This window comes from Macaca thibetana, chromosome 6 (genome assembly GCF_024542745.1).
Source record: "Macaca thibetana thibetana isolate TM-01 chromosome 6, ASM2454274v1, whole genome shotgun sequence".
Lineage (NCBI taxonomy): Eukaryota > Metazoa > Chordata > Mammalia > Primates > Cercopithecidae > Macaca > Macaca thibetana.
This window is the reverse complement of record NC_065583.1, coordinates 152,816,383-152,888,471: the sequence shown is the minus strand read 5'-3', so window position 1 is coordinate 152,888,471 and position 72,089 is coordinate 152,816,383.

Genomic DNA, 72,089 nt, shown 5'->3' with positions numbered 1-72,089 from the left:
CTAGGGTCATGGAGCTAACACATTGTGGGGCGCCCTGTTCTAGGAGACATGGGAACAGAGCCCAACTATTCCAGACAGTTTCTCCTTATCTCAGAATAATGCATTCCCAGCACATTCTGCAGTTTTTCTGAGAAATGTAGGCAAGAAAGTGGGGGAAGAGCTGGCTTAGCCAAACCGGCCAGGGACCTGTCTTGCACATGCTGCAAATGAACTTGTTCCCTAAATAATCTTGTATTATTTATCAGTTGCCTATGGTACCATATTATTTTTAAAACAGTTATTATAAACCATGAAACACAAAAATCAAACACTCTGAATGTGAATTCAATTATCTCATCGCTTCTTTATGATTGATTAACTAACAGGACAATAATTGTCTAATCACTAGAATTTCTTCTCTGTTTCTGCCTAACAATTTATTCACAAATTTAATATGTATGAGTTGCTGATTTTGTATGAAACAAACAAGGATAGATACAAGATCACAATTAACTTGTATCATAACAGTATGCAAACAATCAGCTACAAATTTGTCTTAATTTTTTCTCTCTTTCAAGAATGAATGCTTGTCATTCATAATTATAGAATGTACTAATTCAGTTGGCATAAAGTTTTACTGGAAATTATACTATTTATATTTGCCTTTATGTATCCTTGCAAATTTCTCCTCTTTGTAAAAAACTCCAATCCCAAGAAATGCTTTTTAATTTTTAAAATTGTAATTAATATGTTAAAACAAAAAGAAATCTGTAACTTTGACAGTAAACTGAAATAGGGAAGGGTAAGAATACAAGAACTAGGTCTAGCTATGTTTATGAAAAATGATTTAGTTCTTTATGATATACTTGGACTTGCCATCAGTCTTGGCAAAATATAAGAAATATGTGGGCTTGATGGAACTCAGAACTGGTATTAAATGTAATGAATATACATAATAAACGGTCTCCATTAACATGTAAAAGCTGTTAGATATTTAGCCTGAAAAAATGGTAGCTGTTTTACTGAAATAAAAGCTAAGCAGCTGGAAGAATAAGCATTATATAATTAAATCCATAACCAATAAGTATTATATAATTTCAAAAGTAGCGTATGATAGGACCATGTGAAGTTACCATGCTTACTGGTTAGCAGGAGTTAAATATTTGCAATTTCATACAATTCAAACTAAACATTCAGGTAATATTCAGTGAAGGGATACATTGATGAAGAGAGGAATAATTGTATACAGGAAATGTCCAGATTGAAAAATCCCGTGCCACAATAGAGTGCTTATTAGGGAATTGCAAGGTGATATGTTGTGCCCTATGATATAAATGAACTTTTCCCTGATACAAATTTAGACATCTAATTTACAGAACTTGAATTAATTAATGATTTTCTTTTGTAAGGCAATGAGTGAAAATTTAAGACATCTCAGTCAGGATAAAGGTTTTTAGCAAAGTTTTTGTGTCAGATAAGATAATAATAATAGCTTTAATGAAAAACTTTCAACGTTTTAAAGACCTATTATGAAGATCTCTTTTTTCACTTGTGTTCAAGTAGACAAGGAACTTGTGTTCAAGTAGACAGAGAGACTGGTTTTGGTTTTGGTAATCTTTACCATATTACCTTGCTTCCTAGATTGTATTTGGTGACAATTATATGTTGATTGCACAAGGTTCTCAGCCACCATCACGATCATGATACATAATCTCAATCACTCCAAGAATACCTCCTTGTGTGCTTTGTAGTCAGGCTCTTCTCCCACCCCCAACTCCTGGCAACCATTGATCAGTTCTTCGTATAGTTTTCTTTCACAAGAAAGTCTTAGAACTATAATCATACAATATTTAGGATTTTTTTTTTTTTTTTGTCTGGCTCTTTTTACTTAGTCTAATGCATTTGAGATTTATCCTTGTTTTGTGCCCCAGGAGTTTTTTTTTTTTTTTATTACTGAGTGGTATTATGTTGCATTGATGAATCACCGTCTGTTTACCCATATATGAGTTGAAGGAGTTGGCAATTAGGAATAAAACTATTATAAACATTCACGCACACATTTTTGCAGGAATTTGAGTAAAGAAAAAGGGTCGAGGTTACTGGTTAATATGTTAAGTACCTGCTTAGCTTCATACGAAACTGCCAAATGGTTTTACATAATGACTTATAGTTTTTACAGGTGATTATTTTAATGTAAAACACTAAAACACTGGGGAATATATTATTTCAGTGTAAAGTTTGCTATTTCTTAAGTCAACTTGGTTAAATAGGCAAATCATATTATTTTCCCCCATATTCCCATTTAGTTTCTATGCTGATGTCTAATATTGGGATAGAGCTTCATTTTAAAAACAATTGAATTCATTTGTCTTTTTTATTTTTTTGAATTTTTAAGAGTTTTTTTAGTTTCACTTTTTCTCTTTTAAAAAATATTGTGTCAATAGAGTTGGAGTTCTGTAGCTGCGAGTTTCACGTCCCTGGGTTTTATATTTGCAGAATCAAACAACCATAGTTCTAAAATATTCAGAAAAAAGTCATAAAAATAAAAATACAACAGTAACAAGTAATACAAATAAAACAGAACACAATATAACAATTATTTACATAGCATTTGTATTGCATTAGGTATTTTAAATAACCTAGAGATATTTTAAAATATGAGATGACGTATGTAGGTTACATGCAAATTCAACACCATTATGAAGATTTTGGTATCCACTAGGGGTGGAAAGGTGTCCTGGAACCAATACCCTATGGATACCGGGGGATGATGAAGGTATACATTACCTATACAAGAAGAAAAACAATTGATTTCCTAGGCAGTTTGAAACATATTTTTATAGATCAGTCACAATTAACCACATAAAAAAGGAATATCACAGAAATAAATAAACCAGCATTCATTACAATTAGTCATAGTACAAATATTACTATCATGTCAACTTAGATGCTTACCAAACATCTTAGAAACTAAAATGTCACTCACAGTACACATTATCTTAGCAGGCAAATTCACTAAGGTTGTTCATGGTGTCTCTAATCAAGGAATGAAGAGCTTCTGTCATATTTATAGCTTATTTCCTGAGTAATAATAAGAGAAAAAAGTCAAACATGGTTGTGAAAATGATGTAGCACAGAGATGAGTCAATTACACAGTTTCAGGTCACTTTCTTTAATTTTTTCTTTAAGATAAATTTATGAAAACTGGCAAAGTTGTATACAGAATTACTCATTACTGCTTTAGCCATACCAGCCCCCTTGCTCTTCCTTAAATCATCCAAACACATTCCTGCCTGAGAACCTTTGTAATGGAAATTCCCTTGGTCTGGACTCTTACTCTGATAGGGACTTGGCCCACATCCTCACTTAAGACATGGCCTTGCTCAAATGCTACCCTGCCAGAAAAGTCTTCCATTTATACCAGTACATATAACAACACTTTCTTTAACACATTATCCATCAATTTATATCCTTTTATTTTACTTCTCAGCATTTCTTATGCCCTAGGAAATCTGACTTTTTGAGTTTAGTTTGTTGAGCTACAATGCAAGCTCATGAATTACACACTGCTTTGTAGTTCATTTTCTAGAAGACACACTCGAATAAATGCGCAAATACACAAGGTAAATATATAATCTGTTGATAGAAATAATTCCTAGCTCTATACAAAAATAGATTCACACAAAACAATTATGGGTACTCCATAGTTAAAATGTAATTACATTTTCTCGTACAACATATTCTTGTCCCAAGGCAGCCATTGAATGAAGGACTTTTATTAATATTTTAATTAAATATATATTTATTGTTATTGAGTATCTGTATTATGTGCCAGATACTGGTAGTTCCAGTGAAAGATAGTTTTAAACAAGGAGTCCTAGTTTAGTCAAAAGACAATTACATTGATAATTAGATTATTATAAATTTTAAGAAGTTGTTATAAAGAGAAACATTAAAATTGCTATAGATTTTGAGGATGAAGCAGAGCAAGATGGGTAAATAGAATAATGGACCAATCATCCCTCTGCAGGAACACCAAATTGAGCAACTGTCTATGCAAGAAAGCACCTTTATAAGAACAGAAAAATCAGGTGAGTTATCTATCATAGTACCTGATTTTTCATAACAACAAGAATATATGCATTGAAGAGGGTAGGAAGGACAATTTTGCATTACCTACACCTCCCCTTACTTGATCCCAGCAAGGAGAAGGTATCTGCATGCTTGAAGGCGAGAGAGGAAAGTGAGTGTGAAATTTTGTGTTAGTACTCTGGGCTTCCCTGTCATAGTGGAACACACACCAGGAATAATTCTGCTGGTGCCCATAAAGAAAGCATTTAGATGACATCTGGGCTGGAGGGGAATCCTCTGCCCAATGAGAGGAACTCAAGTCCTGGCCTGCTTCACCACTGACTGACTAAAGCGCCTCGGGGCCCTGAATAAATGTGAGTGGCAGTCAGAGCATAGCAACTCCAGTCCTTGGGTAAGCCCTGATACTGAGCTGGTCCGGAAGGCTGTGAGTTTGCGGTGTGACACTAGCTGAAGCTGCCACGGGAGCGGTTGCAATACCGCTACCCAAATTTCAGGCAGAGCAGTACAGATAGAAACTCCTTCTGCTTGGGGGAAGGAGAGGAAAGATCATAGAGGATTTTGTCTTACAATTGGGTACGAGCACAGCAACAGTAAAATAAAGTACTGGGTGGAATCCTGAAGCCTCTGACTGTGAACGTTTGATCCCACAGTGTTTTAGACCCACTTTGGGGCTGAGGGCACTCTGCTGCCCTGGTAGGATGGACTGAATTCTACTAGGATTCACTATATGTGGACTAAAATGTCTTTGGGACTTCAATACACATCCTCAGTAGCCAGGCAGTAGTGGCCAAGGCTTTGGGTGAGCCCTGTTGTCACGCTGGTCTGGGAGGCCATGGATTTGGGGTATTTCCAGGCACTGTGCCAGCTGTGAGGACCACAGGAATGACCATGTCACCTCTTCCCCAAATTCGTGCAGTGCATCACAAAGGGAGACTTCCTCATGAGAGGAAGGAAAGAGAAGAGTATAGAGGACTTTGCCTTGAGGGTACCAGTTCAGCCACAGTAAAATGAAGCACCAGACAGAATCTTGAATCCCCTGATTTCCAGGTGCTTACTTCTGGATGGCATTTTTAAATCCACCTTGGGTCAGAAAAGAATCTTCTGCTATGGTAAGATGGACCAGGTCCTAGCAATATTTACCATCTGTTGATCAAAGTGGCCTGGGGCCTTGAATAAACATCAATGGTAGTCTGACAGTAGCAGTGCTACTCCTCCTTCAATTCCAGGCAGTGCTGAGTGAAGAAAGTCTTCTTCTGCTTGACGACAAGAGAAGGAAGGAATGAGAGACTTTGCCTGGGAACCCAGGGAATGCTTCCTTATCATCCCCAAGTTCACCAACACTGTATACCAAGGACACTGCAAGAGCTATAGCATATCTGGGCTTATGGTGCTCCCTAGCAATGAAATGGCTGCAGTGACCACAGGCTTAGGTAACAACATTCAATCCTCTTTGAATTTGTCGAAAGCCCTTTCAGGAAGGATGGATACAAATACGATCAGACTACAAAGACTGTATAAATAATTATTCAATACTCAGAAATTGGTGGACATCCACAAACAGCAAGAACATCCAGAAAACATGACCTCATCAAACAGACTAAATAAGGCAACACTGACAAATCCTGGAGTAATGGAGATGTTTGACCTATCAGACAGAAAATTTAAAAATAGCTGTCTTAAGGAAGCTTGCCAAATGTCAGGACAACATAGAGAAGAAATGTAGAAGTCTAACAGAGAAATTTAAAAGAGAAATTAAAATAATTTTAAAAATATTACACGGAAATTCTGAAACTGAGAAATTCGTTGGACAAACTGAAAAATACATCAGAGTGTCACAACTAATTAATCAAGCACAATTAATCAAGAAGAACAAATAATTAGTCAACTCAAATACAGATCATATGAAAATAAATATTCAGAAGATAAAAATAAATGAAAATGAAAGAAGCATGAAGTATGTCTACAAGATCTAGAGAATGGCCTACAAAGGCAAATGTAAGACTTATTGGCTTTAAAGAAGGTGTAGATAAAAGGATCAGGGTAAAATGCTTATTCAAATAAATAACAACAGATAACTTTCCAAACCTAGGGGGAGATGTGAATATCTTGATACCAGAAGATTCCAACTTAAATAAGACTGCCTCAAAGCATATAATAATCAAACTTTTAATGGTCAAGGACAGAAAAATAAAAAGATCCTAAAAGTAGCAAGAGAAGAGAAGCAAAGACTGTATAAAGAAGCTCCTACATGTCTGGCAGCAAACTTCTCTGTAGAAATCTTGCAAACCAGGAAGAAGTGAGATGACATTCAAAGCGCTAAAGGAAGAAAACCCAAAAACATTAAACATAGAATAGTGTGTCTAACAAAGTTATGTTTCTAATATAAAGAATAAATGAAAATTTTCTCAAACAAAAGTTGAGGAAATTCATCAACACCTGACCAGTCTTACAAGAAAACTAAAGAGATCTCCTCAGTCTAAAAGAACAGGATGCTGAAGTGCAACAGGAAACTATCTGAAGGTATAATACTCATTGGTAAAAGTAAGTAGACAAATAAAACAATACTCCAATACTGCAATTATGGTGTGTAAACCACTCATGTCTTTCGTATGATGACTAAAAGATAAACCTATAGAAAATAACAATACAACAATTTTTAGGAGATGTTCAGTGTAAAAATATTTAAATAAAGACAAAAACAACTCTCAAAAAGTAAAGGGAAGGGACTTAAAGTGTAGAGGGTTTTTGTTGTTGTTGTTTTCTTTTTGTTTTATCTTTTGTTTTTAAAAAGAAATAATAATGTTTTTAACCAGTTATTTTAAACTAATGTCAACTTAACTCTGATTACAGGGCTGCTATTAGTTTAAAATAATTGGTTCAAAACATATTTTTGCAAGCCTCATGGTAACCACAATAAAACTAGAAACCAATAAAAAGAGGAACTTTGGGAACTATAAAAATACATGGAAATTAAACACTATGCTTCTGAATAACCATTGGGCTAATGACAAAATTAAGATGTTTTAAAAATTTCTAAAGCAAATACAAATGAAAACAAAATATACCAAAACTTATGAAATACAGTAAAGACAGTACCGAGAGGGAAATTTACACTAATAAATACCTAGATCAAACAGTAGAAAGACTATAAGTAAACAACTTAATGATGAATCTTAAAAAATCAGAAAAGCAATAGCAAAATTAGTAGGATAAAAGAAATAATAAAGACCAGAGCAGGAATAAATGAAGTTGAGACTAAAAAGTACAAAATATCACCAAAATGAAAAGATAAGTTTTTGAAAGGATAAACACAATTCAGAAAATTTTAATGGGACTAAGAAAATAGAGGCCCCCCCAAAAAACTACTGATAAAAAAGGAGACATTACAACTGATACCACAGAAATTTAAAGGATAATTATAGACTTTTATAAGCAACTATACACCAATAAATTGGAAAACCTAGAAGGAACAGATAAATTTCTAAACACATACAACGTACTAAGATGTAATAATGAAGAAATTAAAAAAAAAAAAACAATAGCAAGTTATGGGATAGAAGCAGTTGTAAAAAGTCTTCTATCAAAGTAAATTCCAAGACCTAATGTTTTCACTGCTGAATTCTACCAGATATTTAAAGAACAAGTATAAATTTTACTCAAATTATTCTGAAAAATAGAGGAGGAAGTAATACATCCAAATTCATTGTATGAGGCCAATATTGCCCTGATGCAAAACTATGGAATTGTAGAAAATACTTGCAAACTACAAATATCTGACAAGAGATTAGTAACTACAATATATAAGGAACTCAATATCAATGCATATATTCATCTTATTCATTTAATTCATATAAAAAGAATTAAAAATATGCAAATGATCTCATTAGACATTTCTCAAAATAAGACTTACAAATGGCCAACAGGTGTATAAAATAATTTTCAATATCATTAATCATCAGAAAAATGCAAAAAAAAAAAAAAAATCTTGTGAAATATCTAACCGCAATTGAAATAGTTTTTATCTAAAAGACAAAAAATAACAAATGCTGGTAAGGATTTGGAGGAAGAGGAACATTGGTACATTGTTCACTGGAATTTAAATTAATATAACTGCTATGAAAATCAGTATGGAGTTTCCTCAAAAAACTAAACATAGAATACCAAAAAATTCAGCCATTGCACTTTTGGGTATATATCCACAAGAAAGCAAATCAGTATATCAAATATATATGTGCACTCTCATGTTTATTGTAACACTATTCACAATAGCCAAGATACGGAATCAACCTAAATGTTCCATCTAAAGATGAATAAATGAAATATGGTACACATATACAATAAAATCTTATTCAACCTAAAAAAGTATTAAATTATTTCATTTGCAGCAATATAGATGAGGCTGGAGAATATTACTTTAAATGAAGTAAGTCAGGCACAGAAAGACAAATATTGTATGTTCTCTCTGATACTTAGGAGCTAAAGAAAAAATTGATCTGGTGAAAGTAGAGTAGAATAATGGTACCAGAGGCTCAAAAGGGGAGTGGGGAGGTGGGGAAAGAAGGAATTAATTAATTGATACAGAAATATAGGTAGATAGTGGGAATAATATCTAGTGTTTTCTTCCACTAGGGAAGTCATAGAATGCAGTATCTTTTTTCCCCAAAGCCAGCATAAAAACAAAAGTTATTATTCTAACTGTCCTCCACCTTTCTGTGTAAACATTGACCACGAGTCAATTCTCTGACCACTACATGAAAATATAAAATATTACATATATATATATATACACACATATATATATATATATATTTTTTTTTTTTTTGAGACGGAGTCTCGCTCTGTCACCCAGGCTGGAGTGCAGTGGCCGGATCTCAGCTCACTGCAAGCTCCGCCTCCCGGGTTCACGCCATTCTCCGGCCTCAGCCTCCCGAGTAGCTGGGACTACAGGCGCCCGCCACCTCGCCCGGCTAGTTTTTTTGTATTTCTTAATAGAGACGGGGTTTCACCGGGTTAGCCAGGATGGTCTCGATCTCCTGACCTCGTGATCCGCCCGTCTCGGCTTCCCAAAGTGCTGGGATATATTTTGAATAAAAAACATTCAAACATAAAAATTACAATATATTTTTAAAAACACACGTACCCACCACCTAGGTTCCACAAGTTTTAGCACGTAGTAAATCTCGTTTCATTTATACTTACATACATAACACCCATCCCACAAAAGGATTGATGTGAAACAAATCTCGGAAAACATATTCCATCTTGTATCTTTTAGTACATAAATCAAATTTTGTTTCAGAAATTTGACACATTGTGATTCAAAGTAAAACATATATAGGGATCTTCCTAGTTTCCTAGTTAAATATTTGCATGGCTCCTTCATTCTTTTGAAAAAGAAACATAGTACCTTAGGTTGTAACAAAAATATGTTTATTATTTCCAAAGGGATCATAGAACACTATTTTTTCCCTTCTCAATACATTTATTTAAGAATAAATATTTAAAAGCCACTTACATTTAAGATAAAGCTTATTGAATATGGTATATACTAATAAAATGTGAGTCTTTTAGAATATGTGAAAAGTACTTTTCTTTCAAGGGACTCTGGGTTTATCTTTAAACATTTTCCAAAAACTGGTCTGACAATTATGGACTACATTCTATTTTTTCAATATAGAGAAGTGCATTAATGAGTACATTATTAAGTGAAAATTATAGAATTACTGATTTTAATAACATGGAGGACAAGATAGTATCATTGAAGATGCCAGAAAAATAACTTCTATATAAGTATTGAGAGACAAAATGTAAAATTTTGAACCAATAGAAGAATATATAAAATGTAAATGGTTCTAACCATCAAATTCTAAATATTCATGGAAACTAGGAATCATTTTGAAATCCAAAGGATGCAATTTTTTCTGATTATTAACACTGGTTGAGAAATATGGATATTGTCATCAGCAGTCAGACATTTCATTTTTCTGGAACTGAAATAAGTCTCCTTAAAGAAGTATGTGATGTATTATAACTAAATTATTATAGAGGCATACAAATTTAGTATTATAAAACAATTCTCTCTTACATTTTTTATTTGTTATTTTTTTCTTTTAAAATTTCATGACTCTAAAACAATCCTATCATCTAGTTTATCCTTCATGCACTTGTTCCTGTAAGTATATCTTTACTCAACATAATATATGGTCAAATATGTTCGATAATTTTCTGTCCTCCCTTGTCAATAAGCTCTGGTTACATATACACTGGCTGAAAAAGATCAGTTAGATTAATTTTGAACCCAAGCCAGATTTGTCATTTTAATATTTTAACTTTAATATGAACTGTATTATCATTATAAAAATGTATCTAATTTTTTTTCAGAAAAAGCCCTTTGTTTGCCTAATAACCTCAATATCATGTACAAAATTGTTATAAATTATGTTTTCAGGGTACCAAAACGGTGAATTTAGGATTTCTTTTGCTCTACAAATATCATTAAGATGTGAATTATTAAATTTGGGGAATCCACTTTTACTGATTGACTTTTTAATTGGAATCAAGTTGAATTGGTTTCTCATGTCCCTTCAGAGTCCTGTCTGTAATGTAGGGTACTATGCATCAACTAGAGCTTGCTGGGAAGACTAACTCCTTTAGTATAAAATTCTGAAAAAATAAATTACTATGAATATACCTTTTACTTTAATCATAGAACTCTAAAATACTAAAATCGATATGACAAAGAATCTCTCTTTAACCCACTTTGGTCAGGATCCGCTAAGCTCTTTTCTTGATGAGGCCTTGACCTTGGTCCGATCCTTTCTGGGCCTGCATAGCCCAGTTTTAGTGAAAACTCTGCTAAGAAGGTTTATAGGGAATCCTGCCATGATAGCTGAAGAACCTGTACATCTTATTAATCTCTGTATCTGATAACTCTGCCTGCCTTCAACAAAATTTCTCTTAGGTCAGTTCAGCAAGAATTTCTCTTTCCTTGGTATGTCCTCTTAGTAATTTTCATCCCACCAACTTCCCCAAGCTGCTCCCCAGCCACAATTTCCCACTTGTTCTTGTATTCACAGTTGATCCCAATGTTTCTTTTCTATTGCGATAGACAGCTATCACAATAGTTCTGAATAAAGTCTTCTTTACTGCTTTAACAAGTGTCAGAAATTTTTAACATGAAGGATCTTAATCAACAACCAATGCCTACATAGAATAAAGATATAGGTTGCATTATTATTTTATTATTATTATTAATATTAGTAGTAGTATTTAGTATTCCTGTATTACACATGCATTGCTCAAAGGTTACTGAAGAACACGTTAATGAACAAAACCAAACAAAATGCCCTCTATGAAGAAAAATTGTTACAAATGAAGCAATCACAAATATTTTAATGCCTGGCAAGTCCTAGTCCCTGTGCTAAGAACTGAGGAAATATGAACTAGTAAAATAGATCTGCAGGTGTTCAAGAGTCCTTCACATTCCACCAAATGGGACCATATTTTCATTTCCATTTTGTTTCATTATTACTGTTCATTTTCTTAATTTTAAGTTTTCCTGACTCCATTCTAAGGTCGTAAAACATCATGAGTTTTACATATAATGGCTCAGTATGCCCTCTGTGTTAACAAATCTTGCAATTGTCTGTAGCTGCTGAGAGGTTAATTACTTTGGTACTTTATCTTAAAGACAGGAAATTACCTATTTAGGGAAAAATCTTCCTACTTGTCTCTCTTCTAACTTTTGCTCTCACTCTCAAATTCACTTTCTACCTCTTAGCTCTTAATGATTACAAAAATACAATTTAGTCAAATCAGAGTTAAACTGAAAGAAGTTTTACTTATAAATTATTTCTTCAGAAAATAATATATTTTGGCCTCAGTATTCTTACTTGAGAAAGGAAGAAAAATAATGACTGTTACATGGAATCATTTTAAAACCTAAATTAAGTAATATCCATGAAACGACCTAGATACATAAATAGGAAATAATAGGATCCCAAATAATAAAGTTTTCTTTTCTTGTTATGAAGTTAAAATCCTTTAAATGAACCTGATGTCCTTATGATCAGCTTTTTTTTTTTTTTTTTGACAATTTTATTATAGTGGGAAGGTGCTAGATTGAAGGTAAAAAAAATTAAAAAGAGACAAAAACATATATTCTAAATGCCTAAATGCATACTGTGTCCTAGCATACTATGTATGCTTTTCCATTTGTAACTTTATGACCTTGATCAAATAAACTATTATATCTGAATCTAAGTTTACTTTTATTCAAAATGAGCAAGTTAAAAGCAAATTTTATGTTCTGAATAGCATTCCATGGGACGCTACAAGATGTTAACATGGAATATTGAGATGGAGAGAAACAAAGTTTTCCATAATCAAGTAATTTGGGGGATGACAGATTTGACCAAATTAAGTGTTTTTTTTTTTTTTCTTTTATTTTTTGATTTGAGGACAGACAGTTCAGATTACTGGCTCCCCACTTACTTGCTACATAAATTTGGGCAATTTGCTTGTTGTAAGTCTCACTTTGGCATTAAAAAAGAAAACAAGGACTTACAGTAAACTATTGGACAGAAAGGAAAGAATGTAACAAAATCTCTAAAGTGCAGAGAATGGTTAGAACACAGTTAACCCATAATAAATGGTAGTTGTACTTGTTATTACTATTAATATTATTATGATTAATCTTTACCTCTTCAAAGGCACATAATAATTAAGACAAAGATTCCTTTCTTTCTCTTTTTTTTTCTGAAACAGATTTGCAGCTTTTCTAAGAGCAGGAGGACAGCTTTTTAAGAATATACGAGATTTCCTCTTCTTACAATTTAAGTGTATATGTAGCATCTCAGCAGGAGAAGCTGTGCAAACACCATAGAAAGCCTGGAAACATTTCTTCCCAAACATCAGTCAAGTAGGAACCCATTGCCCTAACAGCACAGAGGGGGACAGACAGCTAGTACCTTAATAGGTCTACTTGAGGAATTAAAACCAATTAGTTTCACATATCTAATTGCAATATATTTTTCCCTGTACAGTTTAGTACGTAAATAGGTGAATAAAAATTCATAACTCTTTAGTAAAATATTTTTACTGGAATATATAAATTTCTAATCCAATAGGATGAATATAAATATATAAATAATTTTCATAGAACATAAAGCATCCAATTCAACAATTCCAAAAGATGATTAACAAAATTACTTGAACAAAAGATCATCAGTGGAATACACATATACTTCTCAGAGTGACATCATGGAAAGGAAATTAGAATATAAATGTACATAAACACATAAACATGTTCAAACATTGGAAGGATTTATTGTATCTCTAATTTTTATGTTTGTTTGTTTATTTATTTATGTATTTATTTTAGAGACAAAGTCTTGCTTTGTCATCCAGGCTGGAGTGCAGTGGCATGATTGACCACAGCTTTCTGGAGCTTCCAATTCCCGACCTCAAGCAATCCTGCCGCCTCAGCCCCCTGAATAGCTGGGACTGTGGGTATGTGCCACCATGTCCAGCTTAGTTTTGCATTATTTTAAATGAAATGTTCTTAATTATATTTGATCAATGACCTTGATTTTATTTAACTTCTAAATACCTTTAGCTCTTCTCTATAGCAGAATAGTTCTTAAAGAATATATTTGCTAGCATTTAGATTCATCATAAACAATGCTAAGCGTACCTGAATGCAATGAAGAACTGAAATTATTTTGAGCAATGAGATCATCACCAGCATAAGTGTCCAGACACACAGATGCGTCACTTGAAGGAAAGATGACTTTGAAAGCATTAATCACATTATGTTTCTCTTAAAATAAGTTACATTTCATTTTTACATAGTAGCATGGAAAGGGCTCAGTGTGTTGGAATCAAGTCTAAGTGATGTGAAAGCTTTCTAAAGTCTTCTGAGCAGCAAACTCCTAGTATTTCAGATGAGCATGATGATATCTAATTTACAAGGTTGTTTGCTTTAAAGAATGGTAAGATATGCAAAACACCTGGCACATGACTAGCAAGCCAAATATTTCTACTTGAGCAGCTGTTTAGATGGTGATGGCATTTGTTGAAATGGAAAAAACGGGATGAGAAACAGGTTTTGTTATTAAAAACAAGAAGTACACTTCTGTATATGTTAACTTTAATGTATTCACAGAACAACAAATCAAGATACGTAACTGATTTGCTATGAAAAGAGATGAGGTTGGGCTTGGAACCATCTATTACATTAATGAATCACTATCACCAGGTAGATGATATGTAAAATATGGAATAGGATAAGATAGATTAAAGAAAATAGGTAGATAAAAGAGATATAGCCCATGTTTGAGGCCTGGGAATAACCATAATTGGAGGTGAGGAGCATAAGGCACCTTCCAAAGTGACTAAGAAGAAGCATACAGAAATAGACAACTAGAACCAGGAAAACAGATTCCCAGAGAAACCCAGAGAATGGCATGGTTCATATGAAATAAAGTGGCCAGTAATATTAAATACTTCTGAGAATTGAGAAAACGGTTGAGAAATGAATGCAATGCAAGTGAGAAAAAAAGTTTAATAATTTGGATTTGAATATTAAAGCAATGGAGTGAGAACTGGAGAATTATGATTTTTTTTTCTCCCTTTTCTGGACATTTAAAAATTCTGCATATTGCTTATTTATTTACTTATTATTTTAAAGGAGATACATTGTAGAATATTTTCATGCTATTGAAACAACAAAGATACAGAGATTGATGACATGGAACATAGAGGAAATATCAAGGAAAAAAACTCTAGATTTTTTAAATAATGTGATTCTCAAAATTATGGGATCCACACAGGTGAATTCTTACTGCTTGATAGAATGAAGTACTCATGTCCCTTTGGAGATATTTGTAGATTTGATAGTGGGAAAATAAATTATGTTGAGGGAGGAAGAAATTGAAAGAGTAAGAATATTCGGAGAAGCCATAGATATCTTGAAGAGTTTAAAAGCAAGCTTTAACCAAAAAATATGGTAGGCTTTCCAGACAATATTGAAAGTGTATTGGGAGACTGAGCTCATACATTTGAAGATAAATCAGCTATATAATTTTCTCCAACTACTTTTACATAAGGAAATATGAACACCCGAAAGTTCAGCACATAAAAATTATTCATTCACACAAACATAAAGTAACATCTGTGAGAATGTAATTCCAGAAAGAATATTGAGCAACAGGAATGCTCATTCATTGTTGAAACTTACATGCAAATTACTAAGTGAAAGCAGCCAATCTGAAAGGGCTACTTATTGTATGAGTCCAATCATATGACATTCTGTAGGTACGTTGGTATTCCAATAAATATAGTAAAATAATGGTTGGTATGGGTCAGGGGAAGAAAGGGATGAAGTGACAGAGTACAGAGGATCTTTAGGACAGTAAAATTATTATGTATTACTGTAGTCATTATACATTTATAAAAACCCATAAAATGTACAACATCAAGAGTATATCCTAATGTCAACTATGGACTTTGGGTGGTAGTAATGCATCAGTGTAGGTTCACTGGTTGTAACAAACATCCCATTCTGATATGTAATATTGATAATGAGGAAGGATGTGCAGGCAGGGTGGAAGGGAGGAAATATATGGAAAATCTCTGTACTTTCTGCTCAGTTTTGGTGTGAACCTACAATATGCCTCTTATAATACTAAAAAATAATGTCTTTTTTTTTGGTTTTAAAAAAAGACAATTTAGATCTACATACATCCCTGTGTCACAAAGAATGATGATGGAAGTTAGTATATTACTTATGGTTATACTAGGTTTTATAAGAGATAGAACATTTTCAAAATTTTCAGTTCTAGATTTTTCATTTGGCACCTACTTACACTTTCTCTTTAGCTGTGTTATCAGCTGTATGATGGTCTCCATAGATGTCTATGTCCTAATTCCTAGATCCTGGGAATATTGCCTCATGTAGCAGAAGAGAATTTGAAGATATGATTTAGTTAAGGATTTGAGATGGAGAGTTATCCTGGATTACCTGTGTAGGCCCTAAACATAATCACCCATGTCCTTATAAGAGGGAAATAAAGAGGTATTTGGGATATTACAGGAGAAGGTGATATAACCTTAGACAACGAGATTGGAGTGATGCAGCCAAGAATCAAGGGAGGCTGGCAGCCTCTAGAAGTGGAAGGTGCAAGAAACACAATTTTTCTATTGCATGCAGAAGGGGCCATCCCTATTGACACCTTTACTTAAGTCTGAAGATAATGATTTCAGATAAATGATCCTTCAGAACTATAACACAATAAATACATGTTGTTTTGAGGCACTGAATCTTTGTCAATTTGTTCCATCAGCACTAAAAACAAATACGAGTTTTCTTAGCTATTCTCTTCTTATGCCCTGTTGCTCTTAAATTCTTTCCACTTTATAAGTATTTATATGTGAAATTCATAACCTGAGGGCATATATAGAGTCACTGTCTATTAACCACTTTTTTTCTGATTTATTATTTACTTTTTTTTGAAATAGGATCTTGCTGTGTTGCCCAGGCGAGAGTGCAGTGGTGTGATCCCAGCTGATTAAAGCCTCAAACTGGCCGGGTGCAGTGACTTACACCTGTAATCCTAGCACTTTGGTAGACCAAGGTGGGAGGATCACGAGGTCAGGAGATCGAGACCATCCTGGCTAACATGGTGAAATCCCGTCTTTACTGAAAATGCAAAAAATTAGCTGGGCATGGTGGCATGTGCCTATAGTCCCAACTACTCGGGATGCTAGGCAAGAGAATCACTTGAAGCTGGGAGATGGAAGTTATAGTGAGCTGAGATCACGCCACTGCACTCCAGCCTGGGCAACAGAGTGAGACTCCATCAAAAAAAAAAAAAAAAAAAAAAAAAGAAAGAAAAAAAAGGCCTCAACCTCTTGGGCTCAAGTGATTCTACAATCTTAGCTTCCCAATTAGCTGGGACTACAGGTGCATGCCACTGCATCCAGTGAATATTTTGTATTTTTTTAGAGATGGGGGTTTCACCATGTTGCCCAGGTTTGTCTTGAACTCCTGGAATTTAGCGATCAGCCTGTCTCAGCCTCCAAAAGTGCAGAGATTACAGGTGTGAGCCACCACACCTGGCCTTCTTCTGATTATAAGTGATAATTTCTGTATCTTTTCATGTCTAAGATTTTCTGGTGGAAAACAACATTGTAGACAGCAAGAATGTTGATGACTCTGGATTATATTCCTCTATGAAAGGTTGTATTTTGTTACACTAGACAGTGAACAGAATCTTTTTATCCTGTCATGTGCAAGAACTGCTGCCTCTATGTGGCTGATTTGACTTCATTTTAGACCTCACTTTGTGGGGATTGCCCTTGCAACGTCTCAGTCTACTAGTAAGTTAAGGATTTGGGTAGACTTTCAGACTTTCCAATACAGACCTTCTTAGTTCCTTACAAGAACTAAGAACAAACTGATTGACGTCTCAATCAGGAACACATCTGCTTGTTTCCACCTGTTCTGTGCATGGGTTTATGTCTACTTTACAAGCAGGCTTCTGGTGTCTCATGCAAAATGCAAAATACAACAGTCAGACAGAAATTGGAATAGAGTTTATACTCTAATTTTGAATCTCAAACTGTCTGTGACTGTCTGACTTCCAGAATGTTCCAGCCATATCCTATGGCTCAGCTGTTCTGAATTCCATCATCTACTACTGGAACTTGTAAGGTTACAGTTTGCCACCTGAGGGAAGTCTTGTACATAACACACACCTGATAGACCAGCAATCTTTCAACACCAAATTCTTTTCATATTTTGGCCTCTCTTTGGCCATTTTCAGAGTCTTTCAAATATTTAAGTACTTTTTTTCCCCAATTTTAATGATCTTCTACAGGAATAATCACCTAGTGTCTTCGTGTCCCATTAACAGATAATTTCTACCAACTTTTACAAAAGTATTTAATGGTACTGCTGACATAAATTCTAAAATAAGGTCATATATTTTAAGATTAACAAAATTATTATTACCTTAATGCCACTATTACCAAAAAGAGTTAGTCATCTTAAATATGTAAGGATATTAACAACTAGTGTAAACTGTTTACCAGCATAAAATTTATGAACACTATTTGTAGTATCTTACATAACCTATTTTGCAGGAAAATTGTATTTTTGTAAAGGCAAAAAAATGGGTAAGGTTTGAACAACACCTAAAATTCTACTATTAATTTTACACCACTGACAGCTAGATTTTGCAACTAATATTTCAGACGGATAGACTTTCTTCATAAAAAGCAATCACCAATGAGAAGGTTACATAGTTCACTCGTGTCCAGGAACTTAATCTGTTTAGTATCCTTAGACTCACTTATTCAATTATTCTCAGTCATGAGTCGCAATGGGATGACTTCCCACCAGTCTCCAGATGCCATGATTATATTTATCTTCTTTACATCTAATTACATAGCATACTATTTTACTTTCCTACTGTTAATTCAAAAAATTTCAAGCTGTGGCATACTGAATGCCTTGGAGAATAAAGAGATGTTAATAGTCCTAAAGATGTATTTCTGGACTTCCAGCATTTACCCAAATTAACATGCTTTCGTGATGATATGATATTTGACATAGCCCACTATTGCTAAGAAATAAATAGTATTAGTCAATTTTACTTCAATCATATGAGTAAATTAATGGTATTTTTGGTATTTGTAGTCATGCCTCTTACAAAGGCGTAGAGTAAGTGCTACTAAAACATAAACAAATAGTTGATACATTTTTGTCACAACCCTAAATAGATACAAACTTTTTTCAATTATTGTGGTTGAGACTCAAAATGAGATAGAATAAAGGAATTACCTAATATGTTTGAGGCCACAATTTCTTTATTTCAAATGAAAATCAGTGTACTACTGCTGCTTTCCTTTCAAGCATTTTAATTTTGATGATCTTAAGTCATATAACAGTATATTGTTTATAAAACAAATCCACAATTTGGAAAATATGAAATATCATGTTTTAATAAGTCATTTGATCTCAATACTTTATATATTTGAATTCTTTTTTTTTTAAATTAAATCCATTTTGAGTTACATATCTTAAGTCTAGGTTTATAACATCTACAATAATTTTTTTTTTTTTAGAAGTCTCGCTCTGTCGCCCAGGCTGGAGTGCAGTGGTGCAATCTCTGCTCACTGCAAACTCCCCCTCGCAGGATCACACCATTCTCCTGCCTCAGCCTCCCGAGTAGCTGGGACTACAGGTGCCCGCCACCACTTCTGGCTAATTTTTTTGTATTTTTTTTTCAGTAGAGAAGAGGTTTCACCATGTTAACCAGGATGGTCTCGATCTCCTGACCTCGTGATCCGCCTGCCTCGGCCTCCCAAAATGCTGGGATTACAGGCGTGAGTCACAGTGCTCAGCCTACAATAATAGTTTCTACTGAATTAATTAAAATGCATATGTACTGTTATATTACATAACCAAAGAGCAATAGATTAAACAGTAATCAAACACTTTATGCCTATGTGCACACTGTAAGTGGAATTACATATAGTGACATAACTATTTAGAATATGTTGATAACTTATAATGATATAACAGTAGCTCAGTTAGCTAATCTTCACAAATTGAGTGTATAATACTATATATACATTTAAAGAGAATAAGGTTTGCTAATGCATTCAAGTCTACTCATTTCAGCACTGCTCTGGTATTTTCTTTCTAATTTTTATTTAACCTATTAGGTAAATAACCTAGCAATTCTAATACTGTTGAAAGCTTCATATAGACCTCTCGAGAAACCCCTTATTTCCTATCGCTCCTAGACTCAATCACTTTCAAACCATTCAGCTATTTTAAGTAGCTTTTCCCCCCCATATTCATATATTTTGTTCTCTTGACTCAGTTTTATATTTAACATTTTATTATTATGGCAGTAAATATTTTAGTTCAAATAGGATAAGCCCACTGATTTTCATTTTTATTAATTTGTAGAGTGGAAGAGAACTGATTAAAATCTCTATCCCAGTGTGGTGTTGTCGGGGCCGCAGGTGGAGGTGTGAGAGCATTCATTTTTTTTCCAATATAAGACCAATAGTTACTCTATCAGGTTCAGTGCCGATAATGGAAATCCATTCATACATACAAAGAGATTTACAGAAATTAGGTACTTAATATCGTGTTTGAAGGTCTGGAGAAAAAGAGGGCAGCTTCACATTTTAGATGGTTTAGTACAAAGAGCATGATAATAACTGCAATATATATCAAGAACTCCTTGCTCTTGTCACAACAAATATGCACATCTATGGTGATGGTGATTAGACACTCTGCCCCCAGATCAGAAGGCTACAACATATTCTCAATAATTATATTTTATCACTAATATTGGCCATATAGCATCAACACCAGAAAGATAATTTCCACTTTCCAAATTTTAGTAAATCTTGAAGTCATATTTTATTTCAGAACCTTATCGACGAGGAAACCGGAAGAATGTGATTTTTGATTGTATAAGAGAACAGATACACACTATTTTACACAGGTAAAATTATATAGATAAATTTTGCTATAAGAAAACGCAAGGTATTATTTATTGATCTTTTCTCTTGAGCAATTTAGAACATTCAGAAACATCCTCAAAGTTTTTGACTACAAAGCTTTAGTCTTGTGTAGGGTAAGATAGTTGTTTTTTTTGTTTGTTTGTTTGTTTGTTTGTTTTTTTACCAATCTTTCAAGGTCACTTCATTCTTATTTTCATAATGACCCATTAACAGTGTTTTCTCAGAGCCTTCTGTTTTTCCAGAACACCAAAGTCTACTCGCTTGCTCAGTAGAGAAGCTTTTCCTCACTCAATTGTACAAGATTTCAGTGTGACTATAAAGGTCAACTTTCAGGCTCTTTCAAAAATCTCTCCTTTTCCACTACTACACTCTCCTTATCCCCATTTTCTATGGTGCATTATTCTTCCAATTGCTGAAACATTACCCAGTTCCACGGTATAAACCAGTTTACACACACACCAGTTTTACCTTTATCATCTTAGTGATACTGTTTTCTCCCCCATCCACGTTTTTGATCTTTATGTACTATAATTTGGAAAAGCAGGCCGGGCGCGGTGACTCGCGCCTGTAATCCCAGCACTTTGGGAGATCGAGGCGGGCGGATCACGAGGGCAGGAGATGGAGACATCCTGGCTAACATGGGGAAACCGTGTCTCTAATAAAAATACAAAAAAAAAAAAAAAAAAAAAAAAAAAAAAATTAGCCAGGCGTGGTGGCGGGAGCCTGTAGTCCCAGCTACTCAAGAGGCTGAGGCAGGAGAATGGCATGAACCCGGGAGGTGGAGCTTGAAGTGAGCTGAGATTGAGCCAACTGCACTCCAGTCTGGGGGACAGAGCAAGACTCCCTCTCCAAAAAAAAAAAAAAAAAAAAAAAAAAAAAGAAAAGCAAACATCTCTAATTATTATAAAATATGAAACAAGTGTTCCATTTTCTTTTATATTTTATTTGTTGTAGGATGTTGAAGGAAAAGCAATATAAAATTTCTGTTTTGCCATATTAAACTCAGAAATCTGCTAAATTATTTTCTGATGAAACTGGCATTCTATAAAACTAGTAAGTGAATTAGTCTAGAGGAATCTACATGTACTTTCAAATTCAATTCAGTTATCTCTTGTACTCATGGACAGTGACAGCTCTGATAAAGAGACAGATATAATAGTAGAATTGTTTGTAAGATATCATTTAATCATCTTTTGATATAGACCTGAAATATCAAGTGGTATTTATTTCTGACATGCATATTTAAATTTGTTCAATTTTTGAATATGAGATTTAATTCTTTTTAAAATACGTATATACAAAGTATATGGTAAACATTCATTTACCAAAAGCATTAAATTTCCATTATAATTTTCAATAAAGTCAGTAGAAATTTGAAACTGTTACAAATTAATATAAAGTACAAAATACTCATTTTAAATAGACATTTAAAATTTGATAATACCATTATATTACATGTGAATAATACATTTTCATAATTAGCATAGTAGTTTAAATTTCATTTTGAGTTGCCTTCATGAGGTATTAATTTTTATTAAATAAAAATTTGATGATTTTTGTTGCTAGGTTACTATGAGATAAAATTGTAGCCAATTTTCTTTGAAACTCTTTGTAATTGCTTTATCTCTAAACTTTCAAAATTAATAAATCAGTAATTGCATTTTTTCATATTTTCTCTCACCACTTGTTAATTACATTTTATATTGGTAGAACAAATATCATCCCAAAGAGTCAAAATGGCATTTGAGTTGATTGATGGAGTCCACATATTATTTTTCTTTTGATTGAGCTTCCTCTGAATTACATAACTTTCTTCTTTCTGGGATTTTAGCACTCTAGGTATTGTTTAGAGTTGTATATTCATTTTGTAAAGAATGTATAATATGAGTTTTCAAATTCTGAAAGATAATTCCAGAAGAAAATAGTTTGTTATGGTTTTCCCATGATCTTTCTGACATAATTTATTCATCACTTTTTAACTGGCTTATTTAATTAATTCCAAATTTTATCATATATACTCCGATTTTCCCTTTAAGAATTATTAGTTTGTTTAAGCATTCCCTTTTCTCTGCAGCCTTGCCAGCATCTGTTGTTTTTTGACTTTTTAGTAATAGCCATTCTGACTAGTGTGAGATTTCTCTTTGTGATGGCCATGGCAGGCCATCTGGAATAGCTGCTGGGGGGACTTTACCTGCAGTGGAGGGAGGTGTGACCAGTGCTGCTTACTCCACGGAGCTAGTGGGGATCAGGAACAGGCAGGAACCGTGCCTCCTACTGAGTTTGTGGGCAGGAACTCCTGGACACAGCTGCAGCCACCCAGTCATGGCTCTGGACCTGGGCATTCCTGCACTTTTTGGTGCCCAGGAAGGCCTCTACCCCTGCAGGCTCAGAAGCGTCTGCTACCACTCCCTGGCTTCTCCCCACCCCCAGCACCTGTTCCAGGGTGGATCAAAGTTGTGGCTGGCCCCGGGTGCTGTCGTGACCTGGCTGGGTGTGTGCACCCTTGGGTGGCACTAAAACACCAACCCCCTGCTGTCTTGGCCCCCTCTGGACTTTGGGTGCAAACAAGCATAGGAGAGAGGTCAGGAGGGTGTTGAGGGAAGCTTTGTGTGGGCCTGCAGGTGCCTCTCAGCACAAACAGCCTGGGCTGTGGATGGCATGTTGATGTCAGGAGGCAGACAGGTTCCTGGGCAGAAAGGGGCAGGTCGTTGGTGGAACTTCACCTTCAAGCCAGGGACAGCCTGAAGCCTGCGGGCCTCGCTGCCAATTCTCGATGGAGTCTGTGGCCTGAAGTGAAGACTTACGGTACTTTTTCTGGTACCACCCATACCAGCCCGTGAACCAACCAGCATACACTTCCTCCCTTCTGAGCCCATAAAAACCCCAGACTCAGCCAAACACAGATGTTAGGACTACCAGTTGTGGGAAGGAGCTTCCCACTGCGAGTCTCATCTCCAGTGAGAGCTGGACACTCCTCAGGACAACCTGCCTGTGGAAAGGAGCTACCCACTCTGGGGCTCCTAAGAGCTGTTCTGCTGCTCAATGAAGCTCCTCTTTGCCTTGGTCATTCTCCAGTTATTCACATACCTCATTCTTCCGGGGCATGTGACAAGAATATGGGAACTGCTGAATGGCAGGACTAAAATTGCTGTAACAAACAGGGCAAAAACACAGTCCACCAAACACACGCCATGTTGCAGGCAATGGGAAGGAGAGAAGAGCTGTGACCCTTCGCAGAACCCAGACCTAGGGGCTCCCAGAGCCAGGGCTTTGACACCCTCTTTTGGGCTCTGTGGTTCCCTGTGTCTCCAAGCTTACAGGTGCCACTGCATTCCCCTTGTCCAGACATGGAAGTCCACAGCAGAAGCCATGTGCAGTACATCTGGTCCAGCCACAGCCTCACATGAAGATAGCACCTGTGTTAGTGCCTGGGCCCGTCTGTCTGACCGCAGCAGCCATCATGCCTGGCTGTGCACAGTGGCAGGACCCCATGCTTACTCACTCACATACCCCTTTCCACTCCACACTTGGCTCGTTCTTGGCAGGTGTGGGAACTAGGTCAGTAGTATGAGCAGAGTGCAACCTGCCAGGATGAGTGGGAGGGATGAGCCCAGCTGGTGCGAGCAATACTCAGGCAGAAGGCACTGCTGGCCACAGAGGTTTCTTGCTGGTGAATTGACAACCCCAAGAATCCTGTGACAATTGTGGTTTTGATTTGCATTTCTCTGATGATTAGTGATGATGAGCATTGTTTCATATGTTTCTTGGCCACTCGTATGTCTCCTTTTAAGAAGTATCTGTTCATGTCTTTTGTTCATTTTTAATGTTTTTTTTTTTTTTTTTGGTTATTTGTTTAATTTCATTTTAGATTCTGAATATTAGACCTTTGTTGAATACACAGTTTGTGAATATTTTCTCCCATTCTGTAGATTGCCTGTTTGCTCTGTTGATGTTTGATTGTGCTGTGCATAATCTATTCAGTTTAATTAGATCCCACTTGACAATTTTGTTTTTGTTGCAATTGCTTTTGGGGACCTGAACATAAATTCGTTCCCAAGAGTGATGTCAAAAGGGGTATTTCCCAGGTTTTCTTTTAGGATTTTTATAATTTGAGGTCTTACATTTAAATATTTAATCCACCTTGAATTAATTTTTGTACATGGCGAAGGTGTGTAATTTTTTTCTTCTGCATATGGCTAGCCACTTATGACAGCACTATTTATTAAATAGGGAGTCCTTTCTACATTGCTAATTTTTCTCAGCCCTGTTGAAGATCAGTTGGTTGTAGATATGTGGTTTTATTTTTATTTTTCTATTATGCTCTAGTTTTCAGTTCTGTTCTATTGATGTATGTGTCTGTTTTTGTATCAGTACCCTGCTGCTTTGGTTACTGTAGCCTTATAATATAGTTAGAAGTTGGATAGTGTGATGCCTTTAGCCATGTTCCTTTGCTTAGGATTGCTTTGACTATTCAGGCTCTTTTCTGGTTCCATATGGATCTTAAGAGTAGTTTTTTCCTTATTCTGTTAAGAATGATGTTGGTATACTTGCTAGGAACAGCATTAAATCCATAAATTGTTCTGGGCAGAATGGTCATTTTCATGATATATATTCATTATGTAAATTATTTCAGGCACCATGGAAAGCAGTTTAGAGACTTCTCAAAGAACCTAAAACAGAGCTACTATTCGACCCAGCAATCCCATTACCTGGTGTATACCCAAAGGAAAATATATAATTATAACAAAAAGACACACGTACTTGTACGCTCATCACCATACTATTCACAATAGCAAAGACATGAAATCAACGTAAGCACCCATTAATGGTGTATTGATTATAGAAAATGTGATATATATACATCATGGAATACTATACAGCCGTTAAAAATGAAATAATGTTCTCTGCGAGAAAATGATGGAGTTGGAGGCCATATTCCTAAGATAATTAATGCAGAAATTGAAAACTAAATATCACATGCTCTCTTGTATAAGTGGGAGCTAGACATTGAGCACACATGGACATAAACCTGGGAACAATAGACACTGAGGAGTACTAGAGTGGGGAAGGAGACAGGTGGGGCGTGAGCAGAAAAACTACCTATTGCATACTTTGCTTACTACCTCGGCTCAATACCCTCATGCAAACATCCTACACATGTTCCCTCTCTATCTAAAGCAAAATCTATATATATGTGTGTGTGTGTATATATATTTTTGTGTGTGTGTGTATATATATGTGTGTATATATGTATACATATATACATATATGCACACATACACACGTACATATATATACATATATATACACATATACACACACACACAGAGACATACATATGTTAAATTGTTTGATTTACCTATTCCATAATATATATCAAAACATCATATTGGCTGGGCGCAGTGGCTCATGCCTGTAATCCCAGCACTTTGGGAGGCTGAGGCGGGTGGATCACCTGAGGTCAGGAGTTCGAGACTAGCCTGGCTAACCTGGTGAAACTCTGTCTCCATTAAAAATACAAAAAAATTAGCTAGGCATGGTGGCAGGCGCCTGTAATCCCAGCTACTAGGGAGACTGAGGCAGGATAATCACTTGAACCTGGGAGGCGAAGGTTGCAGTGAACCGAGATTGCGCCATTGCACTCCAGCCTGGGTGATGGAGTGAGACTCTGTCTCAAAATGAAACAAAACAAAACCAAAAAAAACCCATCATATTGAACACTATAAATATGTAAAATTTCTTAAACTGCTAGAGTAGAATGAAAAAATTTAAATATGTTTATTTTATTCACTAATGTTAGAAAGAGGCCAGGCCGGTCGTATAAGTATCCTTGAAGTAGTGAAACCAATTACAGTGTTTAAATCAGTATTTTTTTCAAATTTGTCTTTAACAATTTCATCTAGTAGAAATGTGGAATTTTGTATTTCATTTAAAATTCAGTTTGCCATTTACACTTTCCTACAACTTTAATCATAGGGTGTAACTCTTAAAGAATTTTGGATTAAGAGTCTCAAAGTCATCCTCAAATCATTTTATTGCCTATTGTTTTCCTTTTACTTAATTGGATTCTCTTGAGTTTAATTAGGTTTAAAGCATAGTGATTATAAAAAGACTATGCTTGTTTAATGCACACATTCTCCCAAGTGGTCTTTTCAAATTTCCCAACTTTTTTTAGGGGATATTCAATCACTTACTAATTACTGAAAGGAAATAGCTCACAGCACATTCCCTGCTGATGTCTGGTTAACACTATCATCCTATTGTAGAAAAAAACCCAGCATACTTAAGCTAAGAAGTTAGTAAAGCTTACAAGATAATTATTATACAATATTTTTAAAGAAATGTGGTAATATCCCACTCATCTTGCACTTATGTTCTTGTCCAAGAGTAAAGTCAGCTCAACTGCTAGCATACTTCCAGAAAATCAACTACAAACAAATAAATCAAAATAATCCAAATGACCTACAAAATTATAGTTTTTTGTTTTTTTTGTTTTTTTTTTATAGAGAGTCTACATCCCGTTGAGACTTTTTTTTACATATTTAAAATGTGTATAAACAAATACATGAAATAACCGTTGGCAGACAATGCATATCAGGCAGCACAGAACAGTGATCCCTGAGACAGTGGCAACAACCCAGGTGAGGTCTATGATTGCTCAAACCCACTTTCTTTCTTTCTTTTTTTCTTTTTTTTTTTTTTTTTTTTTTTTTTTTTTTTTTTGCGACGGGGTCTCGCTCTGTCACCCCGGCTGGAGTGCAGTGGCGCGATCTCGGCTCACTGCAAGCTCCGCGTCCCGGGTTCACACCATTCTCCTGCCTCAGCCTCCCCAGTAGCTGGGACTACAGGCGCCCGCCACCGCACCCGGCTAATTTTTTGTATTTTTAGTAGAGACAGGGTTTCACCGTGGTCTCGATCTCCTGACCTTGTGATCCACCCGCCTCGACCTCCCAAAGTGCTGGGATCACAGGCCCACCGCACCCGGCCGCTCAAACCCACTTTCGAAAGAAGTTTTCAGCCTAAGTCCAAGAAAGAGGGCACTGAAGCCAACCCTAATCATCTCCCTGAATTGAGAAGAGGAAGCTTGGAGTCAGGGCAGAGAAGAAGTGGCTGCTGTCTTACCTAACAAAGCTTAAAAGCAAGCCTTGAAAAGATCAAAGTGTTTCCATGTGATTTATTACATCTCACAACAAAGCTCAATAACATTTATCAGAATTCAAAATATGAAAATAATCAGCATCCAAAAGTTGAGATTCACAATCCCTGGCATCCCACCAAAATTGCTAGGCATGGAAAACGTTTGGAAAATATGACATATATTAACGAGAAAAATCATTCTTCAGTAACAGGACCTAGAAATAACAAGTAATAGCATTATTAGATAAGGACATTCAACATATTCCAAGTGTTCAAAAGACTTAAACCGAACACCTGTGGATAAATAATACAACATGTGAGATAAAATTTACATTGTATGGGATTACCGTCATACACTGAACTGGAAAAATTAGCAGGATAAACTATACAAAATTAAACACAGAGAAAAAAATAAAAAAATTTAATAAAGCATCATTAAACTGTGAGACAAATTTAAGTAGGCTAATATCTATGCAATAGAAACTCTGAAAGATGCAGATGGGAGGAAAAATATGTAAAACTTAATAGTCAAATTTAAAAAAAAATGATGAAAACTATAAACCCACATGTGCAAAATGCTCAGTCAATTCCAATAAAAATATGAGATGGCCGGGCGCCGTGGCTCAAGCCTGTAATCCCAGCACTTTGGGAGGCCGAGAGGGGCAGATCACGAGGTCAGGAGATCGAGACTATCCTGGCTAACACAATGAAACCCCGTCTCTACTAAAAAAATACAAAAAAACTAGCGGGGCGAGGTGGCGGGCACCTGTAGTCCCAGCTACTCGGAAGGCTGAGGCAGGAGAATGGCGTGAACCCGGGAGGCGGAGCTTGCAGTGAGCTGAGATCCGGCCACTGCACTCCAGCCTGAGCGACAGAGCAAGACTCCGTCTCAAAAAAACAAACAAACAAACAAACAAAAAAAAAAACAAAAAAAGAGACGATTTCAACAGGTACATTTTAATGAAATGACTTAAATCTAGTGTTAACAAGAAAATATTATAAACAGGCAGAATAAAAAAAGATATATTAGATACAGAAGAAAGGCATAAGGATTAAAGCTGATTTCTATTGTAGAAAATATCAGAAGACAACAGAAGTTCATCTTAAAATACTGAAGGACAAAGAGTTGTCAACTTAGAATCCTAGTTAGAATATAATTCAAAAACAAAAGCAAAGTAGAGAATTAATCATCAGCAGACCTTCCCTAAAACAAATATTAAGGGAAGTCCTGAAGGCAGAAGGAAAATATTATATGGAAATCTTAACCTGGACACACAAGAATAAGAGCACTGGAAATGGTAAATATATACATAAGTATAAAATATATTTGATCCTATTATTTGCATCTTTTAAAATGATAAATGCCCAACAGAAATAACTGTTACCTTGGAATTCTGCCAGGTACATAATCATTCCAATACTAATATCAAATAAACAAATCTTTAGGGAAAGAAAAAGACAATTTATCAACATAATGTCTCATTGATAGAGTACTGAAAAATTTACTACAATAAAGAATAAAATTAATCTCAGAACACCAAAATTATGTTTAACATATACATCTGAACAGAAAAGATGAGAATTTGATATACTGAAGTAATAATTTATTATAAGATGATGAGTAATACTAATTTGAAGACAAATTATACACTGAATCAGATATAGTACTCAATGCTATTCAGTACAATCATGGGCATTTTGTTCATTAATTTGTTTCAAAAGTATTAATAATGATTATATAGTAGTGAATAAAACAAAACTAAATGTTTCTCCTTCATGCTTCTTTTAGCCAGAGAAGATAAAATAAATTCCAATAAACCCATATAAAGATAAGAAATAATTTGGTAATAAGTGCTAAGGAGAAAAATGGAGCTGGGTAATGACTGTGCGAAATGACAGGCATAGGATGGTCTAGGGTGACATCTATGGGGAGGCAGCATTTGGATGGAGAAGTGAAGGAAGAGAGAGGAGAAGCTTTGCAGAAATAGGATGAACATTTCAAACAAAAGGAATATTAGGTACATAATCTGATGCATCCTAAAACATGACTGGTTTGACAAATTTGAGAAATAGCAAAAAAAAAAAAAAAAAAAAAAAAAAAAAAAAAAAAAAAAAAAGAAAGAAAAGAAAAGTGGGATGTGGAGAGAGAGGAGTGAGTGAAGGGGTATAGTCAGGAATGTAGATGTGTGTGTTTTAGGGGATGGAGGAGGGAAGAGGGGAATATCACATGGCCTATTGACCATTATAATGACTTTAGGTTTTACTTTGAATAAAATAGGTAGCATTTCAGCACTTTTTTCAGAATTATGACAATCTTGTTTATGTGCAGAGTCACTTTGTATTTGGCCAGGAAGGATATCTGATTTCCTACATATAATACTCCGGGGACGGCCACTGGCTCTAGGAATGCAGTTCAGTTCAGGTTGTATCCGAAGCTATGGTGAGCAGTCTCTGCCAAAACTTCCACCCGGTACAGAGAGATCAGAGTTGGGGATGTAAATGGTAAGTCCCCTGATCCTCCTTTCCATCTACACCAAGGTTTTCTCCCAGGACTTCTCATTAACTAACTCTAATTCCAAGACAGAGGATAAGGATGCCTGAATGATGAATCCTGTAGAAATAATCTTTACAAGGCACTGAATGGAGCAGAGAACAGATGGTGGATCTGGAAGAGCAAGTGGAAATTATCTGGCACAACTACAGTTGACTATATGCTCCATGACAGCAGACATATCTACCATATTCATTATATTCCCAGTTCCAAAGACAATGCACAATCAATAGCTCATGCCAAACATCTCTGTGTTCTGTGCCTTAACCATCCTCTTCTCATCCACCTGTCCAAATTCCTTTTTTATACCTGGAGATGCAGTATAAATACCACCTCTGTTTGAGGTTTTTCTGTATTTTCTTCTCCTTTTCCATTCTTCCTCACATCACCCATGACCTCTCTATGTGGACATGGGGTGAATTTTTGTTCTGTTCTTACATGCAGCCTCATCATTACTTTCACTGTATATGCACCCCTTGATACACTATGGGACAGTTCTTAGAGGGAATTTAATTTACAGCCCATTTTGAACTCCTTTAGCAAAACAAGAAAACTGTTTTTTTAATCTTTGTATTACGAGGACCTGGCATAGTTTCTTAGGTAGAGTAGAAGCTAGATTGATATCTAGTGAATTGTGTGTATTAATGAATGAATAAATGAGTTACTGGATCTAGAAAAAAATTGATATAATTAAAAATATCTAAGGACCTCCCGACTCCGTATCCTTCTTCTGATTCTACGTATAATATGCTTGCTATTTGCTTCTGGGGATTTTGTAATCTAGCATATTCTCTAGAGAATCCAGTTTGATACTCTACCTGCAGAACCATACCAAATTAAAGTCGACCTCCTTATTTGACATTCCTGCCCCTTTGCCCTGGTCCATCTAAAGTGATCATGAAGTTGCTATGAGTGGGTGTGGTATGATTGATTGGGTTCGTTCTACTTAGCAAGTATCCACCCGCATACACATGCCACCACCTGAGGAAAAGCCAAGTGACTAAAGTAGGCACAAACATTTTATTCTACCAAAAATCATCATCTATAATGGACAAAAGTGGAACTGAAATTATGTATGAAGACAAAACAATGTAAATATATTGACAAGCACTAATTCCCACAAAATAATATAAATGATAGGTTTACATTATTAAAAAATGGTTATATTTTAGAATAATGTTACTACTAAGGTCATTGCATGTTATAAAGGTTATTAGCATTATTTACTCCCAGGTATCCAACTGATCTACTTCGAAAACAAAATCTCTATAGTGAAAGAAATCAAATGTTCAGTAGGTCACCAGGATTTTCATTACCTTAATGCATGGATATGTCAATATCTGTAGTTCTTTAGAGCTAAGACTGCTTAGAATCTAAGATAAAGGAGGTGCTACCCTTGAAAGTCACTTTAAAAACTATGTAAACTCTAACAGAAGAATCATGTAATAACAAAAGCCTTTTTTATCCTTTGCTGAAAATTGTTATTTTTACTGTAATAAAAATTAAATATTCTATGAAAATTGAAAATAATTATTCCATTGGAAAATTTTCAGTATCATGTCTATAGTACAAATTAAGTATTTTTATTTTGTTATTGAGTCTTAAGGTAGATTTGGCTCTGACCAGACAGCCACACATCAACTCTGAATCTTGTTATTCTGCCTATATTGAATGTTTTTTTAATGTGTAAATATGGGAGAGAATAAAAGTTAACACCTACTGCACAGAGTCAGCATTTACATTCAATTTAATAATGTTTTGATTTTAACTAATACAATAATTGACCAATAGTAGGTACCTAATAAGTGTGTATTTCCTTTCAAAGTAACACATTTATTGAAATGTACTTGAATTATATTTCCCTAGATTAGTATTTTACCTCTGAAATTTTTATAAATCTTTCTAAGTCTGATATTTACATTGTAATATCATAGCTTTGCTCTTCTCCATTTTCAAATAGAGGTCAAATAGTAATGACTTTTTTATTTAAGTAAATAATCTAAGTTTATAATCAAAACATAGCATATTGATTAAAAAATTGCTTCTGAAATTATTTTTATTGAGTAACAGTGACTGGTCACAGAATATTTTAAGGTAACCCTCCTTCTTTTTTTGGTTATTATTCTGTGATTAATTTTTTAAAAATCACCCATGCATAACAAATATTTAAACACTACAGAAGCAGATCTCCAAAGTAAGTTATTTTAAATATTACTATCATTACGTAAATAATATATTTTTATGATTGCTATAAACCTCCTAATAATACTAATTTCATCTGGAAAACCTAGGTATATAGTTCCCTTTCCCACATTACATCATTGCCCTTGGATGTTGAATTACTTCAACTCTAAAAGTTATGCAAATTGGGGGCTATCATTCTCATTATAAACCTAGAGAAAAAATTAAAGTCATAAAAAAATAAATAAATAAATTAGAAATGTAAATAAAATTATTATTATTAGAAATAAATTCTAAATGGGCCGACCATTCTCCTGTGTGTTTAGTCCTAACCGCCCTTTGAGGTGGTTAAGCTTATTATCCCCACTTTACGCATGAACTGTGACAGAGACAAGCTATACGCTTTTCTTAAAGTCATATCAGATTTTCCTATTAGAGTAAGACTGCAGATTCAGAGTATGTAGCTCCAGATTTTATTATTTTAACTTATATCCTTTTAACATAAGTTAGCGTTTGCCATGCTTCACCCCACAGACACTTATACTATATTTTCTTTTACTTTCACTACTAATTTTTACTAGGTAAATTCAGGTTGTTCATTTGTTTGACTCAAGGACTTATAGATTTAATGCATGTGATGTAGTTGCATTGGTAATGTGAAATCAGATGCCTTCCTGATGATGGTAATAGAACAGCCAAATCCCCAGTGAAGTGAATAGTGGACAATGAGTTTGAGAGCAGTATGCGTACTGTCCAGAACACTTAGCAGAAGACCGCGGAGGAAATGTCTACACACATTGGAGTAGTGTCAACATGCAGTGCTGGAGACATTCATGCCAAAACACTAGCCAGATTATCTTTAGACTTCAGGAGTGCACTTCTGTGCTGCTATGCAAGATGTGCCAACTGGGCAAAATGCCCTCCTCCAAACTAAAGCAGCGATAATTAGAGCACTCTAAATTACTTCCTCTGACAAGGGAAGGAAAGGGCAGGATAGGGAGATAGGGGTCTGCTAAATTCCGGTCAGTTCCTGTTGGGCAACAGGGAACAGGGGTTTATCCTTATGCTCTGCTTACCCTCAAAAACAAACTTCGTAGTTGAGACATCACTTCACCAAACAAACTTCAGTTGGATTTACTACACGTTCTTATGCTCTGAGTCTCTGGAAGAAGAGGTCTCGGGGGCTTGATCATGAAGTCAACCAAAATATATGGGTCCTCAGACACAAGTCTTTTCTTACCTCACCTGTGAAATTTCATGTCAGGCTCTGGAATCTGCATTCTTACATGCCAGACAGGTGGAAGCCCAAGTGAACAGGTATTGATTCTAAAAAGATTGGGATACAGTTATCTTAGAAAGCAAAATATGAGTGACTACGGTATTGAAGTTTTTTTTTTTTTCCTTTAACTTTTAAGTTCAAGGGTACATGTGCAGGATGTGCGGGGAACAGAGGTTACATAGGTAAATGTGCACCATGGCAGTTTGCTGCACAGATCACCTCATCACCTAGGTATTAAGTCTAGCATCCATTAGCTATTTTTTCTGATGCTCTCCCCCCCCACACACCACCCCCAACAGGCCCCAGTATGTATTGTTCCCCCATCAATGTGTTCATATTCAGATCCCACTTACAAGGGAGATTATGCGGTGTTTGTTTCTCTGTTCCTGTGTTAGTATTCCTCAGAGATCTAGAGACAGAAATACAATTTGACCCAGCAATCCCATTACTGGGTATATACCCAAAATAATATAAATCATTTTATTATAAAGATTTATGTGTGCGTGTGTTCATTGCAGCACTATTCACAATAGCAAAGACATGGAACCAACCCAAATGCCCATCAACAGTGGACCAGATAAAGAAAATGTGGTATATGTGGTATAAATACCTCATGGAATACTATGCAGCCATAAAAAGGAGCGAGATCATGTCCTTTGCAGCAACATGGATGGGGCTAAAGTTGTTTTATGCAAAACATCTGAATCACCTTCCATTGCAAAGATTAGGTGTGCTGAAACAATGTCTAGTCTTTAGGTTTGGAAATATATCCTTATTTTTCTGATTTTATTATTTGCCTGGACTGGTAATGGTATTGGTATTGAACGACATTGTTGCTGTTACTTACTAATTTCTTAGATATGATGGTTAGAAGGCATAGGTTTGCCCTTTACTGTTTGCTTCTGGTAGACATTGGGTACCTGGGTGACTTATTTATTTATGTTCTATATGCCTGAGGCTATGGGAAGATGGCTTCTCAGGGGAGGCACAAGACGTCACCTCTCGTTTTTCTGCCTGCTGTTGTACAAATGAAATAATCTTTTAGAAAATTTGCAATAATGACAAAGTAAAATGAGAAATTCCAAACTATTTGTCATATTGTGGGTCATGACACTGGCAGAACAATTTATGATAGATTTAGGTGGTATTCTACCTTTTCATGGCATAGCTATAAAGAGAGCATGGAAAAAAAACATAAATACCCTTTGATGCAGTAACAAAAAATATATTTTTTGGCATTGTATCCAAATTCAGAAAGCAGTAAGCATTTCAGATTATGGTGATGCAAAAGACTGGCAAAATACAGATGTGTGGCGTCTATTATACCTCAGTAGGTATTTGATAAGTATGCTATGCCAGGGTTTTAAAAATGGTTTATTTCTAGGATGACTTTGGTTTTCATTTGTAGGCTTTAATTTTATTATCAAATGCACAGGGTTGAAGCTCCCATCTTATGTCACCTGGGTTACATCAATTTGAAAGGGTCCGAGAATGGGGTAGAGCTTTGCTTCCAAGTTTTGAGGTAGTGAGTTAACACAAAGAGCCCAACTAAGGGTAACAATTAAGCCTGTATTCCCCTCTTGCAATGATCCATGCAATAGATCAAAAGAGCAGCCGTCTCTACTAAAAAATGCAAAAAAAAAAAAAAAAAAAAAAAAAAAAAAGCCAGGCGTGGTGGCGGGTGCCTGTATTCCCAGCTGCTCTGGAGGCTGAGGCAGGAGAATAGCGTGAACCCGGGAGGTGGAGCTTGCAGTGAGCCAAGATCGCGCCACTGCACTCCTGCTTTTGGCTTCCTCAAGGTTCCATTTTTCTCCGCGCAGATCAGAGAGTATCAGGGAAGATGAAGGAAAGAGACTCTGACTGTCTGACTTGGTTGGATTTTGTCTGAGACAACAGAGGTCACCCAGCACATGTCTCTGTTGTTTTACAACCTTCAGGTTGATTCCATGGTCATGGCAGAGCATCCTAAGACCAGCAAGAGGCGATGTTCCCATATGTAAGTGAATATCAATCTTTTTCTGGTGTCATGTATCCTAATTTCCCATTGACCCAAAATCATTGCACGGCAATTCGAATTTAACAGGTGGAAAAGATTATATCTGCTAAAGGGAGAGAAAAAACATGGAAGTTTTTAATTTACCATGATGGTAAATGACCATCAATTAGGAAGACGTGAGTGGGCAGATCCAAAATTGTTTGACCAGTATTAAAGGGGAATATATCAGAAAAGAAGTTAATAAACCACCTTGACTGTAACCAGTAGGGAAGTGAGTTGATGTAGAACTAATGCCCAAAGCACCTTCCTCATAACTCCAAGTGTTAGGAAAAAGCTGAGTGTTGGGAGGGAAACTGAGGCAGGGCTTGCATAATAATGTCCTCTGGAATGTGTCTAGACTTGCTGACTCCTTGCTTCTAGCCCTCTTAGGCTCCTAGGCTCCTATTCACATTATCTCAAGTAGCAGAACGTGTTCCTTATAAATGCTAAACCGTCACAGCTGTAGATCATTCACCTGCCCTTTTGAACCTCCACATTCTCACCACCTGTTTCTTTGTTGGATTAGCAATAAATAGTGTGGGATCTCAGCGCTCAGGGTCTTCACGGCCTCCACGATTGTGATGGCCCCCTGGTGCCCACATTTCTCTCTCAAACTGCCTTTTTCTCATTCCTTTGACTCTGCCAGACTTCGTCAACCCCATGACCTGGTGTTGGGTCTGATTACGTCAACATCCAAGTGAGCATAATTTTGTTTATGCAGAAGGGTAAAATAAGTGATTCTCTCTATCTGGTAAGAGCCTTCTTTCAATCACTCATACATAGCTTTGGTTTATGAAGCAAAAGGAAATAAATTAAGTCCTAACACTTTGTTTAGCTTCCTCATCTTAAATTTCAACAGCCTTATTGGGCTCCAGCTTTTCTTAAAACAATCCAGGACATATAAAAACCATTGAATCCTAGGTATTGATTTTTAATCCTCCGTCAATAGGACATAAAAGCAAAAGTTATACTACTGTTTCTTAGGTTTGACTGAACATGGATGAAATCTTCTCTTTGAAATTTTGTAAAGTCATTAACTGAACTAAAGATTTAGAAGAATGGAATACTATGAATAACAATAGTTCTCATTTCTCATCTTTTGAAATTATTCAGAGTAAATACTGAACACTTTAGGTACTATTATTTTAGGGATAGCACCTTGTCATTTACCCTGTCTTTAATAATGACCAAATACCAACGTATTGTGGCACATCTGATAACTAGAACAAAGTTTTTCTTTTAAGAGATGAGTTCAGGATTTCCATATATATGTGGTGGTAATTTTCATCCATAAATTGTGCATATTCTGTCCAGAAAATTACTAAAGTTAGTAACACAAAGGACTAGAAGTGGAAGGCATTGATATTATGCATCAGTACCGTTTGCCTTTTTGCTCTCAGCCATCTGATAACATATTTCTCGACCATTTTGTACCTCAGATTGGCCATTTGGCTTAAGAAGTAAAAGATGAACATAAATCATCTGTGTTCCTTCTTGTCTGAAAATGTAATAAGCAGCACTTGAGCTGCCATGTCCTCTTCCTATCTTGTGGAAGCATTGCAGAGATGAAGTGTCTTTTATTGTGGTCACCTGAGTGACTATGGTGATCAAATCCTCTTATTCCTTTCACCTCTCTTGCACCAATTTTAATTCGATATTTAGTTTACTACAAAAGTAAATTTGCCAGTTTTGCTCCCTGGGATTTTGGAGGGTTTGTTACCATAGTATATCATATATCATAGCCCACACAACAGAAATTGGCACCTAGAAGTCAGGTATTATAAAAGCAACAACAACAACAAAAAATTGGGTAAGAAACTGCTATAAAAGGCTTGAGTAATGGTGACTAGTACAATGCAGCATTTATATATTTGGTAAAATTGTCAATAGTGATAATTAGAAAAGTAAAGAATGTACCTAATAAGCTCAGTGAACCTGTAGATTCAGGCTGGAAAGTAAGAAATTGTCAGTGTGCATTTGTTGCTGTGCTTGGCAAGGTATTGCAACAGAGAGATAAGTACTCGAAATAATTAGCTCATTTGCAGGCAGAGATAAAAAGAACTACAGATTGTACATGCCATTCAATAATTATGAAGCAAGATGAGCCAAGTACTACCTTATAAAAATCAGTAAAATATAAAATTGAATGTAGCAAGCAAATCAACAGTATGGCCATTACACTCACTGTTATCACGACTACATTGATCACGGTGGTATTTATTCAGTACTTTCATTTGAAAAACTTGACTCACAGAGAAGTTATTAAAAGTGTGGTTGTTGCTTTGATAGACAAAAGATACATACAATTGGATCAAAAGATACAGTGTAATATGAAAGACACAAAATTTTTGGAAGTAGTTTCAGTGAATATGGTGTGGCCATTGGCTATGGAAATAGAATGAAATCAAATTATTGATAAAGTCTTATTAAGTGATATGGTTTGGCTGGGAACCCACCCAAATCTCATCTTGAATTGTAGCTTCCATAAATCCCACATGTTGTGGGAGGGACCCGGTGGGAGGTAATAGAATTATAGGGGTGGATCTTTATGTTCTCATGATAGTGAATAAATCTCCCAAGATCTGATGGTTTTATAAAGGGGAGTTCTGCTGCACATGCTCTCTTGCCTGGTATCATGTAAGACGTGACTTTGCTCCTCATTTGCCTTCTGCCATGGTTGTGAGGCTTCCCCAGCCATGTAGAATTGTGAGTAAATTAAGTCTCTTTCTTTTAGAAATTACCCAGTCTCGAGTATGTCTTTATTAGCAGCATGAGAACAGACTAATGAACAAATTCACAGTGACTTTGAACAAACAGAAATTAGAAAAACATAATTTTGAAACAACATATAAAAATGAATAAACAATATCAAAACCATCTGTAAATGTTTAATTCTTATAATAATCCCTCGATCCCAAGCTCCTAGAAGAAGGGAGGCATGAAAAGGGAAACCACTCAGTAAATGTGCACTTCAGATGACTTAATATGGATAGAAAATGAAGAATTTTCAAGAGAGTGGAGTCAAGAATATGGAGGAAAATGACTAGCAATCTCTACCAGGTATAACTTACACTAGAAACTGCCAAGATACAGGGCCAAAGAAACATCTTTCCACTTGGATTTCAATTTCCTTTGAATCAATAACTGTAATGCATCCTAGTCCTGTTTCATTTTTTATCAGTTAATTTTGTATTTGGAGAGAGACTATAGAGTGAATATAGATATTTGTCTTTTCCATTCATGAATATCCAAGAAGAGGTATAGTAGGACACAATATAGAGGCTGCTCTTTATTTTCCCTGATCTAGAAACTATACGCATCATCCAGAGATGACTTTGAGCCTGATGATTTGGGAAGTTGGGGAGATCACTTGTGGGAAGACATTAAGTCTACTTTTTTATAGGATAAAGAGTGAACCAAATATTTTGTGCATAGAAATGTAGACAATGATAAACATTACCCAGGAATATTGTCCAAATATCTTCAGTTTCTTCTTTTAGGCAGGCAGTGGTATTGCATTTTCCTGCCTCCCTACCCTTGAGTTTTAGAACAATCATGTAATTTGATTTTTAAAGTAAGAATGAAAGTTGTCTTAGCTGTTTGGGCTGCTACAACAAAAGGCCATACACTGAGTAGCTAATAAACAAGATAAATGTATTTCTTACAGTCCTGGAGACTGGAAAATCCAAGATTGAGGTGCCAGGAAGATGGTATCTTCTCACTGTATCCTCACATGGTGGAAGAAATGAACAAATTTTTTCTGGGCCTATTTTACAAGAGTACTAATTCCACCCATAAGGATCTCGTCCTCATGAGCGAATTGCCTTACCCAAACATTAGCTCATAATATCATGATCTTGTGGCTAGAATTCTACCACATCACATCAATTTTTTTTAGGGGAAACAACAGTTCAAATAATAGCAGAAGGGATATCTTTTATTATGCTTAGTCTTATGAGCCACTGGTTGACTTACTGTTGCTGGTTCTATCCTGACAGTGATCATGAACTATGATCAAGGAAATACTGATTGAGAGGTTGGATCAATCAATCAACCAGGACACTGACTCTCTTCCAGGAGCATGATAGAAAAAAATACTACGCTGTACAATGAGATGTGGATGTGGTCATTTCTACAGAATAACCTTGCCCACAATTTGTTATTTGACAGAGCTATACATTAGAACAACATTTAGCAAATGTCAAATTCTCCAAGCTTAATTACGTGAACTCTAAATTGAAGAAAAGAATGTCTGCCCCTGTCTCTATGAGACGATGCCTGTGAAGCCTTGTTCTAATTTTAATACTATGAAAATAATGTCATGGCTATAGAATGGTTCATTCAGGAGAGTAAAAATAGGCAAGAAATGAAGTTTTACAAATCATCATTTAAAATTTAAAGAATTCAAAACTGCAGCCACATTCTTGCAATAAAATGTTTCTAAATTTCATAATCTGGTTGTATAAGAGTGCTGTCATGAATTCCCCAAAGCTGAGTAATTTGAAAACCAGTTGCTTCATCTCTTAATTTGAAAGATTTCTAAAGTGGGAAAAAATACAGTGTTGCAAAATAATTACACATATGAATATCTAGCTATTTTAAGTAAAAGATATAAATTATTAATTGCAATTATAAAAACATTTAAGTATGAGTAGAATATATTTGGATGGAGAAGTCTTTGCAGAAATATATTCTAATTACCACATGATTTTAAACCAGATTTACCATCTAATAAATATTTATGTGAATATTACGATATTCAAAGTTGTTGCCATCATTAATCACATGATCCTGGCTAACACGTTTAATATTATTCTTTATACAACTGGCACGTTCCGCATTCTGAAGAAATTATTTTGAATCTGTGCAGAGAGGCATTTTTTCTAGTTTGATTTATTATTGGCTCAAATGCATTCCTTAGGCATTATTTGTACCATTTTGAAAACAACAAAAGAGTGTATCTCCCTTTCTTGTATTCTAAATTTTAGATATGTAATTCTAATGTACAGATCTCAAATTTTCAATAATTTTCTGAATAAATTTAAAATATATGTGTACATACTAAATTATATGCATATGGTAAAGAAGCAGAGAAGTAGGCTTAACTAAAATTCTTCCAACTCCTGAGATAATTTTGAATAGTTTTACCTTACTGAAAGCATAACCGGTAGACAAAAAAACCAACATAATGATTTTTGGAAATTTCACTGTTCTATAGTCAGCCTTTGACTGTGTACACAGGAATGTGTGTGGCCTTACTGCAAAATTTCTTCACAGATCTATGCTTCAGTATACTATTCAAAAAGATTACTTCACTTCAGACCTATAATTTGAGTGACTAAGAAAATATTCCAAGAGAAAATACTGTATGTGAAAAATATCAATTCTATACAGGTTATGTGTATCAAGACTTACTCAAGAAAGTACTTGAGATTGAAATTCTTTAGGAAGAGCAGATGTAGCAACTTTGGTTTTCTTTAGAAAAACCTTTAGGATTACTTATGTCTCAAGAGAATTAGACAGATACTACTTTGCCTTTATGCCTTAATCCTGACAAAATTAAGAAAATTTAATCAAATACGTTCAACCCAAACTTAATATTCAGAAGGTGTAGAAATTATAAAAATAAAATTGCTTGTGTGTTGTCCTGAGTGAGTCTTTAATACTCAAGATATTTGAGTTCCTAAAGGTGACAATTTCAGTCTCATTTTAACGCCTGTTCAATAATTTCTTTCCTTTGAAAATGGAATCATTGGCAGCTCTTTCTCAGAAGCAAGCTTCTATGAGCAGGCACGGATTCAGCTGTCTTTGGACTCCCAGTTGAAGTGGAGTGTAATCAAGCTGTTTTGCATCTGTGAATATATTCTGGCCCTTTTTCACAGCCACAGTTCTTTGTTTGTCAAATAATCATTTTCTATAATAAGGGAGCAGGGTATAAACATGCTTTTCAATAATTTCTGTTTCTTTGGATATTTGCTTTTTTATCCAGAGAGGAACATGAAATTCTGATGAGTTGTGTAACTGCACAGTGTGTTACCACTTAGATACATAATGAAAGGAAAGTGAAGCCTCACAGCGATATATTAGAAAGTCTTGATTTGATCATTTTTCTGGCACATTTTCTTTGCTTTGACATTTCACTCAGGGATATTTTATTCTGTAAAAAGACTACTTTTTAATCTTACCTACACAAGTTATAGTTGTGTTAAGTGTTAATGGATGCTATTTATACATCTAACTTGATCTTTAAATTTGCATCGCTGTTTTCAGTAGAATGTTATTTTATGTAAGTTTTGGCTTATATGCCCTTGATCGACTTCCCATAAGAAACAAAATAAAATCTAAGATCTTACCATAACCTTCCCTGGCCTACATAATTGACAGTGCTGTTTTTTCTCCAGCATCATCCTATTGTTCTCACCTTTGTTTGACTCTTGACCTCTGTCACTCTGGCCTTTGCAGTTGCTTTTTGCCCTGCCTAAATTGTCCTCATCTCTGAAATACGTGTAACTTGCTTTCTTATATCATTTGGGTTTAAACAGAAAGGTTTGGCGTAACTTTAAAAAACAATGCCCATCCTCCTGCAACTGAAAAAGGTATTCACTATATTTATTCCCTAGTTGGTTTTACTTTTCTTCTTAGTACATCATGAAAAGAATTGTGTCTCCTCAAAATTCATATGTTGAATTCCCGAACCCAAGCACCTCCTAATGTGACTGTGTTTGATGATAGGGTCTTTAAAGCGGTCACATAACGTCATTAGAGTGGCTTCTATTCCAATATGACTGATGCTCCTATAAGAAGAAGAGATTAGGTCAGACACTTACAGAGGGACAACCCCATGAAAACAGAGAAGATGGCCACCTACTGCCGAGTCTGTCCTTCAGAGTCTGGCTGAGCAACAGATGAAAGAAGTACGCTGCCACATGTATTTTGCCTGACAGTGCGGCTAGGGGACTGCACAGCTCAGCACTGCCGACAAGAGTGCCGCTGCCCCCCTAAGCTGGCCCCGCTCACATTTACTTAGTATGGATTTAATGACAAAGGCTTGGAGCAAACACAATTTGTAGGTAATAAACATTGCCAACCTCCAAGTAGAGAGCAGTCCTGCACGTGAATAATCAAAGGATGATTTCTGGAGATAGGAGTAAACTTATCTAGATAAGTTCCTTTACATTCGCTTGTTATCTGCCTTTTGCTCTCAGCCTCCGGATAAGACAATTTGGCTGCCTTCAGTCATAATTCTGTCCCAAAGCTTTTGCAAAACCTCCTGGCCTTCAAAGTAGGTTTGCGTCTTTCCCTAGAACTTTTTCTTATAACTTTTCCCACCACCCTGACCGATCTCCTACAACCTACAAGACAAGAAAAGAGACCTCAGAAGTTGTTTAAGCCTGTTGAAACCTTGATCTTGGACTTCTAGCCTCCAAGGATGTGAGAAAATAAATTTCTACTGTTTAAGCTTCTCAGTGTGTAGTATTTTATTATGACAGCCCTAGCAAACTAATACTGTACTTAATCATTACATGACAATTTAGCTATACAGTTAGTTGTTTTTCCCATTTTCCTGTCACTGGAATTTCCTAAAAATGGCATTTTGGTTACACCTGTATACTCAACATCTAGATAATATCTGGACAAAACTTGATGATGAATGAACATTTGTTGAATGACTACATGAATTAATGATATTTAATGAGCTGAATACAGGCTACAATGACTCCACTTGCTCGATCTCTGTACAGTACCTCTAGTTGATACTGTATGCAACTTTTACTCATTCATTATGATGAATAATTTCATTGGGTTTCTTCCTGAGACTTGTTTGTTATGGGACAAGAAATAACAACTCACAGAGGCACCAAAAAATATTAAGGAGTACTGAAATAAAACTGGACTCACATAAATCTTACCTAGTTGGAGAAAGACATTGACTCTATATTATATTCACCATCTTCAAATAAACTATAAGAGTGCGTTTGTGTTTCTGTGTTTGTGTGTGTGTATAAAGAAAGAAGAAAGCCTAGCAAGCACGTGCTTAAATGCAATCATTGCATTCAGGTCATAGAATTTTTGATAGGATGTTGTCCTGTGGACAGGAAGAGCAATGTAGAATCCTACTTTGTTAACTACAGCAATAATGGGGCCATATATTCTCTTTTTTTTAAGAGTTGATAGATTTTCAGATTTAATATCATTTAGTTTGTTATATGTTAGACTTCGTAAAAATGTATCTGAAATCTTATTTTTAAAAGAAATCAAGATATATATATATATATATATATTTTTTTTTTTTTTTTTTTTTTTTTTTTGAGATGGAGTTTCACTGTCACCCAAGCTGGTGTGCAGTGTCACGAAATCGCTTCACTGCAACCTCTGCCCTCTAGGTTCAAGTGATTCTCCTGGCTCAGCCTCCCAAGTGGCTGGGATCACAGGCACTTGCCACTGCTCCTCTCTATTTTTTGTATTTTTTTTTTTTTTTTTTTTTTGAGGCGGAGTCTCGCTCTGTCGCCCAGGCTGGAGTGCAGTGGCGCGATCTCGGCTCACTGCAAGCTCCGCCTCCCGGGTTCCCGCCATTCTCCTGCCTCAGCCTCCCGAGTAGCTGGGACTACAGGCGCCGCCACCACGCCCGGCTAATTTTTTTTTTGTATTTTAGTGGAGACGGGGTTTCATTGTGTTAGCCAGGATGGTCTCGATCTCCTGACCTCGTGATCCGCCCGTCTCGGCCTCCCAAAGTGCTGGGATTACAGGCTTGAGCCACCGCGCCCGGCCCTTATTTTTTGTATTTTTAGTAGAGATGGCATTTCACCATCTTGGCCAGGCTGGTCTGGAACTCATGACCTCATAATCCACTCACCTCAGCCTCCCAAAATGCTGAGATTACATGCTTGAGCCACCGCGCCCAGCTGGAGATCAAGATATATTCTATTCCAGGGAAAAGATAATGTTTTAAACGTACCAAGTAAACATACATAATTATTATCAATACCAAAGATAATTACTTTTTAATTCTGCATGGATTTCATAGACAGAATATTTAGAATGTCTAATTGTATATGACAAGAGACAAAACTAATATTTAGATAGAGTCTATTTCAATAAGATATGCCAATATGTTTCATTTTTAACTTTTCCTAAAACTTAATTATATAAAGGAGGATAAACATCCCTTACCAACAGTACTTTTTCTTTCAGCTAGATTCTCAGTTAGACTGGGAATATAAAATTCCTGGGTAACACACATTTTTTTTTCTTAATTATTATATTTTCAGAGCCTTTAATAACAGACAGCACTGGGGATAAAACACTGCATAGTGCCTAAAAGAATTTTACATAAAGTTCTAAACTTTCATAAAGGAATATACTTGAAATTGTGACATTACATGCACAAACACAAATTTCTACTGGAATGAGGAAGCACATTATAATGGAAAGAGCAAGAGATTTCAATACCATTCACTTCACCCACTCACTATCTCTTGAACCCCACTCTGAGCTTCAATCTAATATTAGAGAGATGGCAGTGAACAAGGTGGACGCCCTCCTGGATTACAGTCAAAAGATCCGACTTCTTTTGTATTACTTATTAGATGTTTTAATTTTCTGAAGATAACATTCTCCTTTGGTCTCATTTTTCTCTGTGATGTAATAATGTTTATAATTTTTTATTGTGATTGCAATTTAGAATAAAATGATGTGATAATGAATTTCAAACTGCAAACACTGCAAATATCAAGGATGCTCATGTTAGAACATTTTTAGAATATATACCAACTCTGAAAAGTGGTTTAGAGACTGCTTTTTAACCAAAAATTTAAAAGTTATATTCAATTTTAGTTACATTTGTAGTTACCTCAGATATATAAACATTAATTCAAAAGATTATTTACAATTTCACAGCACATGCACCACAAGAACTTTTTTATTGTTTTCCAGGAACAGTGAGAAAGATAACAGAAATATAAATAAGAGAATATAACATTGTACGAAATTATTAACATTGCAATTATACATATACTTTTACAAACTTCAGAAGGAAAGGGACTTTTTATTTAAAAAGAAAAAGAGACCTCAGTCTAATTCTTTATCTACAAACCAATTTTCATCTCCTTGTAACATATGGACATGAATTTACTTTGCTAGTAAACTCATAATTGAGTATCTGGCTTGCAGTAGATTATATATCGCTAATCAAAGCAGATTACTGTTTTTGTGACCTTGAATAGTTTATTTGACTCTCTGTAGCTATTTGCCTGCACTGGAAAATTAAATCTAAGTAGAACCTTGGTGCCAAACAGATGCTACCTTTGGCTTAAATTGTCTTGGGTAAATTATAAAATAATAATTAATAACTACGAGTCAGTGCCCAGAAATTATTCAGGCATATCCATTACCTCTGTACATAAACAAAATCAATTTTCATTAAATATGCTAATTCCACACAGCATTACTATCAAAGCTTTGCCAATGCCTGAGTAGATGTTATGCCTTATTTTCCAAATCAAGCAAAACCATTTTTCATTATTTGTTTTGATTATCTTCAATATGGCCTATCCTAAGTGTGTTCAGAACAGGTGCATTTGTGATGCTAAAGAAACCAAAATAACAGTCTGAACATAAAGCTTTTATATGCCATGTGGTGCAATTATTTCATCGGGATACACGGTGGGAAGTATTCTACTGATAGTATCCTTAATGTAATTAAAGGCCAAATGAGGAATAAAAAGAGAGCAGGGGAATTATTAATCATAATTTTCAACAGCATCTTCCAACTGAATCAATGGATGTTAATACTTGTAGTAGGTACTTGAGATTTTTAGAATAAAACCCTGGATTTCTTAGAATATTTATTCCTACTCCACAATTCTATTTTTTTCAGGTAAAACATATTTTATAAGAGATGCTTTAATTTCAGTTTTTAGGTAATTCCATTAACATGTGCTGCATAATTAATTGAATTTTCTTGTTTTTAGAATTATGATGGCTATATAACTAGGCAGGTAAATTGAAAGAGATTAATTAGATTCAGGCACTTTTTAAGAAGCATAGATTTGAATAATGGAAGTAATTGGTCTAGCATGTGAACACTATAACAGTATGCTAAGTGATTTACATCTCATATAATCCCTATATCAAATATGTTAACTGATGCAATTGTTATTCACATATTAAAACCGAGAAACTAAAAGTTCATCTAAGCAAAGTAATTTATCCAAAGTGAAAGACTTAGTAAGTTGGTGGAAAGGAAGTTTAAAATCATTTTCAAACAGCAAAGTTTGAGCTCTAGATTCTGTACATATATACTCTTCAGAGTGGAGTAATATTGCCTATCTTTAAATATTGCATGTCATTTGGAAAAGAAGAATTCCTAAACAGAGGTTAATATTTTTGTCAATGTTGTTTACAATCTCTTAAGTGCCTTATCAGTTATAAATTATTTTTCACTGGAAAGGTTCAATGTCCAAATATATGTTTAAAACTATATTAAAATTTTACTTAGGATAATAAAGAAAAAGAGTGGACATTTGAAACCCTCATCTTGTCACCTGTTTCAAATCCGTCTTCTCCATACAAGTAATATGCCATACAAGTTAAGTAACTTAATTAAATAGTCTTCATTTTACATACTTTATTTCATTTTGTGATTTAAAATCAAAATTGATAATAACTGGTATGTTTGACATAACATATTTACTTAAAGAATGAGGTGAGTCAGTTTGCTACAGATGCACATATCCAGTTCAGGGAAAAAATTAGAAAATCCATTTACAAAGAAAAATAAGATAGATGTAGCCTTTATTTATTTTTGTGGAGTACTTAAGCTAGCCAAGGGCAATTAGTTTCTAAAAATTGTTCAAAATAACGTATATTAAAGTTAACATTTCTAAAATATGTACATACTATTACAAGATTTGTTTCAATTTGTTATAAATTTAAATTTCTTGATGTTTTTCCCTTTGATCCCCTAAATATCATGAGGTAATGAAACTGTGATTTTGGTTTTCTTTTCTTTTTTTTTTTTTTTTCAGGCTGGAGTGCAGTGCCATGATCTTGGCTCACTGCAACCTCTGCCTCCTAGGTTCAAGCAATTCTCCTGCCTCAGCCTCCTGAGTAGCTGGGATTACAGGTGCGTGCCACCATGCCCAGCTAATTTTTGTATTTTTAGTAGAAACGGAGTTTCACCACGTTGGTCAGGCTGGTCTCGACTCCTGACCTTGTGATCCACATGCCTCAGCCTCCCAAAGTGCTGGGATTACAGGCGTGAGCCACCACACCCGTTTGGTTTTCTTAAAATACACAAAGTCTATCATAGAAAGTGCAAAATCTCATCTTATTTTAGAATTCAGTTTAATTTTACACTTGAATTCATAATATATCAATATTTCAAATATATAATAAAGATTATAATATACATCAGAATATTACTGCTTCAGTAAAGATACACTCTCATCTCTCCTAATGTAGGTACAATAGTGATAAGCACGTATCAGGAAGTATCTTAAGGTTTTCATGTATGATATTTTGAAAAATCTTCAATATCATTGTAAATGTGAGAGAACTTATCTCCATTTCATAGATGAGGTCACTAAAGCTGTAAATAATTGCAAAACTTTTCCAGGCCATACATAGAGCTTGTGGTAGAGTCAATGTGTTCAACTAGTTTGACGAGCTCCACATCACATGCTTGAAATTATTAGGCTTTGTTAATTTTTTTGGTTAACCTACATGCTGAAGCATATTTTGGTTACATCAATAATGGTACACTTATGGATTTATTATATCACTGAGTTTATAGTCCTTTAAACATACCATTTTCAGACTATAAGTAAAATCATTTTATCATCTTATAAATTGCCCATTTATAACTTCAAATGAATAGTACATTATAAAAAATGGCTTTTATCTGTTAATTCTAGTGGTTTTTAAATAATTATTTGAAAAAGAAAGAATGAAGATATTTTATATTCCACTATTCTATTAAGATTCCTTCTATTATTATTAAATGAATATGTCCTCAGTAAAAAAAAAATAATATATACAATGGCAAATTACATATTTACTTAATAAAGTCAACCTTGTTATTTTAACAGTATTATTATTTGAACTGTTTATTGTTATTTTTACAATATTGTTATATTAACTCAACATATGCCAAATTGCAATCTAGAAACTGTAGATTCACGGGATAATAAAGTAACAAGTGGCTTCCGTCTGAATCTAGAAAATATATGAATAATATTAGATAATAATCCAGGCTCTGAGCGGGTCAAATAGGGTAAATGGTGGACAGAGGTTGAAAGAGTTGTTGCTAATATAGGCAGAGTATTAATGGAAGGTTTTACAGGGAAGTTGATATTTGCATCAACACCTAAAATGATGACAGAAAGACATTCAAGGGAAAGGAACATTTCAATCAAAACAGCATAATAAATATTTTCGTGGTTTTATAATTACAATATTAATTTCGGGAAGTCTCATGATGATGTAAACAAAAAAAATCTTTCTAATTGTAATTTAAACAATCTTCATATTAGATTACATTATGATGTCTGAATCTTATTTGGACTTAGTCTATTTAAGGAGGGAGAAATTCATTTTTTAAAGGTAACGGGAAGTAGAGGATTACAAATCTTAGATTGTCATAGTCTAAATAAACAAAAATTGTTTTCCTTTAAAAGATTTTTTTGTTCAAATCATTCTGTGATGTACTTTCTTAATATGGTTACTTTGTTTTTACATTTTTAGCTAAATAATTTTTATTTTAAATATATTTTAACTGTAGCCATGTACAATCAGTAGGATTTAGCCTATAATTCAAATAATATTGCAAATATGCAACCTTGATAAATAAATTTGACATTTAAAATAATTGACAAATTTTATTAAAATGCAAATATCTATGAATTAACATTTTTAAAACTACACATACACTTTACATTTAATAATTACATCTTCAATAGTCAGCAGATTAAGGAGAATTCATTCCAAACCATGAGATAATGGTGAAAAAGAGAGGATTTGAAAGGTGGGAAATCAAAAGAAAAATGAAATGGTTGATAATGTAAGAATAGATAACTTAGCAATGGAATGATTTAGCAAACATAAATTAACCAGGCTTTAATGGTAGTCTCTAAGATGAGTCACAGCAAGAATACACAAAGAAAGTGGATAAAATGTACTTGAAAAAGCTGAAATTTGATTTATAATCATTTAAGGAGGGAACTAGCTATCACTTAATAAAGGGCCAGTAGAAGTGCATTAGAGAACTAGCAGGGAATAAATGGGACTATATGGATCATTAAAAATCACTTTCTCTTAGCCACTTGTTTTTATGTCTAAATAATTTTCTATTCCTTCAGTAATTCAAAAATTATTAATTAAACATATGCTCCACTCAAGCTTTGTTGCTAAGCACTGGACTAAGTAAAGCAGACCTGATTGTATAGTTTATGAAGTTTATTGTCTGACTGGGATTAGAGCCAAGAAACAAATAATGATGTGTACTTATGAAATGACTAATACTATAAAATGAGATATGACGTTAAGGGATCGTATAATGATACCCATAATAGTTTAGAAATCAAAGATGTATACTTAAAAATTGCTTATTATGCAGAAATCTTAAATTAGTACATGAATTATCAATCAAAGGAAATGTATTCCTCGTAGTTGAAAGTGCGTGTTCAACATGTAGAGTGTTAGGAGAAAAATGTGCATTCTTAAGTTTCATATAGCTATAGAAGAATGTGTTATTAAGTGAGACAAGGTTAAGGCAAAGAGCTGAGAGGGGCTAGATTATTGAGGGCTGTGTAAGTGGCTTAGTTATAACACTTGTTTCAGTTGCAGGAAGCCAGCAATTCACATTATCTAAATTTGACCCTTAATAATGATTCTCTCTGCTATGTGGGAATTATACTATATACATTTGCAATTGATAGTGGAAAGACAACATATGGAATATTTCACCCTGCTTAGTTGAGGTAAGCTGAAGATTAGGAATGATGGGTGAAGTAGACTTCATCATCAAAGATAACTGAAAGTGATTGATTTTTTTTTTTTTTTTGTATTTAATGTTGGCAGTGAAGAATAGAAAAATGTTCTTGTTAAAACTATTTACTGTGGTCCAGAGAGCTGTGGCACATTACGTTCAAGTAAAAAAACTGAAAATAATTGACCAGTAAAGTAAGGTAACTTGTACAAGTTTGAAATAGAGAAAAGTTGACATACTCAAGAGATTATTTCAGGTAGAAATTGCAGATAAAATTTTCCAAGATCCAAAATTTTGAATTTTCTAACTTGAAAATCATGGTGAATGATCTTAGTATTTTTTTCATTGTGTTCATTATGGACATTTAAGCATCTAGAAGAGTATTTGGCACATAGTAAGTTAAGTGACTAGAATGGATAAATAGATAAATATGATAGTTTTTGTGATTGTGATCGGGGCATACAAACACACATACATGAACTGTTTTGTCAGACCCTGTTAAATATTATGACTCTAAAGATGATATATAAATAAATGTAACTCAGTGAAAAGACTGCATGCTAACAAAGTCAATATAGAATGTTGATTTATATAATGGAAGTAAGTAATGCTATTTCACATGTCAATTTTTTTCCAAGTCTTATCTAATCTCTCCAAGGCAGATTTGAAGCTGTTTATGTTTGTTTGTTTATTTTTCTAATAATCAGTTATGATAGTTATTTTTATGTGTCAATATAGCTGAGCTACAGTGCCCAGATATTGTGTCAAACATTATTCTGTATAGTTTCATGTGAATATTTTGGGATGAGTTTTGTATTTTAAAAATCCCATTTTTATTAAGGTATAATGGACGAATAAACATTTATATCTCTACAGTAAACCACATGACGTTTTGATATATGTATACATTGTGAAATGATTAAATCAATTTAATTAACACATCTATCACTTCACACACTTACCGTTCTTTTTATTGTGGTGAGAAACTTTAAGATTCAAACTCTTAGCAATTTTTAAGCATATAATACATTATTATGAACTACAATCACCTCCAGAACTTATTCACTTTGACTAATTGAAAATAGAATCCTTAATTTCAGAACTGAGTACTTGACCTTCCATCTATGCATACCTTCACAGGTGTAAGTGTTAGGCCCTAAAAACAGCAAATGCTTACAAAAATAGCAAAATCCTACTAAAGATAATTTAAAATTTAAAATTGTAGTGGAATGTTCTAAATGGACAACACTACCTTTTAAGAATTTAATTTAAAAATGAGAGCTCCTGAATTAGGCTAACCACGAAATACCTATTGATGGTGTGCAGAAACTTCTAAAAAGATTTCAATATTTTTATTGCCTCTTTTAAAAGACTCATTAAAAATGCAAATACAGTCCTTAAGGAATTAATTGCCACGAAAAAAACAAAAAAACAAAAAAACTGAATCTGCTAATCTTTTGTGTTAGTTACTATCGTGCCCCAAAGGTGAAAAGAAAACTGGACAAACTGTTTATAAAAGTAAGCCCTTAAATCAAGTAAGCGTGCTTCTTTTTCAGAGTTGTCTATTCTGAGTCTCTGCACAGAGCATGTTTTGCTCTATTTATTAATGCTCTCTTCCTTGATCTCTGTGGTCCAGTCTGAAAATGAAGACTGACTTGGAAGCTCCATATCTTACAAAATTGGTCTTGCTATAAAAGCAAGACCTGTAGTGAATTCCTGTGATTTTATGTTACCTTGTCATGTGTTTAAAATAACTTCTGTGTCTATTCTAACTGAAACACCCAGAGTCCTTGAAAAAGCTTAGATTCTTTCTCTATGCTTTGGGATGTAAAATTACTGCCCTGTTTTGTATAAAACTCAGTGAGGGCTTTGACCACTTGAGATGTATAAATTTTAATGCATACCATTTACAGAGCCAAAGGTTAATTAATCTGTCCCTTTAGAGTAGTAAGTTTTATCTGTACCATGACTACATTTAAAAAACCAAAGCTATACAATTTTGATTTATGTTTGCCTGTATTTTTATGTGTACATATCTGGGTTTGTATGTTGTTTGTATGGTATCAAATTGACTTAAAAATACTTGGGTGCTCATAAATTAAGCAAATAGCCCAAATGCTTTTCAAATTCTCATGAGTGGTAATCCTTGATTTCTTTTAAAAAAACATTTAAAATTTGTTCGTAAAATAAAATAGAAATATCTTCAGAATTGTAAAAATGTGTAACTGAGTCTAATGGACAGACAAATTCACACTGTCTCTGTTACATTTTTTTAAGGTTATAAAACTGTTGCTTCTGTTTTTTGTTTTGTTTTGTTTTGTTTGTTTGTTTTGTTTTGTTTTACTAACTTGATTTGCCTGTGAACTTGTCTTTGGGTTTGAGCTTTTAGATTCTGTGGCCTAGACAGGTGGTCATAGTGAGACCTGTGGACATATGTGTGTCTATAGTGCCTGGATAAGAAGCTGCAAGGCAGAGCTAAACCCAGCATGGCCCCATCCTGCCTGGCTCAGCTGTCCCTTCTGGCCATGTTAGAAAGGGTCAGATTCTTCAGGCGTCATCTTAACAGCCTGTCGTCTGTCCTGGGCTCTGCATCTGATACATTAGAATTATGATTACTACCTTCTAAGTTTTCACTGAAAGTTAGAGTTACTAAGAGTAACATAGAGTTACTAAGTTAAAACTGTAGTTAATATATGTAATAAATACTACTAGGTATAAAATACATAATTATGTATGCATAATTTGTAAGGAACAAGGATGTGTGTTTGCTAAAGAAGGTTATTTAAAAGACAGAAGGATGTGGTTTTTGTTAAAAGAAAAGTAATTTACTCCAGTTTACAGATTGTTTAAATGTTGTTTCAAATTGAAGGAATAAAAAATAATATAAATAACACAAAATATATATAAAAAGTTTGGGAAAGAAAAAACAGAAAAATATTGTAAGATGTTGAAAAAACATGGAAATGTAATTTTTTGTGGTATGAGATTGAAGCTGGCAGAGATTGAATGGATTTGTTTATAAGGCTTTATTAAAATTATCTCTAGTATTAATTTACTCATTCAAAGGTGGAATTTGGTTTCCTATTTTAAACAAGATTTTCATATACTTTTAAAAATAAATAGTAAAAACAGATTTTTGTTCATGTTTCGAGTAAACTGCAAACATTAAACCGAAAAAAAAAACAAGTCAATTGTTTCTTTAACTATAGACATTTTAAGTCTTATTTTCCACAGTTAATTGATTTATTCTGATGCTTCTTCTAAAAGTTCTTTGCATGTAATCATAATCATAAAATGTTACCTCTTCAAGAAGGTTCATGAAAAGGATCAACTAACCCTCACAAGGCACCCCTAAATATATGTCTTCAATACTGTTAAAATCATATCATTTGAACTGGGTAAAAATTCCCAGAACTCTAATGAAGAGACTGATTATAAATCTGCTAACCCAAGCAGGAAAAGAATTAATTAAAATACCAAGAAAATATTTTGGCAGATTTTCAGGATAAGTCAATCAGTACTAAAATTGTGACTACATGCAATTTGAATAAACTCCATGATCCAAATCAAATTACATATAATAATGCATTTAATAAACAGTGTTATGCACCTGAATTGGAGAATGAAAATTGGTAATTAAGAGGCTATAAATATAATGTTAAGTGTGGAATCATGGAGAGCCTGAATGGCTGCTGGGTTCTTCCTGAGTCCTTGAAGTTTTCTTTATTAAAACTCTGCACTCTGAGACTTACCATGGAAAGGAAAAATGATCATATATATATATGATCATTTTATATATATATATGCTCATTTATATTTATATATATATAAAATGTGGATATATATATAATGTGGAGATATATATAATGTGTATATATATAATGTGGAGATATATATGTGTGTGTATATGTATATAACCATTGATGTAATGACTTCTAAATTACTAAAATGATTTCTAACCAATGTTTGATTTATCAAACCCAAAATTTTGGAAAGACAATAAAAATTCTAGGTACATTTCTGCTACCTGATGAATAATTTCAATATGAGGAATTTTCCTCAATTGACATTTTAAATGTTTTCTGGTTGTGTAGAAGCTTCCCAATGCAGGAAGGCTAAGGCTATAGCACTATCTAAGAGGTTGTAAGAGGTTGTAAGGAAACGTGTTTTCTTCATGGGGAAAAAAAAAAAACCAAAAAAAACCCCACAACAACAATGACAAAATACTACCACAATAGAGGTACTTGTTTCATTAGATAAGCTGCAAGGCAGTTAAATAAGATATTATAGATCGAATAGTCATAGGCAAAGCTAACTGAATTGACTATATTGCTTTGGTCAAAAGTATAGCAGATTGATGATAATCAGACCCACTTCCAAGGGAAAACATAAGTCAACTGCTTATGAGTTAGTCACTGGAAGGACTATAATCCTAATAATAGAGTCTCATGTATCTTCTGCTCCTAAACTCTGATACGACTAAATGCTACAAGACTTTTATGTATTATGCCAAAATGCATTTTTACCAGCTAAAGGAAGAGTTTCATGATCCACTGACTGAGGACAAACCCTTCATGATCTAGAATCCAGACATTTGGTTCTCTGGAAGTGACATCAGAGAATAACAGCTCTTGCCACCCACATTGCAGCAAAACTTTGGGACCTCAAAACTTGGGTCCATAATCTCACCACTAAGAAAATCTTCTACAGACTCTTGAAACTGTATACCCATTGGAATCCTTAAAGTAAAGCTAACCAGAGAAGTTTCTTCCCAGAAGCAGGCAGCATTCCAGATGTGCACAACTTTCTCTAGATCGTGAATAAAGATTTCTCTGCCATCATAGAGCCATAACCTCTTTTAATTTTTTTCCTCCTTACACCTCTTACAAAAATAGAATTCACCAAAAGCTCTCCAGTTCCAGACTACCCATGGGGTACACTTTCACTGATGGAGGATTTTAGAGCCAACCTCACACTTGGGTAGCCTTATACCTCAATGAGGAAAGATGAAGGACCAATGTGGGCTGGGAACTTGAATGGTACCTTTATTGTTCCACAATCAGTAAGAAAGAGAACACTGGTCAACTCTTTTTAACCATGGGATAGGTTAAAGAATACATTGCTGGAAGGTCTTCATCCTTCTAAATAAACAGTATTTGCTGCATCCCCTTTTCTATGGCTTGAGGTAAATATAAACAAGGCGATGATTAGACAATTATTTCTTCTGATAGCTCTGTGGTAGATTCTATGGCAAAGATTATGGTTGCAAAATAGATGTCTTTAAACTGTCTTGCATAACTTGTACTAGATAATAAAATTGCTGTGGATTACCTTCTAGCTGAATAGAGAGAAATCTGTGTAATTGTTCCCACTTTTTATTACATATGGCTGAATACCCTGGTTATTATAAAGATTCAGTTTCAGGGAATTAATCTACAGACTGCTTGGTTAAACAAGGGAAACTCCTCATCTGGTTCATTATTTGGTCTGCTCTATTTTTTTTTTAAATTTATTTATTATTATTATACTTTAAGTTGTAGGGTACATGTGCATAACGTGCAGGTTTGTTACATATGTATACTTGTGCCATGTTGGTGTGCTGCACCCATCAACTCGTCATTTACATCAGGTATAACTCCCAATGCAATCCCTCCCCCCTCCCCCTCACCATGATAGGCCCCGGTGTGTGATGTTCCCCTTCCTGAGTCCAAGTGATCTCATTGTTCAGTTCCCACCTATGAGTGAGAACATGCGGTGTTTGGTTTTCTGTTCTTGTGATAGTTTGCTAAGAATGATGGTTTCCAGCTGCATCCATGTCCCTACAAAGGACACAAACTCATCCTTTTTTATGGCTGCATAGTATTCCATGGTGTATATGTGCCACATTTTCTTAATCTGGTCTGCTCTGTTTTGGTTGGTTTGTCAGTGGACCCCGGCTAAAAAGCATACTTCAAACTCTTGATATTAACCTCTGATTGCCATCATGGTTGTTTCCTTGGTGCACTGTATTCTCTCAAAAGTTTCAAATGTTTGCTTGCAGCCATCCATAGAATGTCAAATGGTTTCTCTTCTACTGGAATGACAAAAACTCAAATAAATGTGTAAATCATGAGGACACTGTAACATACGATGGATATGTTGAGACTGAAACTCAAAATGATAACAAATGCGAGTAGTGCTAAAACCCTAAATATTAGGTGAGAAACTGACCAAAAAGCAGAATTGTTAAACTCAATTGTGGGAGGTCATGGTTTGGACTGAGCTCCTGCACCAGACCCCAACAGACTGGACCACACTAGCATGGAGACACTAATGCTAAATGCTACATAATCAAACTGAAGCTTTAAGGAAGCATATAGATCCCCAAAAAGATGGGAGCTAAGACTAAATAAAACTTGCAAATTTCATCATGAGACAAAATAAGTCAATTTACAATAGTGACAGAGACGTCACTAGATCAATGCCTAAAGTTTCGATCAATCTCCCAAGCCTCCATAATCACATGAGCCAAGTTACTAAGATAAATCTTTCTGTATATATACACATCATAGTTGTTCTATTTCTTTGCAGTACCTAAATCCAACAATTTTGGCCTCAGATTCCTGAAGCCCCTATCACTTTGAAATAAAGTCACATTTGCTTTATCATACAAACAGAATTTCATTTGTATCTGCCAAACTTGACCTGTCTGCTGATTACTTAGGACATGAGTTGTCGCCCTTCTGCTGCTAGAAATGTTCATCGTTGGAGGCTCCACTAACTTTATAAACAAATCAGAACACAACAATTGCAAAAAAAGAAAGAACAAATAGCTCACTCGGTATACAGTTCTATTTGACAAGTATTTATTAAATTGACCGTGCCTGCTTTGTTGCCATGTACACTTATTGTTACCTTACTCATATATATTTAGTAACCAGCTAATACTATGGGTTTGGTTTATAGTAAAACTTTGTGTGTGTCTCTGTTTCTCTGTCTCCTTCTTCTTTTGTCTCAATATCTATTCAAATTTTAGCTGTTTTTCTGGATCTGAATTTTCTAACTGCTCATGTTTTCACTGCCAATATTTTCCACAGAAGTTTAAGAAGCACCCTTGGTAAGAAAGTTGCAATCACAAACTTGTCACTAATTTCCAGAACAATTTCCCAAAAGTAAATACTCCTCCATTTTTTATTTTTTGATATTTCAATGTCTTTTGATTGTTGTTTTATATTTTGTACAAATTTTATAGTTTTTATTACTAGAATTATTTATATAGCTGCCTCAGTCTAACCCCATAATGGCAAATCTTCCAAATGTGCTTTTTCACTATGTTTGTTCAATCTTTTTATTGATTTTCATCATTCTTTTGATACTCCTAGTACAGTTATGCTAGTTTTTTTGCTACTCTTTTTTATCTATTTCTTTAGATTATTTTATTTGGTTTTTATTAAAAATAATTTCCTTTTTATAGTCTTCTTTACTTTGTGGCTTTATCCACTGTATTCATTTGCATTTTTGTGACTTTCATTCTTTTTCTTTATTTCTGAAATAATTTTTCATTTATAATGTATTACTGAAGTCTGTTGCTATTTTTGCTTTCACCTTCTTTGTCCAATAATATTATTATTGTGTTTTCCCAATTCTGAATTACAGCTTTGTTCTGATTTCTAATGTCATTTTCTAAATCTGGTATATATTCACAAAGTTGTCTTTTTCCTCCCTTTAATAATTCTCTGAAATTCTTATGCTATTTGTAATTTTAACTGTTTATTATTACTTTTATATTTGATAACTTTAATTTGAGTGAAATTATTACTTTACTCATGTTATAATGTGGTAGATTTTACCACGTTTTTAGTAGGGGAGAATTGGCGTGTATGAAGGGTCTTCCTAGTTTTATATAACTGGGCTGAATCTTCTCAATTATCTTAAACTATTAATAAATATGGCCTATTTTCTGAGATTTTCTCTTCTTTCGTCTCTTACTTCTTTTCTGAAATTACCCTTTGTTCTCTCTTTCATAGTTATCTCGGCCTTTCCAACCTAAATTCTATATCCTGAAGTTTCCTTCCATTGCAGCTGAGGATGTATTCTGCTAGGAAGCAAGTTCGTTTCAAAATTTCTTAGGACCAAGTCCAGCTTAGCATGATCCCCTAGTATTTACCCACAAGTAGAAGTTTGTGAAGCTCCTTTTTAGTTATATCTGCAAAAATTACCAAAACAAGTGAGGGCATCTCCTTTGGCATGACTAAGTTGGATAACTTTTCGCATTTCAGACTCCAAATATATTGGATGTCATTTTGGTTCTGTATGCTTCTCCTACAGAGTTAATGAGGCCACATGTGGTAACTTTCGATGAGAGATTTGGCACAACTTCCTTATATTATGAATTTCTTAGGCATTAGTTGTTTGCTTCAGCACTACCACTGAGAGAGAGGATACATCTTTTAACTAATCTTAAGGTCTTAAAATTTCAAAAAGATGAGGTCACATAGAAAATAAGCTACCTCCCTCCTCCTGCTCCCTGAATCACATGTTTGGAATGAGAAAGGACCCTTATATTGGCCGTAGTACACAACAGGTAGAAATAAGTGGCCCGATAGAATTATGGAATGGTCCGACAAACAGTTACAGTGCCATTGCAAAGGAACATCTTTGGGGTTTGAGGTATTAGAAAATACATAATTTGCCCTGAATAAGTGATTCCTCTAGAGCCAGATCTGAGATTGCATGCTATAAGTGAAGCTAGTACCTCTCACCATTACTGGTATTTACTCACTGAAATTTGTTTCCAGAATTCTAATTTTGAGATACGCTGGTTTAGAGTTTTTATTAAGCAGGATCCAACAGAGAATATAAGAGTTCAATGATGTTACAAATTTAAAATGGATATTTTTTTTCTTTCTTTTTTTTTTTTTTTCTGAGACAGAATCTTGCTCTGTCGTCCAGGCTGAAGTGCAGTGGCCAGATCTTGGCTCACTACAGCTTCTGCCTCCCAGTGTCAAGCAATTCTCCTGCCTCAGCCTCTCAAGTAGCTGGGATTACGGGTGCACACCACCACGCCTGGCTACATTTTGTATTTTTAGTAGAGACGGGTTTCACCATGTTGGTCAGGCTGATCTCAAACTCCCGACCTCAGGTGATCCACCCACCTTGTCCTCCCAAAGTGCTGGAATTGCAGGCGTGAGCCACCATGCCTGGCCTAAAATTGATATTTCTATATGCTTATTTTGAGGTATTTAAGAAAGAGACAAAAACAAGATGAAGAGTGACTTGTGAGGGGACAGAGCCAAGATGGCTGAAAAAGCAGCTGGTATGTGCTGCTGTAATAGAGAGGAGACAGAGTGATGAGTAAACACCAGCCCTTTAAGTGGATCATAAAGGAGGCCATGCTGGGATTCAGCAAGGAAGCAACAGCAAACCACAGAGAGAAGAGAGGAGTGAGACAGGGTAGCTGCCCACCCAGGACTGGCACAGAGCCAGGGGAGGCTCTCTAGTGTGGGGAAGGGTTGAGTGAGTGAGAGCCACTGGCAACCCAGACTTCTGCCATGGACCCTTTAGCGGTGGTGAACCCATATGGGTCTGCAGAAACCTCAGTTCTTGCCTCCTAAAAAGAAGTAATTTGACTGAGGGTCATAGGCAGAAGGAGAGATGAAGGCAAGTTTTAGAGCAGGAGTGAAAGCTTGTTAAAACGATTTAGAGCAGGGATGAAAGGAAGTGACGCGCACGTGGAAGAGGGCCAAGTGGGAAACTTGAGAGATCAGGTGCACAGTTTGACCTTTTGACTTGAGGTTTTATATGTTGGCACGCTTCTGGGGTTTTGCATCCCTCCTCCCCTGATTCTTTCCTTGCGGTGGGCTGTCCACATGTGCCGGGCTACCACTTGGGAGGTGAGCATGTTTAGTGTGTTTACTGGAGTCGTTCTCATGCCCACTTGAGTCATTCTTCCCGTACCAGTCAAATGCCACTGGTAGGTCATATACCAGTTAAACATCTCCATTTTGCCTCTTAATGAGCATGCCTGAGCCCACCCGCTGAACTCCTGAGATGTTATTGGGAAGCTGCTGATCATCAGTTTCAGGTAATTCTGTCTATTGGGAGACTGCTTTGCCTGGCACTGGCTGTGATCAATTATTTTAGAGAGACAGCCTGACCATCACCTGATGGTCTCCTGACATTCCTGGTGGGGTTGCGGGAGCCCTCTCTTGTCCTGCTCATGCCTGACTAGATACCTACTGTAACAGACCTTTGCAATCTTGGGCACAGAAGATCTCCCCATCATAGTCAATATGGCACCTCCATGCTGACTCAGAGAGCTACCTGGAATTTGAGCAGAACTGCTGCTCAGGTCCACATGAAGCTACATAGGACTTGGAACATTGAACACCCTGGTTCCAGCTGCTATAGCCCACACCGAGGGAGGCCAGACTGTCTCATGTGCCCCCAGGGTAAGAGCCACTTCCACAGTGCTGAGGGACATATGAACTGTGGGCCCCACCTCGCCAGGCAAAGCTCAATCACCTGGGACCCTAGCACAGCCACTCCACCTCTGCCTGAGCACTTTGGCTGGTAATAGCTCTCCATTTCTCTGGAGTAGGGCTCCCACAGGTCGTCTACTAGGCCCACCGCAATTGCCATTGCCACATTTTACAACCCTGCTGTCCTCAGGCTGGGTGGGAGCAAAGAGTCTAAGAACTGTTGCAGGCCTTCAGCGCTTTGCAGCCACTGTGTGGAAAAGCATGAGGACTGTTTTGCTGGTGGGACTCTACACTGTTATTCCTCACTAAGCAGGTCCTCTGACTGCAGCAGCCCTATGGAGAAGCCCTTTGAAGCAGCCCTATGGAGAAGAAGCCAGTCCGTCTTCCTGCAAGATCCCCACCCCCTGGTCTTCACCAGACAAGGACCCGAGCTTTCTCTGGGCCACAACACAGCCACCCCACCAACAGTTGATTATTCTGATTGGATACTTCCTTTTTTAGAGAAATGCAGTAGTCTATAATGGCTCTTTCATATTTTTCCCCATAAGCTACTAGACCTATTCTTGATATTGTCTCAAACTTGGCAAACACAAATTATAAAGAGGTGATCGCTTACCACTTGGCAGGCTTTTCATTTTATTTTTAGCATGAATTTTAATCTTCCTTGGGGTTCATGGCACAATAACTTTTATGACAACTGGTGGTAACTAAAGATAGTGAAAGTAGAAATAACTCACCAGCAAGTTAGTGAAATAAACCATAAGACATTCAAACAGTGATATTTTCTCTATTCATTGAAGTTGTCATGATTCTGAATATGTCATTTTACAGACACAATATTGTAACCAAAATTCTGTTTTAAAAATCTGGCGTAAAGTAGTTTTTCTAACAGCAAAATCTGTGTTCTTACCTATTCTGCTATGCTGATTTTACCAACTGGCTCCAAAAAAATTACACTTGCCAAACCAAATGAGAAAAATTGACAAATGACATATCTTAAATACAAAGCACTGTAATTCAAAATAAAAAAATACAGAATTGTCATATTTTAGTAAATGTCATATCAACTGATTGAAAGTCATTCCTTTCAAGGATTAAAAAAAACTTGGAAGCCTGAATATACTGTGTACAAAAATGTCACTGACAATGAATATCAACCACCACATTAGATCAATCAGTGTTTAGCCCTCTAATTGATTCTTAATATTGGTATGAGACTTATTAATTGGCAATGATGTAGTCTGTTCTACACCTGAATAGTCATCTAAGTTAGGAGTGGTATAGAAGTATTATAGGAACAAAAGAAATGACTAAAGTAAAAGTAAAGGTATGGTTGTGGATGAGATTGTTTCAGAAAAAATTTAAAAACTTGTAAAATAACCTGTGTTTCTGAGACAGGTATATATATAATTTATGCACAAAGGAGTAAGAGAAAAATAATTGTGGACCATAACTTTGAGGTTTTGTAATTGGCTAAACTATTTTTCACAATTCTATTTCATATATGTTTCACACTAGGGTAGGGGAAGTGTGCTATTTGGAGAGAAAAAAGAAAACAGCAACTGTTTTACAGCTCACACATTTAATTGTTGACCTGCTGACTTACTTCACTAGAATAAAGAAGTATCTGGGCTACCTTCTGCTGGATCCTCCATCTTTTGCAATTACTCTATCTTCTGTTGGGACCTTCATCATCCTCTCTGACTTCTAGGTCAGTATGTGTGGCCAGCTTCTTGACAAATGCTTGACTTTTGCAGGATACTCTCATTCTTCAGGTCAGAGGCAACACAGGCGAACTGTTTTCAGTTTATGCTTTTGAGTTGCAACCTGCTCGTGATCTATCCTGCTGCACTATCTGTCCTATGGACATTACTATACAGCATCAGATAAGAAGAGAATAACTTTGGAGACGTCTTAGCCAGTCTCAGAATTGTATAAACCATTTCCTAATTACAAATTTTTTAAAGGAATGCGGAGTCCCACCTTTTCATTGAACCCTGAATGATAGATGCTTTTAGACAAGCTTTAAGATGCAGGATGCAGATAGAATGCAGCATGTGACTCTTACTGGTCATATGAAAGATCTTGGCCATTTAATTTTTTAAACTTTGTGAAGGGATGAAGATCATCATCAAGTTTGCAGTTTGTAAAATTATTCTGCCTGAAACGTATAAACTGTTTAAGGAAGAACAACTGGGGAGAGAGAATACAAAACTATTGCAAAAGTCAGACAACAGTTTATGGTAACTTTGTCTAGGTAGATGGTTATGAAGAAAGACATAGAGAAGATATGGGTAAAAGTCACAGCAATTGGTGAGATGTCTTCTGGTATTAAAAAAAGGAAATACGAAGAATGATTCTGACTTATTTGGAATGAGTAGATTTAATTTATTTTATCACTGAGGAGAATTTTTATGAAGGAATACATGAGTTCTACTTTGTCATAGTTTGTCTACTTTAAGGTAGTTTTGACTTATGCAATTGAAAATATTAGGTTATTAAATGTATAAGATGATTGCTTAGAGAAGTCAGAAAAAGTGTATACAATTTTGAGTCATCTATGATTACGGATGGTGTCTACTAATAAAGAATGATGAAAGAGAATAGACATTGGCATTAATTGCCTAAGAAGTTTCAAGATGTATTAGCATTATAAACTCTGGAGTGTAACATCTTAAGGATTTGGAATTTATTTGTTAAATTGTAAATCACTCCTCTAATCATAAAATTTATGACATAATAATAATGATAAATTTAATTAGACAAAACATTTTTTACTAAAAATGCATTCAGCTGAATATGATGAAGTACCACTTTTGTTAAGGTTACATTCATTGGAAGGTTGAATCTAGTCCCCAAGCATAGATTATTTTTTCCAAAGTATTCACTGAAAACTATTTAACTATGAATATGTCTCTTAAGTATTATATTTCTCATGTATTTTTAACTGAAAAATATATACATGTAATTTAATTACTAATATTTCCATATAATTATTATAGGTAATATAATTTATAATTCTAAATAAAATACTGCATTCAGAATCCTGTTAAAGGCTCTCGTGGTTCTTCTTACTTACCAAGGAACTCAATAAAATATTTTATTGCAAAAGTATTTAAAAGCATATTCAATATACAATTTTACTGGAAAAATTTTACATATGTGTGTTACTACAGATGGGCGGGAAGACAGTGTGTGAGATACAAATTTTTTATACAAAAGAGAGTCGAATAATATTGACAGGTGAAATGCTAATCTCAGTCAGAGTCATAAAAATCTAATTTTTTAAGAAACACATGGAAGATTGCATTGGCATTGTTGTTAAAAATTCTTTTCGAGAAAACCCACAAGTACTTCTTGCAGGCAAGACTGTACTCCAATACCTACGCATCTACCAAACAGCCTGAATTGCCCATCATCATTGATCCCTCACTTGACCTCTTCTCATGGCAATGTATGGGTGACTCACTCACTTTGTGAGGTGAGTTTATCTAAAGCATTTTATTTTATATACATCACAGTCTAAATCTCTTTCTGTAGAGTGAAAGTCATTGAAGCATGGTTTTCTTACGTTGTACTCTAGTGCACTTTGCTCTATGAAAGTCTGTAATAATTCATATTTTCTTGTTTTTTTTTTCCAAGATGGAGTCTTGATCTGTTGCCCAGGCTGGAGTGCAATGGCATGATCTCAGCTCACTGCAACCTCTGCCACCTGGGTTCAAGTGATTCTCTTGCCTCAGCCTCCTGAGTAGCTGGGGTTACAGGCACCTGCCACCACGCCCAGCTATTTTTTTGCATAGTCTAAATACATATTTAAACCAAGGGCCTACTGTGACATCAAAATCAATGTCACTTATAAAGCCATAAATAATTTAGTATTTCATAGAGACAGTACAATAGAGTTCTAAGTCACAGATACAAAATATTAATTATTTTCATGCTGCAGATAGTACTTTTAGGTGGAAATTTGGTCCTGATTTATATCTGATTGCTTGTGATTTTTGAAGAACTATGTTTATGGTCTGCCATGCGTAGCAGAACACCAAGGAGGCAGTGACTCCTCACCTAACCTACACATGCTTAAGAGCCTCTTTCCACCTTACTACAGATACCATGTGAAAAGAATTACCTGCTGATGTGGTATCTTTAGAATATTCTATATGATGACAGTCACAGTTGTGCAACTGGAAATAATTATAATTTGCACTGCTGTAGTTATAGAAGTGTATGCAATAATTTGCTATTTGACAGGAATCCTTATAATAAGAGGAAAAGCAATCATGTGGACAAAAGCTGTGGAAGATTGAAAGTAATATTGGACCTATTCTTCTCTGATAAGAAGCAGGAGTTATAGAATATTTCCATTTCTGTGACTCTAACTTTATAATCAATAATATTTGTCAAAAAAAGCAAAAGCTTTTCGAAGCTACTGAAATTATACAACTGGAAACATTCAAATAAAAATATGAGAATATGTTCTTTTTAACAATTGGCTAGGGCATTCCTGCCAAATAAAAACAAGCATAATGAAAAGAATTAAGGCATTAAGGGAACATCCAATTGCTAAGTATAGCTAAAGGTTGTGGCCGTTATATAAGGAATAAATGTATGGAGGCTCTGAAAGCTAGAAAGAAGACTGAGATTCCATGAGAATGAATGGTAATACGCAAATACATTGCATATATTAACTATGTGAATGACACAGGAAAGATAATTTGCATAAAAACAACAAAGCTATATGATTTTTTTTTTTTTTTCTTTTGGAGACAGAGTCTCGCTCTGTCACCCAGGCTGGAGTGCAGTGGCGCCATCTGGGCTCACTGCAAGCTCCGCCTCCCGGGTTCACGCCATTCTCCTGACTCAGCCTCCTGAGTAGTTGGGACTACAGGCACTGCCACCACGTCTGGCTAATTTTTTGTATTTTTAGTAGAGACGATATTTCACCGTGTTAGCCAGGATGGTCTGGATCTCCTGACCTGGTGATCCGCCTGCCTCGGCCTCCCAAAGTGCTGGGATTACAGGCGTGAGCCACCGCGCCCGGCGGCTGTGTGATTTAAAATAAATAAATAAATAAATAAAAAGAGTACTTCTATAAGAAAATCAATGATTGATAAGTGTATATGAAACAGATGACACAGAGAGAGAGAGAGACGAGAGAGAAATGATAAGTTGATATGTAATTAAATACAGAACAATCCTGGACCGAACACAAAAAGCCTGACATTGAGTAAGAGTCATAGCTTTTACTTAAGTGACAAGATTATTGCATACTCACTGTTCTAAGCGGGTGATGTGTCCCAATTATTTGCATATCTCGTATCAGAAGCCAAGCTAGTGCATGACTGACAACGCTTAGGAAAGAAGACAAATACTGACCACCAGCCCAGCTAGTTTAGACTGTTTTGAATGGCACTTCTACCCAAGGGCTTTAACACAGGAAGAGAAGTGCAGGTCTGCCTGTCCTAAAGTGAACCATAGCTGGGGCTGTTTTTAAAATAACTTTTGTGTCTGATAATTCAAAATTGTTGTGAGTTAAGGTGCCGTTCTGTATACAATAATATGATCTGCTGAATTTCCAAACCTTGGAATATATTATTTATAAAATATTGTGAACATATTTTTAAAACTTTCTGGTTTGCACCGTAACTCATAAACACATTCTGGCTGATCAACATTTAAAAGACTTCAACAAGCTTTCATTTGATTTCATGTATCTTATAAGGCATAGAATTACATAATAACTTCTTTTGTTTTTTGTTTATTTGTTTGTTTTTGGTGGGGATTTTTTTGTTTTTTTGGTTTTGTTTTGTTTTTCAGATGGAGTCTCACTCTGTCGCCCAGGCTGGAGTGTAGTGGCACAATCTTGGCTCACCACAACCTCTGCCTCTTGGGTTCAAGCGATTCTTCTGCCTCAGCTTCCCAAGTAGCTGGAATTACAGGCATGCAACACAATGCCGGTCTAACTTTTGTATTTTTAGTAGAGACATGGTTTCACTGTGTTGCCAAGGCTGGTCTCGAACGCCTGACCTCAGCTTCCTAAAGTGCTGGGATTACAGGCATGAGTCACCGCACCCAGCCTCATAATAACTTCTTAAAAATCCTTGTGAACCTGTAAACCTCATATTTACAACCTAAAACCTGTATTTTAATCAATCATTTGTAATGCTATGTCGCCACATTAAGTATTAAGTTAAAATTATTTCCATAATTCAAAATAACATAAGGCTCCTAAGCAAATCATGGAAGTGTATTTACTGTCTCCTTATTTTCCTTTCATCTCCCGTCTTCTAATTCTTTTACACTTTCCGAAAGCAAGCGTTGTTTTTATAAATTGTTGACTTTGCCCAGAAGGCTTCACTTTCCTTTTTACTAGTACCTGAAATAATTACAATATTTAAATTTACTAACTGTAAAATTTTTCACTCTATCCTTTTTTTGCGACTTCAGGAGATGCTTCTTATATAAGATCCTGAGTATAAAGAATAACAAGATAAATCTTTTTTAAAAAAAAAATCACTGTTGGAAACTTTCTGTTTCTTGTCTGGAAATTAATCTTTAACCATAGTGACAGCTTCATAGTTTTCTGAGAATAGACTACCTGAATTTTAATCCCGCTTGTAGCAATTAGTAGCTGTGTGACTTTGGGCAAATTACATGAAACCTCTCCACCTCAATTTCTTCATGTTTAAAATGAGGATTATTATAAAACCCATTTGATGGTGGTATTTTAAAAATTAAATGAGTTAGTAAATACAAATATTTTGGCTAATATCCAAAACATTGGTAATGTTGCTATCATGGCTTCATAAGTTTTGTCCCAGCCATAATGAAATAATTTTAGTTTATAGATCATCCTTCTGTTTCCTACATGTTAGATTAAGTACATGGTACTTTCCTTGCCTAGAAAGTTCCCTTTCCCTGTCTTCCTATGAATAATTTTTAATCTTACTTTTCTTTCAGTTCTAAATTTTAATAGTTTTCTATTGCAGTGTAGCAAACTGTTGCAAACATCACATATTTTCTTTCTTTCTTTTTTTTTTTTTAAAAAAGAGAACATATTAATTGTTTCTCTGTGTGGGTCAGGAGTCCAGGGACACCTTAGCTAGATCCTCTGCTCAAATTCTGTGAGTCCTGTAAACAAGGTGTTGTCCAGGATGCTTTTTATCTAGACCTTTGGGACCTCTTCTATGCATAATCATCTTGTGGGTAAAATTTAGCTCCTTGTGGTTACAGACTGAGGAGATCAGCTTCTAAAGGCATGGCCATTCACTGCCTTAAGGTCAACAATAGCGTCTCCCTGACCTCTAAGTTCCCTTTTAGGGATTCACATAATTAGGTCAGGCATACCCAGGTTAATTCCCTTTTGATTAACTCAATGTCAAAAGTTATTGGAGGATTTTTTAAAAATCCCTCTAAATATAACAATTCCCACCCTCAATCAAGGGTGAACATTATACAAGAAGTACAAAGGAATAGGTAATGTAGGGGCCATTTGAGAACTCTGACTACTTCAGTCTATTTTCTAGCACTGATAATTTAGTTCTCTCCCATTTTCAAAATACATTTTCGCCTATCAGAACATATCCCAGAGTCTCATCCCATTATAGAATCAACTCAAAGTCCAAAATCTCATTATCTAAGTCATCTATGTACAGGTGCCTAAGAACAATTACTTTCCATCTGTGGACAAACCCAAAGGCCCCTATAATTTATAGCATTCAATGATAAGACAAGCATAAGATAACAATTAGAAACATTTGGTTCAAAAAGAGAGAAAATAAAAGGAAAAAATAAATCACTTGATCCTAAGACTTCTGAAATCCACCAAGGCAAGTGTTGGATTGTCCTTGATTAGCTTTTAAGGTCTGGGAATAATTCCTCACAGTTCTTGACTTCACCTCTGGGATCATGGTTCCATTTTCTGAATCACTGATCCTTTTTTTCCTTCATGAAAGGTAATATGTGTTTTCAGTTAAGCACTTATGAGGTTTCTACCTGCCAAAAGAATTTTGTGAGACTGACAGCTTTATTTCATTACACACTATCTCTGTCCCTTTTACTCCCAGCTGCCACTAGTTCTGTGGAAACAATTTTCTCAAGGACTCTGTGAGCCTTCATGGCTTTCAAGGGGATTTAATTCATCAGACAAACACCACAATCACAAATCTTTTGGAGATAATCTTTTCTCTATCTTTGGCTCCTGCTGAGATGAATGAGAGACAATATCTCTAAGCTTCCTAGAGACCCTCTTGTTAATTTGAAAGGTTCTGTGATTTACACCCTTAATCTCTTCGATGGACTCTTTGTGTTACTGTGGACTCTGACCTTTTGATCTTTCTGAAGTTTCAGCAAAAGGTTGTGTAGCCACACACTTAGCCAGTTCTCTATGCCATGCTTTCGGAAGTCCTTTCCAAATTTTAGCATCTTTTGCCTTTTTGATGGACTGAAAATTTAAAAAAATCATTCAGTCCTATTTTCTTTATGTTTAGCAATCATTTCCTCACTTTCTCTCTTTTCTCTCACATTTTATGGTAAATAGTAAGAAAAAAAAGTGAGTACCTTCAACACCTTGCTTTGAAATCTCCAAGTTATATCTACAAATTTTTCTTATAAGCTTCTCTTTCCATATAACATCAGGACATACAGGACATCATCTACATTAGGTATTTCTCCTAATGTAGTTTTCAGCCTCTGCATACCAAGGATCTGAGCTTCTCTAATTCCTCAGTGGGATTCTCCCTACTTTCTTCTAAGTCTTCAGTATGCTCAATATCCTGATGTCTGTCTTCAGTCTGCCAAATTAATTTATACTTTCTCCATCATACTCCCTCGAAGTCTGTCTGATTCCATTACCTGGTTCCAAAGTTTCTCCCATATTTGAGATGTTGGCTGCAGCACCGCTCCATTTCTTGTATCAAAATCAATTAGTTTTTTTTTTTAATTCTATGTGACAAGTTATGACAAGATAGTTTCTTAATAAAACACTCGTTCATCATCTCACAGTTGCACGTGCTGAGAATCATGGGATGGCTGAGCTGGAACATTGGTTCAGTCTTTCCAAGGGCTACATTACAAGATGCCTACAAAGTCTTCATTTTCACTTGAAGCTAAGGGCTGTCGTTCAAGTTTCTTTAGATTGCTGGCGGAATTTAGTTTCTCGTGGTGGGATTTTTGAGATTCTTATCTTGTAGAGGCTCTCTGTCTCCATTGAAAGTTCCTAACGGCAAAAATGTCTCTCTGACTCTTAGTCTTGTTTTCTGGGGCTCAAATTGTTGGATTTTTCCTGTTCAAAAAGGTCAATCTTGACTAATTCAAAGTGAAGTAATAAGGGCCTTCCCTTGCAACTGTAAAAAATTTCCTCTTCTTTGCCATATAAAGTAATACCATCTCAGTAATACTACCCATTATAGTCACAGATCAAACCCTCATTCAAGGGGAGGGAATTATTCAGAGTGTGGAAATCTTGGGGGCCATCTGGAATTCTGCCCACCATATCAGTCAAACTGTAACTTTCCATATGCAATCATTCTATGTCCTCCTAGAGTACTCTGAAATCTTAATATCTGTAATCCCTGGAAACTGAAGATGCAGTGACTCTGCCTTTTTTTTTTTTTTTTTTTTTTTTTTTGTATAATTTCCATGTTTCTTGTTAATAATCTTCACACTTAGGTTCTTCACCTACCAGTTGAAGATAATACAAACCCTCATCTTTCACAAGAAAAAACTAGGGTAAGTTTTTTAAATATGATATTTTAAAACTACCAGTGAGGTCTTCAATAAAAATGCTCTCATATCTTCACTGAATGAATGTTGATAGCATCACTATTCATAATAGACACAAACTGGAAATGATGCAAATGTTTTTCAACAGTAGAACAGATAAAGACATTGCAGTATATTTCTACAATAACATAGTAAGCAGCAATAAGAATACATAAACTACAACTAAACTAAAAATATAGAGAAATTTATTGCACAAGCTATTTAGGGCAAAAGTTGAAAACAGATTTGTATAAATCATAGAATTACATATTTTTAAAATGTTCCAAAACAAGCTGAGCTAATTTAGATTGTTCAAAATGAATATAACCCTGAAAGGAAGAGTGAAAATGATTTGAAGGGACATTCTGTGTTGAGGTTAATGTTTTACTTGTTGATCTGGATTTTTAAAATATGAGTTATCTCAACTAGTGAAAATTCTTTGAGCTCTATACTAATGAATGGTGCACAATCCTACATGTGATCCATACATCAATAAAAAGTTCAAGAATATACAAAGGAAATGATAACCACAAGAAAACTTATAGAAATAAAATATCCTCAAATAAAAGCAAACAAAATATAAATTATCATGTGCATGAAGAATACATTTTCAATAACATGTTCTCTTTTCATACAATGCTCTTGCCCTTTACATTATGTTATAAATGAAATTAAATTGCAGTTTAGAACTATCAACTTCTGCATATTGTAACACCAGCAAATTTTCTAAAATAAAACTGTCTCTTCCATTTTCCACAGATGAGGTAGAAGGAGGAGTTCGCCCCTGGCACATTTTTTGCTGTCACCTACATTTTAACAGAGAGTTTGAAGTTTTTATTTTGTTTCATTTTGTTTTAATTATACTTTAAGTTCTGGGATGCATGTGCAGAACATGCAGGTTTGTTATATAGGTATACAAGAGTCATGATGCAACTATCAACCCATCATCTACATTAGGTATTTCTCCTAATGCTATCCCTCCACTAGCCCCCAATCCCCCGACAGGCCCCGGTGTGTGATATTCCCCTCCCTGTGTCCATGTGTTCTCATTGTTCAACTCCCACTTATGAGTGAGAACA